The sequence below is a fragment of the Pagrus pagrus genome (assembly GCF_965226575.1).
Source record: "Pagrus pagrus genome assembly, contig: HAP1_SCAFFOLD_108, whole genome shotgun sequence".
NCBI lineage: Eukaryota > Metazoa > Chordata > Actinopteri > Spariformes > Sparidae > Pagrus > Pagrus pagrus.
In genome coordinates this window covers 31,208-103,296 of record NW_028175355.1, presented here as the reverse complement: position 1 = coordinate 103,296, position 72,089 = coordinate 31,208, and the positions used below count along the sequence as shown (strand labels likewise).

Here is a 72,089-nt window from a genome sequence, read left to right as displayed (position 1 = left end):
CGACCAAAACTGGCGAGCCTCATTCCACCGGTGAGGAGGACATGCGTGATCAGTTTCGAGTCAATCGGTCAAAAGACGACCGTGGTCCGAAACCCCAGCCCCTTAACCCTAACCCTAGCCCTAACAGCAGCCTTAAGCCAGCCTCATTTAAAATGGCCCCTTTCACTAAAATATTCACCAAAAATACAAATTCCACCCGAATCCAACGGGGACTGCTGTGTCTCGTTCAGCCGGCACAGGAGCACGTTTGGGAGAAGTTTCGAGTCAATCGGTCGAAAGACCTGGAAGCTATTGAACTAAATCGGCGGGGTATTTTTTGGTGAAAAATGGTCTTTTCTTTAAAATATTCATGTAAAATACAAATTCCACCGGAATCCAACCAAAACTGGCGACCCTGCTTACACCAGTGAGGAGGACATGCCTGATCGATTTCGGGTCAATCGGTCCAGCCAATCACTAACCCTAACCCTAACCCTAACCCTAGCCTCAGCCTTAAGCCAGGCCTCATGAGAGATTGTCCCTCTGACTAAAATATTCACCAAAAATACAAATTTCACCCGAATCCAACGGGGACTGCTGTGTCTCGTTCAGCCGGTACAGGAGCACGTTTGGGGGAAATTTCGAGTCAATCGGTCCAAAGACCTGGAAGCTATTGAAAAAATCGGCCGAGGTTTTGAGGAAAAATGGCCGCTTTTCCTTTAAAATATTCATGTAAAATACAAATTCCACCAGAATCCGACCAAAACTGGCGAGCCTCATTCCACCGGTGAGGAGGACATGCGTGATCAATTTCGAGTCAATCGGTCAAAAGACGACCGTGGTCCGAAACCCCAGCCCCTTAACCCTAACCCTAGCCCTAACAGCAGCCTTAAGCCAGCCTCATTTAAAATGGCCCCTTTCACTAAAATATTCACCAAAAATACAAATTCCACCCGAATCCAACGGGGACTGCTGTGTCTCGTTCAGCCGGCACAGGAGCACGTTTGGGAGAAGTTTCGAGTCAATCGGTCGAAAGACCTGGAAGCTATTGAACTAAATCGGCGGGGTATTTTTTGGTGAGAAATGGTCTTTTCTTTAAAATATTCATGTAAAATACAAATTCCACCGGAATCCAACCAAAACTGGCGACCCTGCTTACACCAGTGAGGAGGACATGCCTGATCGATTTCGGGTCAATCGGTCCAGCCAATCACTAACCCTAACCCTAACCCTAACCCTAGCCTCAGCCTTAAGCCAGGCCTCATGAGAGATTGTCCCTCTGACTAAAATATTCACCAAAAATACAAATTTCACCCGAATCCAACGGGGACTGCTGTGTCTCGTTCAGCCGGTACAGGAGCACGTTTGGGGGAAATTTCGAGTCAATCGGTCCAAAGACCTGGAAGCTATTGAAAAAATCGGCCGAGGTTTTGAGGAAAAATGGCCGCTTTTCCTTTAAAATATTCATGTAAAATACAAATTCCACCAGAATCCGACCAAAACTGGCGAGCCTCATTCCACCGGTGAGGAGGACATGCGTGATCAATTTCGAGTCAATCGGTCAAAAGACGACCGTGGTCCGAAACCCCAGCCCCTTAACCCTAACCCTAGCCCTAACAGCAGCCTTAAGCCAGCCTCATTTAAAATGGCCCCTTTCACTAAAATATTCACCAAAAATACAAATTCCACCCGAATCCAACGGGGACTGCTGTGTCTCGTTCAGCCGGCACAGGAGCACGTTTGGGAGAAGTTTCGAGTCAATCGGTCGAAAGACCTGGAAGCTATTGAACTAAATCGGCGGGGTATTTTTTGGTGAGAAATGGTCTTTTCTTTAAAATATTCATGTAAAATACAAATTCCACCGGAATCCGACCAAAACTGGCGACCCTGCTTACACCAGTGAGGAGGACATGCCTGATCGATTTCGGGTCAATCGGTCCAGCCAATCACTAACCCTAACCCTAACCCTAACCCTAGCCTCAGCCTTAAGCCAGGCCTCATGAGAGATTGTCCCTCTGACTAAAATATTCACCAAAAATACAAATTTCACCCGAATCCAACGGGGACTGCTGTGTCTCGTTCAGCCGGTACAGGAGCACGTTTGGGGGAAATTTCGAGTCAATCGGTCCAAAGACCTGGAAGCTATTGAAAAAATCGGCCGAGGTTTTGAGGAAAAATGGCCGCTTTTCCTTTAAAATATTCATGTAAAATACAAATTCCACCAGAATCCGACCAAAACTGGCGAGCCTCATTCCACCGGTGAGGAGGACATGCGTGATCAATTTCGAGTCAATCGGTCAAAAGACGACCGTGGTCCGAAACCCCAGCCCCTTAACCCTAACCCTAGCCCTAACAGCAGCCTTAAGCCAGCCTCATTTAAAATGGCCCCTTTCACTAAAATATTCACCAAAAATACAAATTCCACCCGAATCCAACGGGGACTGCTGTGTCTCGTTCAGCCGGCACAGGAGCACGTTTGGGAGAAGTTTCGAGTCAATCGGTCCAAAGACCTGGAAGCTATTGAACTAAATCGGCGGGGTATTTTTTGGTGAGAAATGGTCTTTTCTTTAAAATATTCATGTAAAATACAAATTCCACCGGAATCCGACCAAAACTGGCGACCCTGCTTACACCAGTGAGGAGGACATGCCTGATCGATTTCGGGTCAATCGGTCCAGCCAATCACTAACCCTAACCCTAACCCTAACCCTAGCCTCAGCCTTAAGCCAGGCCTCATGAGAGATTGTCCCTCTGACTAAAATATTCACCAAAAATACAAATTTCACCCGAATCCAACGGGGACTGCTGTGTCTCGTTCAGCCGGTACAGGAGCACGTTTGGGGGAAATTTCGAGTCAATCGGTCCAAAGACCTGGAAGCTATTGAAAAAATCGGCCGAGGTTTTGAGGAAAAATGGCCGCTTTTCCTTTAAAATATTCATGTAAAATACAAATTCCACCAGAATCCGACCAAAACTGGCGAGCCTCATTCCACCGGTGAGGAGGACATGCGTGATCAATTTCGAGTCAATCGGTCAAAAGACGACCGTGGTCCGAAACCCCAGCCCCTTAACCCTAACCCTAGCCCTAACAGCAGCCTTAAGCCAGCCTCATTTAAAATGGCCCCTTTCACTAAAATATTCACCAAAAATACAAATTCCACCCGAATCCAACGGGGACTGCTGTGTCTCGTTCAGCCGGCACAGGAGCACGTTTGGGAGAAGTTTCGAGTCAATCGGTCCAAAGACCTGGAAGCTATTGAACTAAATCGGCGGGGTATTTTTTGGTGAGAAATGGTCTTTTCTTTAAAATATTCATGTAAAATACAAATTCCACCGGAATCCGACCAAAACTGGCGACCCTGCTTACACCAGTGAGGAGGACATGCCTGATCGATTTCGGGTCAATCGGTCCAGCCAATCACTAACCCTAACCCTAACCCTAACCCTAGCCTCAGCCTTAAGCCAGGCCTCATGAGAGATTGTCCCTCTGACTAAAATATTCACCAAAAATACAAATTTCACCCGAATCCAACGGGGACTGCTGTGTCTCGTTCAGCCGGTACAGGAGCACGTTTGGGGGAAATTTCGAGTCAATCGGTCCAAAGACCTGGAAGCTATTGAAAAAATCGGCCGAGGTTTTGAGGAAAAATGGCCGCTTTTCCTTTAAAATATTCATGTAAAATACAAATTCCACCAGAATCCGACCAAAACTGGCGAGCCTCATTCCACCGGTGAGGAGGACATGCGTGATCAATTTCGAGTCAATCGGTCAAAAGACGACCGTGGTCCGAAACCCCAGCCCCTTAACCCTAACCCTAGCCCTAACAGCAGCCTTAAGCCAGCCTCATTTAAAATGGCCCCTTTCACTAAAATATTCACCAAAAATACAAATTCCACCCGAATCCAACGGGGACTGCTGTGTCTCGTTCAGCCGGCACAGGAGCACGTTTGGGAGAAGTTTCGAGTCAATCGGTCCAAAGACCTGGAAGCTATTGAACTAAATCGGCGGGGTATTTTTTGGTGAGAAATGGTCTTTTCTTTAAAATATTCATGTAAAATACAAATTCCACCGGAATCCAACCAAAACTGGCGACCCTGCTTACACCAGTGAGGAGGACATGCCTGATCGATTTCGGGTCAATCGGTCCAGCCAATCACTAACCCTAACCCTAACCCTAACCCTAGCCTCAGCCTTAAGCCAGGCCTCATGAGAGATTGTCCCTCTGACTAAAATATTCACCAAAAATACAAATTTCACCCGAATCCAACGGGGACTGCTGTGTCTCGTTCAGCCGGTACAGGAGCACGTTTGGGGGAAATTTCGAGTCAATCGGTCCAAAGACCTGGAAGCTATTGAAAAAATCGGCCGAGGTTTTGAGGAAAAATGGCCGCTTTTCCTTTAAAATATTCATGTAAAATACAAATTCCACCAGAATCCGACCAAAACTGGCGAGCCTCATTCCACCGGTGAGGAGGACATGCGTGATCAATTTCGAGTCAATCGGTCAAAAGACGACCGTGGTCCGAAACCCCAGCCCCTTAACCCTAACCCTAGCCCTAACAGCAGCCTTAAGCCAGCCTCATTTAAAATGGCCCCTTTCACTAAAATATTCACCAAAAATACAAATTCCACCCGAATCCAACGGGGACTGCTGTGTCTCGTTCAGCCGGCACAGGAGCACGTTTGGGAGAAGTTTCGAGTCAATCGGTCCAAAGACCTGGAAGCTATTGAACTAAATCGGCGGGGTATTTTTTGGTGAGAAATGGTCTTTTCTTTAAAATATTCATGTAAAATACAAATTCCACCGGAATCCAACCAAAACTGGCGACCCTGCTTACACCAGTGAGGAGGACATGCCTGATCGATTTCGGGTCAATCGGTCCAGCCAATCACTAACCCTAACCCTAACCCTAACCCTAGCCTCAGCCTTAAGCCAGGCCTCATGAGAGATTGTCCCTCTGACTAAAATATTCACCAAAAATACAAATTTCACCCGAATCCAACGGGGACTGCTGTGTCTCGTTCAGCCGGTACAGGAGCACGTTTGGGGGAAATTTCGAGTCAATCGGTCCAAAGACCTGGAAGCTATTGAAAAAATCGGCCGAGGTTTTGAGGAAAAATGGCCGCTTTTCCTTTAAAATATTCATGTAAAATACAAATTCCACCAGAATCCGACCAAAACTGGCGAGCCTCATTCCACCGGTGAGGAGGACATGCGTGATCAATTTCGAGTCAATCGGTCAAAAGACGACCGTGGTCCGAAACCCCAGCCCCTTAACCCTAACCCTAGCCCTAACAGCAGCCTTAAGCCAGCCTCATTTAAAATGGCCCCTTTCACTAAAATATTCACCAAAAATACAAATTCCACCCGAATCCAACGGGGACTGCTGTGTCTCGTTCAGCCGGCACAGGAGCACGTTTGGGAGAAGTTTCGAGTCAATCGGTCCAAAGACCTGGAAGCTATTGAACTAAATCGGCGGGGTATTTTTTGGTGAGAAATGGTCTTTTCTTTAAAATATTCATGTAAAATACAAATTCCACCGGAATCCAACCAAAACTGGCGACCCTGCTTACACCAGTGAGGAGGACATGCCTGATCGATTTCGGGTCAATCGGTCCAGCCAATCACTAACCCTAACCCTAACCCTAACCCTAGCCTCAGCCTTAAGCCAGGCCTCATGAGAGATTGTCCCTCTGACTAAAATATTCACCAAAAATACAAATTTCACCCGAATCCAACGGGGACTGCTGTGTCTCGTTCAGCCGGTACAGGAGCACGTTTGGGGGAAATTTCGAGTCAATCGGTCCAAAGACCTGGAAGCTATTGAAAAAATCGGCCGAGGTTTTGAGGAAAAATGGCCGCTTTTCCTTTAAAATATTCATGTAAAATACAAATTCCACCAGAATCCGACCAAAACTGGCGAGCCTCATTCCACCGGTGAGGAGGACATGCGTGATCAATTTCGAGTCAATCGGTCAAAAGACGACCGTGGTCCGAAACCCCAGCCCCTTAACCCTAACCCTAGCCCTAACAGCAGCCTTAAGCCAGCCTCATTTAAAATGGCCCCTTTCACTAAAATATTCACCAAAAATACAAATTCCACCCGAATCCAACGGGGACTGCTGTGTCTCGTTCAGCCGGCACAGGAGCACGTTTGGGAGAAGTTTCGAGTCAATCGGTCCAAAGACCTGGAAGCTATTGAACTAAATCGGCGGGGTATTTTTTGGTGAGAAATGGTCTTTTCTTTAAAATATTCATGTAAAATACAAATTCCACCGGAATCCAACCAAAACTGGCGACCCTGCTTACACCAGTGAGGAGGACATGCCTGATCGATTTCGGGTCAATCGGTCCAGCCAATCACTAACCCTAACCCTAACCCTAACCCTAGCCTCAGCCTTAAGCCAGGCCTCATGAGAGATTGTCCCTCTGACTAAAATATTCACCAAAAATACAAATTTCACCCGAATCCAACGGGGACTGCTGTGTCTCGTTCAGCCGGTACAGGAGCACGTTTGGGGGAAATTTCGAGTCAATCGGTCCAAAGACCTGGAAGCTATTGAAAAAATCGGCCGAGGTTTTGAGGAAAAATGGCCGCTTTTCCTTTAAAATATTCATGTAAAATACAAATTCCACCAGAATCCGACCAAAACTGGCGAGCCTCATTCCACCGGTGAGGAGGACATGCGTGATCAATTTCGAGTCAATCGGTCAAAAGACGACCGTGGTCCGAAACCCCAGCCCCTTAACCCTAACCCTAGCCCTAACAGCAGCCTTAAGCCAGCCTCATTTAAAATGGCCCCTTTCACTAAAATATTCACCAAAAATACAAATTCCACCCGAATCCAACGGGGACTGCTGTGTCTCGTTCAGCCGGCACAGGAGCACGTTTGGGAGAAGTTTCGAGTCAATCGGTCCAAAGACCTGGAAGCTATTGAACTAAATCGGCGGGGTATTTTTTGGTGAGAAATGGTCTTTTCTTTAAAATATTCATGTAAAATACAAATTCCACCGGAATCCAACCAAAACTGGCGACCCTGCTTACACCAGTGAGGAGGACATGCCTGATCGATTTCGGGTCAATCGGTCCAGCCAATCACTAACCCTAACCCTAACCCTAACCCTAGCCTCAGCCTTAAGCCAGGCCTCATGAGAGATTGTCCCTCTGACTAAAATATTCACCAAAAATACAAATTTCACCCGAATCCAACGGGGACTGCTGTGTCTCGTTCAGCCGGTACAGGAGCACGTTTGGGGGAAATTTCGAGTCAATCGGTCCAAAGACCTGGAAGCTATTGAAAAAATCGGCCGAGGTTTTGAGGAAAAATGGCCGCTTTTCCTTTAAAATATTCATGTAAAATACAAATTCCACCAGAATCCGACCAAAACTGGCGAGCCTCATTCCACCGGTGAGGAGGACATGCGTGATCAATTTCGAGTCAATCGGTCAAAAGACGACCGTGGTCCGAAACCCCAGCCCCTTAACCCTAACCCTAGCCCTAACAGCAGCCTTAAGCCAGCCTCATTTAAAATGGCCCCTTTCACTAAAATATTCACCAAAAATACAAATTCCACCCGAATCCAACGGGGACTGCTGTGTCTCGTTCAGCCGGCACAGGAGCACGTTTGGGAGAAGTTTCGAGTCAATCGGTCCAAAGACCTGGAAGCTATTGAACTAAATCGGCGGGGTATTTTTTGGTGAGAAATGGTCTTTTCTTTAAAATATTCATGTAAAATACAAATTCCACCGGAATCCAACCAAAACTGGCGACCCTGCTTACACCAGTGAGGAGGACATGCCTGATCGATTTCGGGTCAATCGGTCCAGCCAATCACTAACCCTAACCCTAACCCTAACCCTAGCCTCAGCCTTAAGCCAGGCCTCATGAGAGATTGTCCCTCTGACTAAAATATTCACCAAAAATACAAATTTCACCCGAATCCAACGGGGACTGCTGTGTCTCGTTCAGCCGGTACAGGAGCACGTTTGGGGGAAATTTCGAGTCAATCGGTCCAAAGACCTGGAAGCTATTGAAAAAATCGGCCGAGGTTTTGAGGAAAAATGGCCGCTTTTCCTTTAAAATATTCATGTAAAATACAAATTCCACCAGAATCCGACCAAAACTGGCGAGCCTCATTCCACCGGTGAGGAGGACATGCGTGATCAATTTCGAGTCAATCGGTCAAAAGACGACCGTGGTCCGAAACCCCAGCCCCTTAACCCTAACCCTAGCCCTAACAGCAGCCTTAAGCCAGCCTCATTTAAAATGGCCCCTTTCACTAAAATATTCACCAAAAATACAAATTCCACCCGAATCCAACGGGGACTGCTGTGTCTCGTTCAGCCGGCACAGGAGCACGTTTGGGAGAAGTTTCGAGTCAATCGGTCCAAAGACCTGGAAGCTATTGAACTAAATCGGCGGGGTATTTTTTGGTGAGAAATGGTCTTTTCTTTAAAATATTCATGTAAAATACAAATTCCACCGGAATCCAACCAAAACTGGCGACCCTGCTTACACCAGTGAGGAGGACATGCCTGATCGATTTCGGGTCAATCGGTCCAGCCAATCACTAACCCTAACCCTAACCCTAGCCTCAGCCTTAAGCCAGGCCTCATGAGAGATTGTCCCTCTGACTAAAATATTCACCAAAAATACAAATTTCACCCGAATCCAACGGGGACTGCTGTGTCTCGTTCAGCCGGTACAGGAGCACGTTTGGGGGAAATTTCGAGTCAATCGGTCCAAAGACCTGGAAGCTATTGAAAAAATCGGCCGAGGTTTTGAGGAAAAATGGCCGCTTTTCCTTTAAAATATTCATGTAAAATACAAATTCCACCAGAATCCGACCAAAACTGGCGAGCCTCATTCCACCGGTGAGGAGGACATGCGTGATCAATTTCGAGTCAATCGGTCAAAAGACGACCGTGGTCCGAAACCCCAGCCCCTTAACCCTAACCCTAGCCCTAACAGCAGCCTTAAGCCAGCCTCATTTAAAATGGCCCCTTTCACTAAAATATTCACCAAAAATACAAATTCCACCCGAATCCAACGGGGACTGCTGTGTCTCGTTCAGCCGGCACAGGAGCACGTTTGGGAGAAGTTTCGAGTCAATCGGTCCAAAGACCTGGAAGCTATTGAACTAAATCGGCGGGGTATTTTTTGGTGAGAAATGGTCTTTTCTTTAAAATATTCATGTAAAATACAAATTCCACCGGAATCCAACCAAAACTGGCGACCCTGCTTACACCAGTGAGGAGGACATGCCTGATCGATTTCGGGTCAATCGGTCCAGCCAATCACTAACCCTAACCCTAACCCTAACCCTAGCCTCAGCCTTAAGCCAGGCCTCATGAGAGATTGTCCCTCTGACTAAAATATTCACCAAAAATACAAATTTCACCCGAATCCAACGGGGACTGCTGTGTCTCGTTCAGCCGGTACAGGAGCACGTTTGGGGGAAATTTCGAGTCAATCGGTCCAAAGACCTGGAAGCTATTGAAAAAATCGGCCGAGGTTTTGAGGAAAAATGGCCGCTTTTCCTTTAAAATATTCATGTAAAATACAAATTCCACCAGAATCCGACCAAAACTGGCGAGCCTCATTCCACCGGTGAGGAGGACATGCGTGATCAATTTCGAGTCAATCGGTCAAAAGACGACCGTGGTCCGAAACCCCAGCCCCTTAACCCTAACCCTAGCCCTAACAGCAGCCTTAAGCCAGCCTCATTTAAAATGGCCCCTTTCACTAAAATATTCACCAAAAATACAAATTCCACCCGAATCCAACGGGGACTGCTGTGTCTCGTTCAGCCGGCACAGGAGCACGTTTGGGAGAAGTTTCGAGTCAATCGGTCCAAAGACCTGGAAGCTATTGAACTAAATCGGCGGGGTATTTTTTGGTGAAAAATGGTCTTTTCTTTAAAATATTCATGTAAAATACAAATTCCACCGGAATCCAACCAAAACTGGCGACCCTGCTTACACCAGTGAGGAGGACATGCCTGATCGATTTCGGGTCAATCGGTCCAGCCAATCACTAACCCTAACCCTAACCCTAACCCTAGCCTCAGCCTTAAGCCAGGCCTCATGAGAGATTGTCCCTCTGACTAAAATATTCACCAAAAATACAAATTTCACCCGAATCCAACGGGGACTGCTGTGTCTCGTTCAGCCGGTACAGGAGCACGTTTGGGGGAAATTTCGAGTCAATCGGTCCAAAGACCTGGAAGCTATTGAAAAAATCGGCCGAGGTTTTGAGGAAAAATGGCCGCTTTTCCTTTAAAATATTCATGTAAAATACAAATTCCACCAGAATCCGACCAAAACTGGCGAGCCTCATTCCACCGGTGAGGAGGACATGCGTGATCAGTTTCGAGTCAATCGGTCAAAAGACGACCGTGGTCCGAAACCCCAGCCCCTTAACCCTAACCCTAGCCCTAACAGCAGCCTTAAGCCAGGCTCATTTAAAATGGCCCCTTTCACTAAAATATTCACCAAAAATACAAATTCCACCCGAATCCAACGGGGACTGCTGTGTCTCGTTCAGCCGGCACAGGAGCACGTTTGGGAGAAGTTTCGAGTCAATCGGTCCAAAGACCTGGAAGCTATTGAACTAAATCGGCGGGGTATTTTTTGGTGAGAAATGGTCTTTTCTTTAAAATATTCATGTAAAATACAAATTCCACCGGAATCCAACCAAAACTGGCGACCCTGCTTACACCAGTGAGGAGGACATGCCTGATCGATTTCGGGTCAATCGGTCCAGCCAATCACTAACCCTAACCCTAACCCTAACCCTAGCCTCAGCCTTAAGCCAGGCCTCATGAGAGATTGTCCCTCTGACTAAAATATTCACCAAAAATACAAATTTCACCCGAATCCAACGGGGACTGCTGTGTCTCGTTCAGCCGGTACAGGAGCACGTTTGGGGGAAATTTCGAGTCAATCGGTCCAAAGACCTGGAAGCTATTGAAAAAATCGGCCGAGGTTTTGAGGAAAAATGGCCGCTTTTCCTTTAAAATATTCATGTAAAATACAAATTCCACCAGAATCCGACCAAAACTGGCGAGCCTCATTCCACCGGTGAGGAGGACATGCGTGATCAGTTTCGAGTCAATCGGTCAAAAGACGACCGTGGTCCGAAACCCCAGCCCCTTAACCCTAACCCTAGCCCTAACAGCAGCCTTAAGCCAGCCTCATTTAAAATGGCCCCTTTCACTAAAATATTCACCAAAAATACAAATTCCACCCGAATCCAACGGGGACTGCTGTGTCTCGTTCAGCCGGCACAGGAGCACGTTTGGGAGAAGTTTCGAGTCAATCGGTCCAAAGACCTGGAAGCTATTGAACTAAATCGGCGGGGTATTTTTTGGTGAAAAATGGTCTTTTCTTTAAAATATTCATGTAAAATACAAATTCCACCGGAATCCAACCAAAACTGGCGACCCTGCTTACACCAGTGAGGAGGACATGCCTCATCGATTTCGGGTCAATCGGTCCAGCCAATCACTAACCCTAACCCTAACCCTAACCCTAGCCTCAGCCTTAAGCCAGGCCTCATGAGAGATTGTCCCTCTGACTAAAATATTCACCAAAAATACAAATTTCACCCGAATCCAACGGGGACTGCTGTGTCTCGTTCAGCCGGTACAGGAGCACGTTTGGGGGAAATTTCGAGTCAATCGGTCCAAAGACCTGGAAGCTATTGAAAAAATCGGCCGAGGTTTTGAGGAAAAATGGCCGCTTTTCCTTTAAAATATTCATGTAAAATACAAATTCCACCAGAATCCGACCAAAACTGGCGAGCCTCATTCCACCGGTGAGGAGGACATGCGTGATCAGTTTCGAGTCAATCGGTCAAAAGACGACCGTGGTCCGAAACCCCAGCCCCTTAACCCTAACCCTAGCCCTAACAGCAGCCTTAAGCCAGCCTCATTTAAAATGGCCCCTTTCACTAAAATATTCACCAAAAATACAAATTCCACCCGAATCCAACGGGGACTGCTGTGTCTCGTTCAGCCGGCACAGGAGCACGTTTGGGAGAAGTTTCGAGTCAATCGGTCCAAAGACCTGGAAGCTATTGAACTAAATCGGCGGGGTATTTTTTGGTGAGAAATGGTCTTTTCTTTAAAATATTCATGTAAAATACAAATTCCACCGGAATCCAACCAAAACTGGCGACCCTGCTTACACCAGTGAGGAGGACATGCCTGATCGATTTCGGGTCAATCGGTCCAGCCAATCACTAACCCTAACCCTAACCCTAGCCTCAGCCTTAAGCCAGGCCTCATGAGAGATTGTCCCTCTGACTAAAATATTCACCAAAAATACAAATTTCACCCGAATCCAACGGGGACTGCTGTGTCTCGTTCAGCCGGTACAGGAGCACGTTTGGGGGAAATTTCGAGTCAATCGGTCCAAAGACCTGGAAGCTATTGAAAAAATCGGCCGAGGTTTTGAGGAAAAATGGCCGCTTTTCCTTTAAAATATTCATGTAAAATACAAATTCCACCAGAATCCGACCAAAACTGGCGAGCCTCATTCCACCGGTGAGGAGGACATGCGTGATCAATTTCGAGTCAATCGGTCAAAAGACGACCGTGGTCCGAAACCCCAGCCCCTTAACCCTAACCCTAGCCCTAACAGCAGCCTTAAGCCAGCCTCATTTAAAATGGCCCCTTTCACTAAAATATTCACCAAAAATACAAATTCCACCCGAATCCAACGGGGACTGCTGTGTCTCGTTCAGCCGGCACAGGAGCACGTTTGGGAGAAGTTTCGAGTCAATCGGTCCAAAGACCTGGAAGCTATTGAACTAAATCGGCGGGGTATTTTTTGGTGAGAAATGGTCTTTTCTTTAAAATATTCATGTAAAATACAAATTCCACCGGAATCCAACCAAAACTGGCGACCCTGCTTACACCAGTGAGGAGGACATGCCTGATCGATTTCGGGTCAATCGGTCCAGCCAATCACTAACCCTAACCCTAACCCTAACCCTAGCCTCAGCCTTAAGCCAGGCCTCATGAGAGATTGTCCCTCTGACTAAAATATTCACCAAAAATACAAATTTCACCCGAATCCAACGGGGACTGCTGTGTCTCGTTCAGCCGGTACAGGAGCACGTTTGGGGGAAATTTCGAGTCAATCGGTCCAAAGACCTGGAAGCTATTGAAAAAATCGGCCGAGGTTTTGAGGAAAAATGGCCGCTTTTCCTTTAAAATATTCATGTAAAATACAAATTCCACCAGAATCCGACCAAAACTGGCGAGCCTCATTCCACCGGTGAGGAGGACATGCGTGATCAATTTCGAGTCAATCGGTCAAAAGACGACCGTGGTCCGAAACCCCAGCCCCTTAACCCTAACCCTAGCCCTAACAGCAGCCTTAAGCCAGCCTCATTTAAAATGGCCCCTTTCACTAAAATATTCACCAAAAATACAAATTCCACCCGAATCCAACGGGGACTGCTGTGTCTCGTTCAGCCGGCACAGGAGCACGTTTGGGAGAAGTTTCGAGTCAATCGGTCCAAAGACCTGGAAGCTATTGAACTAAATCGGCGGGGTATTTTTTGGTGAGAAATGGTCTTTTCTTTAAAATATTCATGTAAAATACAAATTCCACCGGAATCCAACCAAAACTGGCGACCCTGCTTACACCAGTGAGGAGGACATGCCTGATCGATTTCGGGTCAATCGGTCCAGCCAATCACTAACCCTAACCCTAACCCTAGCCTCAGCCTTAAGCCAGGCCTCATGAGAGATTGTCCCTCTGACTAAAATATTCACCAAAAATACAAATTTCACCCGAATCCAACGGGGACTGCTGTGTCTCGTTCAGCCGGTACAGGAGCACGTTTGGGGGAAATTTCGAGTCAATCGGTCCAAAGACCTGGAAGCTATTGAAAAAATCGGCCGAGGTTTTGAGGAAAAATGGCCGCTTTTCCTTTAAAATATTCATGTAAAATACAAATTCCACCAGAATCCGACCAAAACTGGCGAGCCTCATTCCACCGGTGAGGAGGACATGCGTGATCAATTTCGAGTCAATCGGTCAAAAGACGACCGTGGTCCGAAACCCCAGCCCCTTAACCCTAACCCTAGCCCTAACAGCAGCCTTAAGCCAGCCTCATTTAAAATGGCCCCTTTCACTAAAATATTCACCAAAAATACAAATTCCACCCGAATCCAACGGGGACTGCTGTGTCTCGTTCAGCCGGCACAGGAGCACGTTTGGGAGAAGTTTCGAGTCAATCGGTCCAAAGACCTGGAAGCTATTGAACTAAATCGGCGGGGTATTTTTTGGTGAGAAATGGTCTTTTCTTTAAAATATTCATGTAAAATACAAATTCCACCGGAATCCAACCAAAACTGGCGACCCTGCTTACACCAGTGAGGAGGACATGCCTGATCGATTTCGGGTCAATCGGTCCAGCCAATCACTAACCCTAACCCTAACCCTAACCCTAGCCTCAGCCTTAAGCCAGGCCTCATGAGAGATTGTCCCTCTGACTAAAATATTCACCAAAAATACAAATTTCACCCGAATCCAACGGGGACTGCTGTGTCTCGTTCAGCCGGTACAGGAGCACGTTTGGGGGAAATTTCGAGTCAATCGGTCCAAAGACCTGGAAGCTATTGAAAAAATCGGCCGAGGTTTTGAGGAAAAATGGCCGCTTTTCCTTTAAAATATTCATGTAAAATACAAATTCCACCAGAATCCGACCAAAACTGGCGAGCCTCATTCCACCGGTGAGGAGGACATGCGTGATCAATTTCGAGTCAATCGGTCAAAAGACGACCGTGGTCCGAAACCCCAGCCCCTTAACCCTAACCCTAGCCCTAACAGCAGCCTTAAGCCAGCCTCATTTAAAATGGCCCCTTTCACTAAAATATTCACCAAAAATACAAATTCCACCCGAATCCAACGGGGACTGCTGTGTCTCGTTCAGCCGGCACAGGAGCACGTTTGGGAGAAGTTTCGAGTCAATCGGTCCAAAGACCTGGAAGCTATTGAACTAAATCGGCGGGGTATTTTTTGGTGAAAAATGGTCTTTTCTTTAAAATATTCATGTAAAATACAAATTCCACCGGAATCCAACCAAAACTGGCGACCCTGCTTACACCAGTGAGGAGGACATGCCTGATCGATTTCGGGTCAATCGGTCCAGCCAATCACTAACCCTAACCCTAACCCTAACCCTAGCCTCAGCCTTAAGCCAGGCCTCATGAGAGATTGTCCCTCTGACTAAAATATTCACCAAAAATACAAATTTCACCCGAATCCAACGGGGACTGCTGTGTCTCGTTCAGCCGGTACAGGAGCACGTTTGGGGGAAATTTCGAGTCAATCGGTCCAAAGACCTGGAAGCTATTGAAAAAATCGGCCGAGGTTTTGAGGAAAAATGGCCGCTTTTCCTTTAAAATATTCATGTAAAATACAAATTCCACCAGAATCCGACCAAAACTGGCGAGCCTCATTCCACCGGTGAGGAGGACATGCGTGATCAGTTTCGAGTCAATCGGTCAAAAGACGACCGTGGTCCGAAACCCCAGCCCCTTAACCCTAACCCTAGCCCTAACAGCAGCCTTAAGCCAGGCTCATTTAAAATGGCCCCTTTCACTAAAATATTCACCAAAAATACAAATTCCACCCGAATCCAACGGGGACTGCTGTGTCTCGTTCAGCCGGCACAGGAGCACGTTTGGGAGAAGTTTCGAGTCAATCGGTCCAAAGACCTGGAAGCTATTGAACTAAATCGGCGGGGTATTTTTTGGTGAGAAATGGTCTTTTCTTTAAAATATTCATGTAAAATACAAATTCCACCGGAATCCAACCAAAACTGGCGACCCTGCTTACACCAGTGAGGAGGACATGCCTGATCGATTTCGGGTCAATCGGTCCAGCCAATCACTAACCCTAACCCTAACCCTAACCCTAGCCTCAGCCTTAAGCCAGGCCTCATGAGAGATTGTCCCTCTGACTAAAATATTCACCAAAAATACAAATTTCACCCGAATCCAACGGGGACTGCTGTGTCTCGTTCAGCCGGTACAGGAGCACGTTTGGGGGAAATTTCGAGTCAATCGGTCCAAAGACCTGGAAGCTATTGAAAAAATCGGCCGAGGTTTTGAGGAAAAATGGCCGCTTTTCCTTTAAAATATTCATGTAAAATACAAATTCCACCAGAATCCGACCAAAACTGGCGAGCCTCATTCCACCGGTTAGGAGGACATGCGTGATCAGTTTCGAGTCAATCGGTCAAAAGACGACCGTGGTCCGAAACCCCAGCCCCTTAACCCTAACCCTAGCCCTAACAGCAGCCTTAAGCCAGCCTCATTTAAAATGGCCCCTTTCACTAAAATATTCACCAAAAATACAAATTCCACCCGAATCCAACGGGGACTGCTGTGTCTCGTTCAGCCGGCACAGGAGCACGTTTGGGAGAAGTTTCGAGTCAATCGGTCCAAAGACCTGGAAGCTATTGAACTAAATCGGCGGGGTATTTTTTGGTGAAAAATGGTCTTTTCTTTAAAATATTCATGTAAAATACAAATTCCACCGGAATCCAACCAAAACTGGCGACCCTGCTTACACCAGTGAGGAGGACATGCCTCATCGATTTCGGGTCAATCGGTCCAGCCAATCACTAACCCTAACCCTAACCCTAACCCTAGCCTCAGCCTTAAGCCAGGCCTCATGAGAGATTGTCCCTCTGACTAAAATATTCACCAAAAATACAAATTTCACCCGAATCCAACGGGGACTGCTGTGTCTCGTTCAGCCGGTACAGGAGCACGTTTGGGGGAAATTTCGAGTCAATCGGTCCAAAGACCTGGAAGCTATTGAAAAAATCGGCCGAGGTTTTGAGGAAAAATGGCCGCTTTTCCTTTAAAATATTCATGTAAAATACAAATTCCACCAGAATCCGACCAAAACTGGCGAGCCTCATTCCACCGGTGAGGAGGACATGCGTGATCAGTTTCGAGTCAATCGGTCAAAAGACGACCGTGGTCCGAAACCCCAGCCCCTTAACCCTAACCCTAGCCCTAACAGCAGCCTTAAGCCAGCCTCATTTAAAATGGCCCCTTTCACTAAAATATTCACCAAAATACAAATTCCACCCGAATCCAACGGGGACTGCTGTGTCTCGTTCAGCCGGCACAGGAGCACGTTTGGGAGAAGTTTCGAGTCAATCGGTCCAAAGACCTGGAAGCTATTGAACTAAATCGGCGGGGTATTTTTTGGTGAGAAATGGTCTTTTCTTTAAAATATTCATGTAAAATACAAATTCCACCGGAATCCAACCAAAACTGGCGACCCTGCTTACACCAGTGAGGAGGACATGCCTGATCGATTTCGGGTCAATCGGTCCAGCCAATCACTAACCCTAACCCTAACCCTAACCCTAGCCTCAGCCTTAAGCCAGGCCTCATGAGAGATTGTCCCTCTGACTAAAATATTCACCAAAAATACAAATTTCACCCGAATCCAACGGGGACTGCTGTGTCTCGTTCAGCCGGTACAGGAGCACGTTTGGGGGAAATTTCGAGTCAATCGGTCCAAAGACCTGGAAGCTATTGAAAAAATCGGCCGAGGTTTTGAGGAAAAATGGCCGCTTTTCCTTTAAAATATTCATGTAAAATACAAATTCCACCAGAATCCGACCAAAACTGGCGAGCCTCATTCCACCGGTGAGGAGGACATGCGTGATCAGTTTCGAGTCAATCGGTCAAAAGACGACCGTGGTCCGAAACCCCAGCCCCTTAACCCTAACCCTAGCCCTAACAGCAGCCTTAAGCCAGCCTCATTTAAAATGGCCCCTTTCACTAAAATATTCACCAAAAATACAAATTCCACCCGAATCCAACGGGGACTGCTGTGTCTCGTTCAGCCGGCACAGGAGCACGTTTGGGAGAAGTTTCGAGTCAATCGGTCCAAAGACCTGGAAGCTATTGAACTAAATCGGCGGGGTATTTTTTCGTGAAAAATGGTCTTTTCTTTAAAATATTCATGTAAAATACAAATTCCACCGGAATCCAACCAAAACTGGCGACCCTGCTTACACCAGTGAGGAGGACATGCCTGATCGATTTCGGGTCAATCGGTCCAGCCAATCACTAACCCTAACCCTAACCCTAACCCTAGCCTCAGCCTTAAGCCAGGCCTCATGAGAGATTGTCCCTCTGACTAAAATATTCACCAAAAATACAAATTTCACCCGAATCCAACGGGGACTGCTGTGTCTCGTTCAGCCGGTACAGGAGCACGTTTGGGGGAAATTTCGAGTCAATCGGTCCAAAGACCTGGAAGCTATTGAAAAAATCGGCCGAGGTTTTGAGGAAAAATGGCCGCTTTTCCTTTAAAATATTCATGTAAAATACAAATTCCACCAGAATCCGACCAAAACTGGCGAGCCTCATTCCACCGGTGAGGAGGACATGCGTGATCAATTTCGAGTCAATCGGTCAAAAGACGACCGTGGTCCGAAACCCCAGCCCCTTAACCCTAACCCTAGCCCTAACAGCAGCCTTAAGCCAGCCTCATTTAAAATGGCCCCTTTCACTAAAATATTCACCAAAAATACAAATTTCACCCAAATCCAACGGGGACTGCTGTGTCTCGTTCAGCCGGTACAGGAGCACGTTTGGGGGAAATTTCGAGTCAATCGGTCCAAAGACCTGGAAGCTATTGAAAAAATCGGCCGAGGTTTTGAGGAAAAATGGCCGCTTTTCCTTTAAAATATTCATGTAAAATACAAATTCCACCAGAATCCGACCAAAACTGGCGAGCCTCATTCCACCGGTGAGGAGGACATGCGTGATCAATTTCGAGTCAATCGGTCAAAAGACGACCGTGGTCCGAAACCCCAGCCCCTTAACCCTAACCCTAGCCCTAACAGCAGCCTTAAGCCAGCCTCATTTAAAATGGCCCCTTTCACTAAAATATTCACCAAAAATACAAATTCCACCCGAATCCAACGGGGACTGCTGTGTCTCGTTCAGCCGGCACAGGAGCACGTTTGGGAGAAGTTTCGAGTCAATCGGTCCAAAGACCTGGAAGCTATTGAACTAAATCGGCGGGGTATTTTTTCGTGAAAAATGGTCTTTTCTTTAAAATATTCATGTAAAATACAAATTCCACCGGAATCCAACCAAAACTGGCGACCCTGCTTACACCAGTGAGGAGGACATGCCTGATCGATTTCGGGTCAATCGGTCCAGCCAATCACTAACCCTAACCCTAACCCTAACCCTAGCCTCAGCCTTAAGCCAGGCCTCATGAGAGATTGTCCCTCTGACTAAAATATTCACCAAAAATACAAATTTCACCCGAATCCAACGGGGACTGCTGTGTCTCGTTCAGCCGGTACAGGAGCACGTTTGGGGGAAATTTCGAGTCAATCGGTCCAAAGACCTGGAAGCTATTGAAAAAATCGGCCGAGGTTTTGAGGAAAAATGGCCGCTTTTCCTTTAAAATATTCATGTAAAATACAAATTCCACCAGAATCCGACCAAAACTGGCGAGCCTCATTCCACCGGTGAGGAGGACATGCGTGATCAATTTCGAGTCAATCGGTCAAAAGACGACCGTGGTCCGAAACCCCAGCCCCTTAACCCTAACCCTAGCCCTAACAGCAGCCTTAAGCCAGCCTCATTTAAAATGGCCCCTTTCACTAAAATATTCACCAAAAATACAAATTCCACCCGAATCCAACGGGGACTGCTGTGTCTCGTTCAGCCGGCACAGGAGCACGTTTGGGAGAAGTTTCGAGTCAATCGGTCCAAAGACCTGGAAGCTATTGAATTAAATCGGCGGGGTATTTTTTCGTGAAAAATGGTCATTTCTTTAAAATATTCATGTAAAATACAAATTCCACCGGAATCCAACCAAAACTGGCGACCCTGCTTACACCAGTGAGGAGGACATTCCTGATCGATTTCGGGTCAATCGGTCCAGCCAATCACTAACCCTAACCCTAACCCTAGCCTCAGCCTTAAGCCAGGCCTCATGAGAGATTGTCCCTCTGACTAAAATATTCACCAAAAATACAAATTTCACCCAAATCCAACGGGGACTGCTGTGTCTCGTTCAGCCGGTACAGGAGCACGTTTGGGGGAAATTTCGAGTCAATCGGTCCAAAGACCTGGAAGCTATTGAAAAAATCGGCCGAGGTTTTGAGGAAAAATGGCCGCTTTTCCTTTAAAATATTCATGTAAAATACAAATTCCACCAGAATCCGACCAAAACTGGCGAGCCTCATTCCACCGGTGAGGAGGACATGCGTGATCAATTTCGAGTCAATCGGTCAAAAGACGACCGTGGTCCGAAACCCCAGCCCCTTAACCCTAACCCTAGCCCTAACAGCAGCCTTAAGCCAGCCTCATTTAAAATGGCCCCTTTCACTAAAATATTCACCAAAAATACAAATTCCACCCGAATCCAACGGGGACTGCTGTGTCTCGTTCAGCCGGCACAGGAGCACGTTTGGGAGAAGTTTCGAGTCAATCGGTCCAAAGACCTGGAAGCTATTGAACTAAATCGGCGGGGTATTTTTTCGTGAAAAATGGTCTTTTCTTTAAAATATTCATGTAAAATACAAATTCCACCAGAATCCAACCAAAACTGGCGACCCTGCTTACACCAGTGAGGAGGACATGCCTGATCGATTTCGGGTCAATCGGTCCAGCCAATCACTAACCCTAACCCTAACCCTAACCCTAGCCTCAGCCTTAAGCCAGGCCTCATGAGAGATTGTCCCTCTGACTAAAATATTCACCAAAAATACAAATTTCACCCAAATCCAACGGGGACTGCTGTGTCTCGTTCAGCCGGTACAGGAGCACGTTTGGGGGAAATTTCGAGTCAATCGGTCCAAAGACCTGGAAGCTATTGAAAAAATCGGCCGAGGTTTTGAGGAAAAATGGCCGCTTTTCCTTTAAAATATTCATGTAAAATACAAATTCCACCAGAATCCGACCAAAACTGGCGAGCCTCATTCCACCGGTGAGGAGGACATGCGTGATCAATTTCGAGTCAATCGGTCAAAAGACGACCGTGGTCCGAAACCCCAGCCCCTTAACCCTAACCCTAGCCCTAACAGCAGCCTTAAGCCAGCCTCATTTAAAATGGCCCCTTTCACTAAAATATTCACCAAAAATACAAATTCCACCCGAATCCAACGGGGACTGCTGTGTCTCGTTCAGCCGGCACAGGAGCACGTTTGGGAGAAGTTTCGAGTCAATCGGTCCAAAGACCTGGAAGCTATTGAACTAAATCGGCGGGGTATTTTTTCGTGAAAAATGGTCTTTTCTTTAAAATATTCATGTAAAATACAAATTCCACCGGAATCCAACCAAAACTGGCGACCCTGCTTACACCAGTGAGGAGGACATGCCTGATCGATTTCGGGTCAATCGGTCCAGCCAATCACTAACCCTAACCCTAACCCTAACCCTAGCCTCAGCCTTAAGCCAGGCCTCATGAGAGATTGTCCCTCTGACTAAAATATTCACCAAAAATACAAATTTCACCCGAATCCAACGGGGACTGCTGTGTCTCGTTCAGCCGGTACAGGAGCACGTTTGGGGGAAATTTCGAGTCAATCGGTCCAAAGACCTGGAAGCTATTGAAAAAATCGGCCGAGGTTTTGAGGAAAAATGGCCGCTTTTCCTTTAAAATATTCATGTAAAATACAAATTCCACCAGAATCCGACCAAAACTGGCGAGCCTCATTCCACCGGTGAGGAGGACATGCGTGATCAATTTCGAGTCAATCGGTCAAAAGACGACCGTGGTCCGAAACCCCAGCCCCTTAACCCTAACCCTAGCCCTAACAGCAGCCTTAAGCCAGCCTCATTTAAAATGGCCCCTTTCACTAAAATATTCACCAAAAATACAAATTTCACCCAAATCCAACGGGGACTGCTGTGTCTCGTTCAGCCGGTACAGGAGCACGTTTGGGGGAAATTTCGAGTCAATCGGTCCAAAGACCTGGAAGCTATTGAAAAAATCGGCCGAGGTTTTGAGGAAAAATGGCCGCTTTTCCATTAAATTTTCATGTAAAATACAAATTCCACCAGAATCCGACCAAAACTGGCGAGCCTCATTCCACCGGTGAGGAGGACATGCGTGATCAATTTCGAGTCAATCGGTCAAAAGACGACCGTGGTCCGAAACCCCAGCCCCTTAACCCTAACCCTAATTAGGACCCAGGGTTGGTTTTTTACTGCAAAGTTGGGTGTTACAACTGCAAAAGTGGATTTCAAAGTTGGGTGTCCTTTGACCCTATTTTTGACCCTTTTCCTGAGGTCCTAAAAAATTTTTGACCACAGCTCCGAGCTCCTGGGATTTTTCTGAGCATTTTGGAAAAAAAAAGTTCCTTCTACGACATCCCTGTGAAAAGTTGAAAATCTTGCAGTACCTTAAAAAATTCAGGGGGGCGCTGGACCTCTTCATGAGACCCAATATCTACATAAAGAAGCCCAAAATGTCCATATTGTACCCTTTCACCCTAAGTTCACAAAGATCTCAGTACAGACCCAACTTCTCCCTAAACCCAAATGCTTTCTTTCTTTCTTTCTTCCTGTCTTTCTTTCTTTCTTTCAGTGCAAAAGTAAATCGCATTTGAGAGGGGCTAAAGATGCTCAAAAACTCTTTGCACAAAATTCAGCCATAGGAGAAATTTACGTTTGATATGGGTCTCGGGCATGGGGTGGGGCAAAATGGCTCAACAGCGCCCCCAAAATTCAGGCAGCAGGCCATGATTTACCTACATGTACGAAATTTGGTAGGCACATGTATCATGGCCAAGACAAGAAAAAAAGTCTTTTGCAGCAAAACCCTAAACCCAACAGGAAGTCCGCCATTTCTGAATTTAGTGGCCATTTTAGGGCAATTTCCAGGTGTACTTTAACAAACTCCTCCTAGAGATTTTATCAGATTAACTTCATATTTGGTCAGTAACATCTAAAGACCTTTGTGATGAAAAGTTTTTTCCTCAGTCAGATGGTTCGGCCGTGGTGGCGTGGCGAATTTGTCTTGCCACAAAACATCAAGTCAACTGTCAATGGTTGAATCTGCCCCAAACTTCACATGTTTGATAAGAGTCCCAGCCTGAACACATTGACATGGGTCTCGGGCATGGGAGGGGGGTCAAAATGACTTAACAACCCCCCCTAAACTCAGCCAGCAGGCCATGATTTACCTACATGTACGAAATTTGGAACGCACATGTATCATGGCGAGACAAGAAAAAAAGCAAAACCCTAAACCCAACGGGAAGTCGGCCATTTTGAATTCTATGGCCAAAGTACAGTAAAATAACCAAAAAAATCCCTTGGAGGAGTTCATTAAAGTAAAACACCTGGAAAGTGTATGGCACTTTCCAGGTGTTTTACTTTAATGAACTCCTCCAAGGGATTTTATCACATCAACTTCATACTTGGTCAGTAAGATCCAAAGACCTTTGTGATGAAAAGTTGCTTCAACAGTTTAGCTTTCATCAAACATTTTGGCAGTGGCGGTATGGCGAACATTGATGTTTCGCCATGAAACATCAAGTTGCTATAACTCCACTGTACATGGTTGAATCTGACCCAAACTTCTTTGGTCTTTGAGATGTTGAGGAGCAGGTTGTTGGCCCTGTTCAATGTTGACAGCTGCTCCACCTCATCTCTGTAGGCAGACTCGCCCCCCGGACCCCCATTGATGAGCCCCACCACTGTGGTGTCATCCGCAAACTTCTCCATGCTGTTGCTGTGATGGACAGGGAGCAGTCAAGTGTGTAGAGGGAATAGAGCAAGGGACTCAGCACACAGCCCTGGGCAGAGCCAGTGCGGAGGCTTAGGGCCGTGGATGTGTGGTGGCCCACTCTGACCCTCTTTCTGTGATCAGAGAGGAAGCTATTGATCCACATGCAGGTTGTGTGTGTAAGCTCCAGTTCCCCCAATTTGACCAATAGCTTGTGAGGGAGGAAAGTATTGAATGCAGAGCTATAATCCACAAAGAGCGTCTGCACATAGTTCCTCTGCTGCTCCAGGTGTGATAGTGCAGTATGGAGAGCTATGTCTGTGGTGTTCTCTGTGGATTGGTTTGCTATGTAGGCAAACTGGTGGGGGTCAAGGCTGGTGGGCAGGGCTGCTGTCATGTGACTCCAGACCAGTTTTTCAAAGCACTTCATCACCACTGGGGTGAGTGCCACTGGTCGGTAGTTGTGAGGCTAGAGATGTGGTGTTTCTTGGGCAGGGGAACTATTGGTGAGGATTTCAGGCAGGGTGGGACATTGGACTGTGCCAGGGACTGGTTGAAGATCTTTGTGAAGATTCTAGACAGCTGATCTACACAGTCCTTCAGCACGTGTCCCAGGACGCCATCAGGACCAGTCGGCTTCCTCCAGTTGACGGCCCGCAGCGTGCGCCTCACCTCATGCTCTTCAATTGTGAGGTTTACTCTGCTGTGGGCTGTGTGGTGTAGTCAGAATTTTAATCAGAACCCGCCCCTTCCCCGAAGTCAGATTTCCAACTCGGAATGTCAGATGAATCTCACCAGCCCGACATAGGATTCATGCTATCTGCTTCTCATGTAACAGTACCTGCATGTTTTATTGTACGTTTGTACAGCTGGGAAGCGCTGGGAGCACTCAACTTTAGGGTTATGTTGTTCCAAGCTCCAAGTTCCGACTTTCAGTGGAAACTGAACACACCATAAGGCACAACTCTCACTCCCTAGGGTCCTAAAGAGGAACTGGTAGCTCCACCTGTGCCTGTTTTGGTGATGAGACCATTGTCTACTATGAAAGAGCGGGTCATTTCAATTCAATGAAGGAGCATAATGAAGACAAAAAAACCCAATCAGAGCGCTTTTTCCAAAAACAAAATATGTAAGTAGTCTATCCTACACCTGTTGCCTGTTGACTTTCTCAGATGTGGCAGATAATCATTTTGTAATCATGTTGACTAGCTAGTCTGTGTCATGTTCCCCTGTTTAGTATTTTATTTTCTCCCTCATGTTTCATGTCTTGTCTTCCTGTTTTATTTTGTGATCACTCACCTCTGTCTCGGTTCCAGGTTCCTGTCTGCCCTGCCCCCTCCTCGTCTGTGTGCACCTGATGCCTGATTGTGGCTCCCTCACCTGTGTCTTATGCCTCTTGCCTTTTGCCTGACGTTTTTGGATACCTTTGCCTGATTGGACTGATTCTCCGTGTACCAACCTCTGCCTGAAATAAACCTTGCTTTTTCTTATCCAACTGTGCCGAGTCGTGCATTTGGGTCCTTGCCTTCCTGTGCCTAGTTCATGACAGTCTGACAATGATAAACAGCATTTGCTCTTACCTGAAGTAGGCTAAATCTAAAATAAAACACTTTTTAGGCGGTAGGTGAATAACTTTAATGTTGCTTTTTAATTTTTATGTATAATGTTATTTTGATAAGAAACTATTAAGTGAAATAAAAAATAAGATTTAAAATGTTAACATTATCCTCCAGGTCTGCAGGCAATTCCTGATGACAGGCCCATGAGGCAGGCCCTAGTCAGTCAAGAGAGGATCCGCCAGGGGTCAGCCACAGTAGAACAAGACGGCATGAAGAAGGAGAGACAGTAGGAATACAGACAGAAGAAGCAGGGACAGAACAAAGAGGGACAGGAGGCGACACATGGAGAGAAAGTTGACATGATAATGACACATACAAAGCCAAATCAACCTGACCCTAAAGTTTTGCAAAAACAAGTACTCAAAGACCGGACAATGACATTCCAAAAAGCATCATATGAGAAGTATCCCTGGCTGCTTGTTAGTATGAGTACTGATGGTGTTCTGTGTTCTCACTGCTCTGAATATTTTAAGACAGGGAAACCAGCACAAGCCAAGAGTATAGACCTAGGTTTTGTCGATACTGGATTTAAAAACTGGAAAAAAGCACTTGCTACATTTTCCATGTGTAACCACTACTTGGAATGAGCCAATTGTTAAGTAAATAGTTACATGAATGTCAATAGTTACATGAATATGCCCAATAAGGAGGGTGGTAAGCAAAACATGAATGCCATGTAATGGAAACAGAATTGATAAAAAAAATGCTAAGAAAATAAATAAATCAATAAATCAAGATTTCTCCCTCTGTCTTAGGATTTTAGCTTAGATTTCTCAATCAAAAAGAATAAAATGGGATAACTGGGAACTGAAATACACCACCCTGCAGCCTCTCAACTCCAATATTAAACAAAACACAAAGATGAAATTAAAGAGTCCACCTTTACAGTTTTTTCCTTTAAGTAGTGTCACAGTTTCCTTTACAATCCTTTTGAATTCACTCTAAGATAAATGTCTTTCTATTCTTTGAAAATCCAGTTCTGTTAAGTAAGGTCAGTGTGTCTCTTCTTCTTTTAGTCAACAAGTCAGATCCAGTTTAGTTAGTTAGGAAGTTCAGTTTGGTTACGTAGGTCATCCAGTTTAGTCATGCAGACGGTTCAGTTTTGTTATGTAGGGGTCCCTTTTTAGGTGTTCTTTTTGCTCGAGCTTAGTGGAAATCCAACGCGTCTCAGAACATCCACTTGACTCTCTCTGCCTCTCTCACTCTCAAGCTACAGCATGGATCCTAGATACACCTCCTGCTCACTGGGAATCTGCGGCACCATCCTCTTCTTCAGAAAGCGACTAACAAAAGAAAACCATTGGGAGAATTAAACAACTTCAAATATTGATTCTTCTTTCACCCCTCGGCAACCAAAACATCCTGTAAAAAAAACGTAAGTTACCTATGGAGAGAATTTTGTTCCTTTATTATTCAATCAAATAGAATAGATTTGAAACCAAAAAAGAGATTTGAGAGCAAAAGAGAGTAAGTGGCAATCAAATTTTTTTTTTTTTGAGATTGAAACAGAACAGGTTGCAATTGAAAAAAAAATATGAGAGAGCATATTTCTTCAACTTCAATCAAAACTCAAAACCATTTTGCTTATAAATCAGTCCTCTTTGCTTTCAAGTTAAAAGCCTTTGCTTGCAGATCAGTCCTCTTTGGTTGCAAATTCTAAAGTTTTGCTTGCGAATTCAACTGCACTTGATGGGCGGGGCCTACGCTGGTGGATGAGAGAAGAGTTTCTATTGGCTGGTTTGACCTGGCTCCAGCGCCAGCTACGCCTTCCGCATTACACCCACATCCCCCTTGTGCTGTGCTGCTTGGAGGTAGAGTTTAGATTCTCTGCCCAAGCCCGAGCCCGAGCCCGGACTTATTTCCCACCAGTATCCTCGGGCCGGGCCGGGCCCTTGATCAAGCATTTGTGTATGTTTGTTTTTTTTAATCATTACTTTATTCATTTGCGATCAATTCCGTTCTGAATAAACAAACAATGCAGTGTACATGCTTCTTCCTTGTTGCATTATTCATTAAGATAATTATAAACAGACTTCTGTAGTTCAAACACCTGGGAGTTATAGTTGAGAGCGTCAGTTATAACAGCCCACTGTAACATGGGCTGCTGAAGGGGAAGGTGATTGTCCACTTTAGTGCGGTGCCTCCGGTTACTAAAGAGACAGCAGGCAGCATGTGGGGGTTTCCACACGGCACTTTATTCATAATACTGACCACACCATGCCAGGTCTCTGCGGCACTAGATGTTACAGGCACACATGCAAACGATCCAGGCCGAGGTTCTTGCACCAACACTTTACTAAATAAAGACTAAATAAAATGGGGAGTCTTCTCTCTGTCAGCAGTATCCTTTCTCACAGGGAGCGGAAATACACCTGCTCTTCCTCATCGTACAGGTTACATCACCCACTAAACAAAAGGAGGCTACATTGAATAACTCTGACTGTTACGCCACGTATTAAAAATTGTCAGGTTTAAATCGGGCTCGGGCTCATAATTACAGTTAATGTGTCGGGCCGGGCCGGGCTCGGACACAACGGGCTCGGGTAGGGTCGGGCTTGATTTTTTGGGCCTGATCTAAGCTCTACTGGGAGGTAAGTTGATAGCCTGTTGCTCCTGAAACGTTTCCCATAAGTAATGAATTGCGCTATATATCGTTAGCTACAGCCTGCCGTACATTCACAACAACAACACAAGTAATGAATTATAATGCCCTGCTGCTGCAACCACACTGATTAGCAGCATCATGGTTGTCTCTGCTAGTCACGGCCTGAGCAGAGTAGCCTAATGAGTGAGTGAATTACAGGGAGGTGTATACAACGTAGGGCTGTGATTTAAACATTTAGTGTTGCATGGTACTGCAGTGCCAACACGTCACGGTTCCTACACAACAGTACTACCGTGGATTACTAAACTACCTCAACTAAACTCCTCCCGGCTCCGTTCTCACTACAGCTGTTCTAATGTCAACAAACAGATCAGTGGTGCTGAAATGTGCGTTTCTCTCCTATAGCCTACGCATTCTACATCTCGGAGGTCAAAAGCATCATTCAGTGTCATTTAAGTTGGACGTCTGACGCAGCTGCTCCTGTACAGACCAGTAATGCTGGCTGGTTAGAAATATGTGCGTCAATTTGTTAAATTATTCGCCACGTGTGTTTGTTGACATTAGAACAGCTGTAGTGAGAACGGAGCCGGGAGCAGTAGCAGCAGCCCGCTACACAGTGGAAAGTGGCACCGCGTTCAGCGGTAGTTTAGTAATCCACAGTAGTACTGTTGTGTAGGAACCATGACGTGTTGGCACCGCAGTACCATGCAACACTAAATGTTTAAATCACAGCCCTACGTTGTATACGCCTCCCTGTAATTCACTCACTCATTAGGCTACTCTGCTCAGGCCGTGACTAGCAGAGACAACCATGATGCTGCTAATCAGTGCGCTTGCAGCAGCAGGGCATTATAATTCATTACTTGTTGTTGTTGTTGTTGTTGTGAATGTACGGCAGGCTGTAGTCAACGATATATAGCGCAATTCATTACTTATGGGAAACGTTTCAAGAGCAACAGGCTATCAACTTACCTCCAAGCAGCACAGCACAAGGGGGATGTGGGTGTAATGCGGAAGGCGTAGCTGGCGCTGGAGCCAGGTCAAACCAGCCAATAGAAACTCTTCTCTCATCCACCAGCGTAGGCCCCGCCCATCAAGTGCAGTTGAATTCGCAAGCAAAACTTTAGAATTTGCAAGCAAAGAGGACTGATCTGCAAGCAAAGGTTTTTAACTTGAAAGCAAAGAGGACTAAGCAAAATGGTTTTGAGTTTTGATTGAAGTTGAAGAAATATGCTCTCTCATATTTTTTTTTCAATTGCAACCTGTTCTGTTTCAATCTCAAAAAAAAAAAAATTTGATTGCCACTTACTCTCTTTTGCTCTCAAATCTCTTTTTTGGTTTCAAATCTATTCTATTTGATTGAATAATAAAGGAACAAAATTCTCTCCATAGTTACCGTAACCGTAAGTATCTCCAAAAAACAGCAACTCAAATGCAACAACAGCAATATTTATTTAATTACACTGAATATGTATGAAATGTAAATAACTGTAGGTTAAATAAGAATTTATGTATATAAAAAATTAACTGAAATGTAACTATAACTGTCATTTTTCTTATGCTATGTGTAATCAACCATAAACAAATGAACTTAAACAATAACATTAAATGTGTTAAATGGGGGTTACACATGCATGAGAAACAGAGGGTCACAAACTGGCTGTTAAACTGCTGCATATGAAAACAGGCCTGTTACGACACAGTTGAGCAGTGCAGTACACAGCAGGCAGAAAACAGAGCTAGACTGTTAAAAATAAAAGGGTGTGAGATGTTTCTGGCGAGTCAGGGATTGGCCTTTAGAGGGCATGAACATCATCAAGGGAACCTTGATCAGCTTCTGAAATACAAAGCTGAAGATGATCAGTCATTCAGTTGGTCATTATCTGTAAAGAGGGGGGTGTACACATCTTGGGATTGTCAAAATGAGCGGATAAATTTGATGAGTTCATCAACTATCAGGAAAATTGCAGATGAGATCCGGTCCATACCAGTATTGCAGTATTCCATTATTATGGATGGGACAAGGGATGTCTCTGTTGAGCAGGAGGTGATGTGCCTACATTATGTTAACACTGATTTGCTGGTGCACAAAGACTTTGTAGGGTTGTATGAAGCAACTCCTTCAACAGGTGAAAACCTTGCCAGGATCATTTCGGATGTTCCGTTGAGGCTGAATTTGCCAATATCAGGCCTCAGAGATCAGGCACATGATGAAGCTTCAAATATGGCTGGAAAGTACTCAGGTGCACAGGATGTATAAATGATATATACAAAGTAACCAATATTTTGAAATTAATATTATTCGCAGATGATACAAATATTTTTTGTTCGGGGAATGATTTGAACCAATTAGTGGAAACAGTCAATAATGAAATGGCCAAACTCCACATGTGGTTCAATATAAATAAACTATCACTAAATCTAGAGAAAACTAAATACATGCTATATGGGAAGAAGGGCCACAACAAGAGTATTAACATTCAAGTCAATGGAGTGAATATCGAAAGGGTCAATGAATACAAAGTGCTGGGGGTGACTATCGATGACAGGTTAAATTGGAAAACCCACATTAAACACTTAAAAAGCAAACTTGCCAGGAGTGTGTCCATACTTTGGAAAGCGCAAAAACTACTTAATCAAAAAGCACTACATCTGTTGTACTGTGCACTAGTCTCTCCACACCTACAATACTGTGCAGAGGTCTGGGGACACACGTATAAAGGTAACACACATCCCCTGCTAATGCTTCAAAAAAAGGCTTTGAGAATTCTACATTTTGCCAACTACAGGGAACACACCAATCAATTATATATCAAATCAAAATTACTCAAATTACATGATTTAATAAACTACCGCACAGTACAAATGATGTACAAGGCTGCCAACAAAAGCCTCCCTCACAACTTACAAACACTATTCCTACATAGACAGGAGGGACACAATCTGAGAGGGAACTTTGTTTTCAGAAAGAGAAAGGTACGAACTACATTAAAGTCTTTTACCATGTCGGTCATGGGTGTCAGACAATGGAATAATCTTGATGAGGAAGTCAAAAAATCTGCAAATCTGAGTGTTTTCAAAAAAAAGTATGTAAATATGATTATTGATCGTTATAAACTGAACCAAGAAGAGAGTCTGGTAAAGGTCAGAGGCAGGAATCAGCAGACGCTATGTTGAGACTACAGGGAAGAATAAACAAGTACCAACTGTACCCAAACAATAGCTGACACTGAAAAGTACAAATATCCACTTGTGTGAAGAATTCAACTGACTCTGTTAATCGAGACACAAAGGAGAATCAATTGGTCCATGATAGAGTTGCTAAACTGGTCACTGAATGCAATCGACAGAGTGTTCTCAACAAGGCGTACTAGTGCTGGTGAGCCTACATGCCCGGACGGGACCTTCATGGCCGGCTACACAATGGATGGATGGGGAAAATGGAGAGTCTTGTGCCTTGCCGTAATGGATATAGAGGACGTTGAGGACGTGTACATATTCACGTTCATGACAATCGGAATGCTCTCCCTGGGATATGGAATGTTCATGCAACTTCGGAAGCTGAGAAAGATCACTGCCGAGCAGACCAGTGTGAGGGCTGACAACGCCAAAACTCGGAGTGCTGTGGTGGAGATGCGATCTGGCATCTCCACAATGTGCGAGTACATGGGAAAGATGCGAGCAGACGTGGCTTCTAATCAAGAGGTCTTGGTGAAGCTAAGCGCGGCGAAAGCTACAGAAGAGATGGATGAATAAAGACGGCAATAAGGGCTCTCACACCATCCCAGTTAACAACCAAATAACTGAAACTAACCTATATCGATTGGACCACCTTATGACTGTGTTACACTCCAGGCAACAAGTAGAGACTGTTGTTCACTCATGATGGACCAATATAGACACTGTGCAGACACACACGTAGTCTGTTGACTGTCTAGAGCTGGACTGCAGCTCTGTTCACTGCATGCTGCTGTAACATGTACGTCAAAATACAAAAGAAATATAATTTGTGGAAATAATGTATTCTGTGGGTAACGGGGGCGGGACTAGATAAGCATCTGCTTCTCCCGCTTTCCCTTTCGGCCATGTGTACTACCTGATTTTAACTAAGATGATGTGTGATGATGACTGTCTAATAACATGCCGAAATAAATAAATAAATAAATAAATAAATAAATAAATGTTATTCAGCGAGCACAGCCATTAGCACGATATATACATTGTGGAGCACAGTGTGTCAATTTAGTTACACAACAAGCTTGCTCAACCTTGTGTGTTGTGCGAAATCCACTCGACTGGATACATGACCTTGGCACATTTTTTGGGTAGTCTGGTAAGGTGAAAGACAAGCCATTAAAGCCATTGTTGCAGCTGAAGGGGACGGCCCAGCCCTGCCCATCAGGCCTTTATGTCCCACGAGGTGGACTGTACGCTCACCTGCTATCCATACTGTTCTCAGCCAGTATGGGATGGTACTAAGTGCACTAGATGAGATGGCTGCAAGTCATTCTGTCCCAACTTGTACCTTTGAGACCCTTTATTAAAAATACAATGTTGGCTGCAGAATGACTGAGACCTGTTTGGCCAAATATGGGTGTATGGAGATACAGTCATGACACCTTTGTTTCACACAACAGGAAGTAACGTAAGTATGACTCTGGCATTCATGATGTTATTGAAGACCACTTTCTCGGTATCTAAAGGCTAAAACACCCAGCTTGTACCTTTTGAGACCCTTTATTAAAAATGCAAAGTTGGCTACAGAATGACTGAGATCTGTTTGGCCAATATGGGTGTATGGAGATACAGTCATGACCCCTTTGTTTCACACAACAGGAAGTAACGTAAGTATGACTCTGGCATTCATGATATTATTGAAGACCACTTTCTCGGTATCTAAAGGCTAAAACACCCAACTTGTACCTTTGAGACCCTTTATCAAAAATGCAAGGTTGGCTACAGAATGACTGAGACCTGTTTGGCCAAATATGGGTGTATGGAGATACAGTCATGACCCCTTTGTCTCATACAACAGGAAAACTTTAGTATGACTCCAGCATTCATGAGATTATTGAAGACCACTTTCTCAGTATCTAAAGGCTAAAACACCCAACTTGTACCTTTGAGACCCTTTATCAAAAATGCAAGGTTGGCTACAGAATGACTGAGACCTGTTTGGCCAAATATGGGTGTATGGAGATACAGTCATGTCACCTTTGTTTCACACAACAGGAAGTAACTTAGGTGTGACTCCAGTGTTCATGAGATTAATGAAGACCACTTTCCCAGTATCTGAAGGCTAAAACACCCAACTTGTACCTTTGAGACCCTTTATTAAAAGCGCAAAGTTGGCTACAGAATGACTGAGACCTGTTTGGCCAATATGGGTGTATGGAGATACAGTCATGACACCTTTGTTTCACACAACAGGAAGTAACGTAAGTATGACTCCAGCCTTCATGAGATTGCTAAAGACCACTTTCCCAGTATCTAAAGACTAAAAGACCCAACTTGTACCTTTGAGACTCTTTATCGAAAATGCAAGGTTGGCTACAGAATGACTGAGACCTGTTTGGCCAAATATGGGTGTATGGAGATACAGTCATGACCCCTTTGTCTCATACAACAGGAAAAATTTAGTATGACTCCAGCATTCATGAGATTATTGAAGACCACTTTCTAAGTATCTAAAGGCTAAAACACCCAACTTGTACCTTTGAGACTCTTTATCAAAAATGCAAGGTTGGCTACAGAATGACTGAGCCCTCTTTGGCCAAATATGGGTGTATGGAGATACAGTCATGTCACCTTTGTTTCACACAACAGGAAGTAACTTAGGTGTGACTCCAGTGCTCATGAGATTAATGAAGACCACTTTCCCAGTATCTGAAGGCTAAAACACCCAACTTGTACCTTTGAGACCCTTTATTAAAAATGCAAAGTTGGCTGCAGAATGGCTGAGACCTGTTTGGCCAAATATGGGTGTATGCAGATACAGTCATGACCCCTTTGTCTCATACAACAGGAAAACTTTAGTACGACTCCAGCATTCATGAGATTATTGAAGACCACGTTCCCAGTATCTAAAGGCTAAAACACCCAACTTGTACCTTTGAGACCCTTTGTTAAAAGTGCAAAGTTGGCTACAGAATGACTGAGACCTGTTTGGCCAAATATGGGTGTATGGAGATACAGTCATCTCACCTTTGTTTCACACAATAGGAAGTAAATTAAGTATGACTCTGGCATTCATGAGATTAATGAAGACCACTTTCCCGGTATCTAAAGGCTAAAACACCCAACTTGTACCTTTGAGACACTTTATTAAAAATGCAAAGTTGGCTACAGAATGACTGAGACCTGTTTGGCCAAATATGGGTGTATGGGGATACAGTCATGACACCTTTGTTTCACACAACAGGAAGTAACGTAAGTATGACTCCAGCCTTCATGAGATTGCTAAAGACCACTTTCCCAGTATCTAAAGACTAAAAGACCCAACTTGTACCTTTGAGACTCTTTATCAAAAATGCAAGGTTGGCTACAGAATGACTGAGCCCTGTTTGGCCAAATATGGGTGTATGGAGATACAGTCATGACCCCTTTGTCTCATACAACAGGAAAACTTTAGTATTACTCCAGCATTCATGAGATTATTGAAGACCACTTTCTCAGTATCTAAAGGCTAAAACACCCAACTTGTACCTTTGAGACCCTTTATCAAAAATGCAAGGTTGGCTACAGAATGACTGAGACCTGTTTGGCCAAATATGGGTGTATGGAGATACAGTCATGTCACCTTTGTTTCACACAACAGGAAGTAACTTAGGTGTGACTCCAGTGTTCATGAGATTAATGAAGACCACTTTCCCAGTATCTGAAGGCTAAAACACCCAACCTGTACCTTTGAGACCCTTTATTAAAAGTGCGAAGTTGGCTACAGAATGACTGAGATCTGTTTGGCCAATATGGGTGTATGGAGATACAGTCATGACCCCTTTGTTTCACACAACAGGAAGTAACGTAAGTATGACTCTGGCATTCATGATATTATTGAAGACCACTTTCTCGGTATCTAAAGGCTAAAACACCCAACTTGTACCTTTGAGACCCTTTATTAAAAATGCAAGGTTGGCTGCAGAATGGCTGAGACCTGTTTGGCCAAATATGGGTGTATGCAGATACAGTCATGACCCCTTTGTCTCATACAACAGGAAAACGTTAGTACGACTCCAGCATTCATGAGATTATTGAAGACCACTTTCCCAGTATCTAAAGGCTAAAACACCCAACTTGTACCTTTGAGACCCTTTTTAAAAGTGCAAAGTTGGCTACAGAATGACTGAGACCTGTTTGGCCAAATATGGGTGTATGGAGATACAGTCATGTCACCTTTGTTTCACACAATAGGAAGTAAATTAAGTATGACTCTGGCATTCATGAGATTAATGAAGACCACTTTCCCGGTATCTAAAGGCTAAAACACCCAACTTGTACCTTTAAGACACTTTATTAAAAATGCAAAGTTGGCTACAGAATGACTGAGACCTTTTTGGCCAAATATGGGTGTATGGAGATTCAGTCATGACCCCTTTGTCTCACACAACAGGAAGTAACGTAAGTATGACTCCAGCCTTCATGAGATTGCTAAAGACCACTTTCCCAATATCTAAAGACTATAAGACCCAACTTGTACCTTTGAGACTCTTTATCAAAAATGCAAGGTTGGCTACAGAATGACTGAGACCTGTTTGGCCAAATATGGGTGTATGGAGATACAGTCATGACCCCTTTGTCTCATACAACAGGAAAACTTTAGTATGACTCCAGCATTCATGAGATTATTGAAGACCACTTTCTCAGTATCTAAAGGCTAAAACACCCAACTTGTACCTTTGAGACCCTTTATCAAAAATGCAAGGTTGGCTACAGAATGACTGAGACCTGTTTGGCCAAATATGGGTGTATGGAGATACAGTCATGTCACCTTTGTTTCACACAACAGGAAGTAACTTAGGTGTGACTCCAGTGTTCATGAGATTAATGAAGACCACTTTCCCAGTATCTGAAGGCTAAAAGACCCAACTTGTACCTTTGAGACCCTTTATTAAAAATGCAAAGTTGGCTGCAGAATGACTGAGACCTGTTTGGCCAAATATGGGTGTATGCAGATACAGTCATGACCCCTTTGTCTCATACAACAGGAAAACTTTAGTACGACTCCAGCATTCATGAGATTATTGAAGACCACTTTCCCAGTATCTAAAGGCTAAAACACCCAACTTGTACCTTTGAGACCCTTTATTAAAAGTGCAAAGTTGGCTACAGAATGACTGAGACCTGTTTGGCCAAATATGGGTGTATGGAGATACAGTCATCTCACCTTTGTTTCACACAATAGGAAGTAAATTAAGTATGACTCTGGCATTCATGAGATTAATGAAGACCGCTTTCCCGGTATCTAAAGGCTAAAACACCCAACTTGTACCTTTTGAGACACTATTAAAAATGCAAAGTTGGCTACAGAATGACTGAGACCTGTTTGGCCAAATATGGGTGTATGGAGATACAGTCATGACACCTTTGTCTCATACAACAGGAAAATTTTAGTATGACTCCAGCATTCATGAGATTATTGAAGACCATTTTCCCAGTATCTAAAGGCTAAAACACCCAACTTGTACCTTTGAGACCCTTTATTAAAAGTGCAAAGTTGGCTACAGAATGACTGAGACCTGTTTGGCCAAATATGGGTGTATGGAGATACAGTCATGACACCTTTGTTTCACACAACAGGAAGTAACGTAAGTATGACTCCAGCCTTCATGAGATTGCTAAAGACCACTTTCCCAGTATCTAAAGACTAAAAGACCCAACTTGTACCTTTGAGACTCTTTATCAAAAATGCAAGGTTGGCTACAGAATGACTGAGCCCTGTTTGGCCAAATATGGGTGTATGGAGATACAGTCATGACCCCTTTGTCTCATACAACAGGAAAACTTTAGTTTGACTTCAGCATTCATGAGATTATTGAAGACCACTTTCTCAGTATCTAAAGGCTAAAACACCCAACTTGTACCTTTGAGACCCTTTATCAAAAATGCAAGGTTGGCTACAGAATGACTGAGACCTGTTTGGCCAAATATGGGTGTATGGAGATACAGTCATGTCACCTTTGTTTCACACAACAGGAAGTAACTTAGGTGTGACTCCAGTGTTCCTGAGATTCATGAAGACCACTTTCCCAGTATCTGAAGGCTAAAAAACCCAACTTGTACCTTTGAGACCCTTTATTAAAAGTGCAAAGTTGGCTACAGAATGACTGAGATCTGTTTGGCCAATATGGGTGTATGGAGATACAGTCATGACCCCTTTGTTTCACACAACAGGAAGTAACGTAAGTATGACTCTGGCATTCATGATATTATTGAAGACCACTTTCTCGGTATCTAAAGGCTAAAACACCCAACTTGTACCTTTGAGACCCTTTATTATAGATGCAAAGTTGGCTGCAGAATGGCTGAGACCTGTTTGGCCAAATATGGGTGTATGGAGATACAGTCATGACCCCTTTGTCTCATACAACAGGAAAACTTTAGTACGACTCCAGCATTCATGAGATTATTGAAGACCACTTTCCCAGTATCTAAAGGCTAAAACACCCAACTTGTACCTTTGAGACCCTTTATCAAAAATGCAAGGTTGGCTACAGAATGACTGAGACCTGTTTGGCCAAATATAGGTGTATGGAGATACAGTCATGTCACCTTTGTTTCACACAACAGGAAGTAACTTAGGTGTGACTCCAGTGTTCATGAGATTAATGAAGACCACTTTCCCAGTATCTGAAGGCTAAAAGACCCAACTTGTACCTTTGAGACTCTTTATCAAAAATGCAAGGTTGGCTACAGAATGACTGAGCCCTGTTTGGCCAAATATGGGTGTATGGAGATACAGTCATGACACCTTTGTTTCACACAACAGGAAGTAACGTAAGTATGACTCCAGCCTTCATGAGATTGCTAAAGACCACTTTCCCAGTATCTAAAGACTAAAAGACCCAACTTGTACCTTTGAGACTCTTTATCAAAAATGCAAGGTTGGCTACAGAATGACTGAGCCCTGTTTGGCCAAATATGGGTGTATGGAGATACAGTCATGACCCCTTTGTCTCATACAACAGGAAAACTTTAGTATGACTCCAGCGTTCATGAGATTATTGAAGACCACTTTCTCAGTATCTAAAGGCTAATACACCCAACTTGTACCTTTGAGACCCTTTATCAAAAATGCAAGGTTGGCTACAGAATGACTGAGACCTGTTTGGCCAAATATGGGTGTATGGAGATACAGTCATGTCACCTTTGTTTCACACAACAGGAAGTAACTTAGGTGTGACTCCAGTGTTCATGAGATTAATGAAGACCACTTTCCCAGTATCTGAAGGCTAAAACACCCAACTTGTACCTTTGAGACCCTTTATTAAAAGTGCAAAGTTGGCTACAGAATGACTGAGACCTGTTTGGCCAATATGGGTGTATGGAGATACAGTCATGACACCTTTGTTTCACACAACAGGAAGTAACGTAAGTATGACTCCAGCCTTCATGAGATTAATGAAGACCACTTTCCCAGTATCTGAAGGCTAAAACACCCAACTTGTACCTTTGAGACCCTTTATTAAAAATGCAAAGTTGGCTGCAGAATGGCTGAGACCTGTTTGGCCAAATATGGGTGTATGCAGATACAGTCATGACCCCTTTGTCTCATACAACAGGAAAACTTTAGTACGACTCCAGCATTCATGAGATTATTGAAGACCACGTTCCCAGTATCTAAAGGCTAAAACACCCAACTTGTACCTTTGAGACCCTTTGTTAAAAGTGCAAAGTTGGCTACAGAATGACTGAGACCTGTTTGGCCAAATATGGGTGTATGGAGATACAGTCATCTCACCTTTGTTTCACACAATAGGAAGTAAATTAAGTATGACTCTGGCATTCATGAGATTAATGAAGACCACTTTCCCGGTATCTAAAGGCTAAAACACCCAACTTGTACCTTTGAGACACTTTATTAAAAATGCAAAGTTGGCTACAGAATGACTGAGACCTGTTTGGCCAAATATGGGTGTATGGGGATACAGTCATGACACCTTTGTTTCACACAACAGGAAGTAACGTAAGTATGACTCCAGCCTTCATGAGATTGCTAAAGACCACTTTCCCAGTATCTAAAGACTAAAAGACCCAACTTGTACCTTTGAGACTCTTTATCAAAAATGCAAGGTTGGCTACAGAATGACTGAGCCCTGTTTGGCCAAATATGGGTGTATGGAGATACAGTCATGACACCTTTGTCTCATACAACAGGAAAACTTTAGTATTACTCCAGCATTCATGAGATTATTGAAGACCACTTTCTCAGTATCTAAAGGCTAAAACACCCAACTTGTACCTTTGAGACCCTTTATCAAAAATGCAAGGTTGGCTACAGAATGACTGAGACCTGTTTGGCCAAATATGGGTGTATGGAGATACAGTCATGTCACCTTTGTTTCACACAACAGGAAGTAACTTAGGTGTGACTCCAGTGTTCATGAGATTAATGAAGACCACTTTCCCAGTATCTGAAGGCTAAAACACCCAACCTGTACCTTTGAGACCCTTTATTAAAAGTGCGAAGTTGGCTACAGAATGACTGAGATCTGTTTGGCCAATATGGGTGTATGGAGATACAGTCATGACCCCTTAGTTTCACACAACAGGAAGTAACGTAAGTATGACTCTGGCATTCATGATATTATTGAAGACCACTTTCTCGGTATCTAAAGGCTAAAACACCCAACTTGTACCTTTGAGACCCTTTATTAAAAATGCAAGGTTGGCTGCAGAATGGCTGAGACCTGTTTGGCCAAATATGGGTGTATGCAGATACAGTCATGACCCCTTTGTCTCATACAACAGGAAAACGTTAGTACGACTCCAGCATTCATGAGATTATTGAAGACCACTTTCCCAGTATCTAAAGGCTAAAACACCCAACTTGTACCTTTGAGACCCTTTATTAAAAGTGCAAAGTTGGCTACAGAATGACTGAGACCTGTTTGGCCAAATATGGGTGTATGGAGATACAGTCATGTCACCTTTGTTTCACACAATAGGAAGTAAATTAAGTATGACTCTGGCATTCATGAGATTAATGAAGACCACTTTCCCGATATCTAAAGGCTAAAACACCCAACTTGTACCTTTGAGACACTTTATTAAAAATGCAAAGTTGGCTACAGAATGACTGAGACCTTTTTGGCCAAATATGGGTGTATGGAGATTCAGTCATGACCCCTTTGTCTCACACAACAGGAAGTAACGTAAGTATGACTCCAGCCTTCATGAGATTGCTAAAGACCACTTTCCCAATATCTAAAGACTTTAAGACCCAACTTGTACCTTTGAGACTCTTTATCAAAAATGCAAGGCTGGCTACAGAATGACTGAGACCTGTTTGGCCAAATATGGGTGTATGGAGATACAGTCATGACCCCTTTGTCTCATACAACAGGAAAACTTTAGTATGACTCCAGCATTCATGAGATTATTGAAGACCACTTTCTCAGTATCTAAAGGCTAAAACACCCAACTTGTACCTTTGAGACCCTTTATCAAAAATGCAAGGTTGGCTACAGAATGACTGAGACCTGTTTGGCCAAATATGGGTGTATGGAGATACAGTCATGTCACCTTTGTTTCACACAACAGGAAGTAACTTAGGTGTGACTCCAGTGTTCATGAGATTAATGAAGACCACTTTCCCAGTATCTGAAGGCTAAAAGACCCAACTTGTACCTTTGAGACCCTTTATTAAAAATGCAAAGTTGGCTGCAGAATGACTGAGACCTGTTTGGCCAAATATGGGTGTATGCAGATACAGTCATGACCCCTTTGTCTCATACAACAGGAAAACTTTAGTACGACTCCAGCATTCATGAGATTATTGAAGACCACTTTCCCAGTATCTAAAGGCTAAAACACCCAACTTGTACCTTTGAGACCCTTTATTAAAAGTGCAAAGTTGGCTACAGAATGACTGAGACCTGTTTGGCCAAATATGGGTGTATGGAGATACAGTCATCTCACCTTTGTTTCACACAATAGGAAGTAAATTAAGTATGACTCTGGCATTCATGAGATTAATGAAGACCGCTTTCCCGGTATCTAAAGGCTAAAACACCCAACTTGTACCTTTTGAGACACTATTAAAAATGCAAAGTTGGCTACAGAATGACTGAGACCTGTTTGGCCAAATATGGGTGTATGGAGATACAGTCATGACACCTTTGTCTCATACAACAGGAAAACTTTAGTATGACTCCAGCATTCATGAGATTATTGAAGACCATTTTCCCAGTGTCTAAAGGCTAAAACACCCAACTTGTACCTTTGAGACCCTTTATTAAAAGTGCAAAGTTGGCTACAGAATGACTGAGACCTGTTTGGCCAAATATGGGTGTATGGAGATACAGTCATGACACCTTTGTTTCACACAACAGGAAGTGACGTAAGTATGACTCCAGCCTTCATGAGATTGCTAAAGACCACTTTCCCAGCATCTAAAGACTAAAAGGCCCAACTTGTACCTTTGAGACTCTTTATCAAAAATGCAAGGTTGGCTACGGAATGACTGAGCCCTGTTTGGCCAAATATGGGTGTATGGAGATACAGTCATGACCCCTTTGTCTCATACAACAGGAAAACTTTAGTATGACTCCAGCATTCATGAGATTATTGAAGACCACTTTCTCAGTATCTAAAGGCTAAAACACCCAACTTGTACCTTTGAGACCCTTTATCAAAAATGCAAGGTTGGCTACAGAATGACTGAGACCTGTTTGGCCAAATATGGGTGTATGGAGATACAGTCATGTCACCTTTGTTTCACACAACAGGAAGTAACTTAGGTGTGACTCCAGTGTTCATGAGATTAATGAAGACCACTTTCTCGGTCTCTAAAGGCTAAAACACCCAACTTGCACCTTTGAGACCCTTTATTATAGATGCAAAGTTGGCTGCGGAATGGCTGAGACCTGTTTGGCCAAATATGGGTGTATGCAGATACAGTCATGACCCCTTTGTCTCATACAACAGGAAAACTTTAGTACGACTCCAGCATTCATGAGATTATTGAAGACCACTTTCCCAGTATCTAAAGGCTAAAACACCCAACTTGTACCTTTGAGACCCTTTATCAAAAATGCAAGGTTGGCTACAGAATGACTGAGACCTGTTTGGCCAAATATAGGTGTATGGGGATACAGTCATGTCACCTTTGTTTCACACAACAGGAAGTAACTTAGGTGTGACTCCAGTGTTCGTGAGATTAATGAAGACCACTTTCCCAGTATCTGAAGGCTAAAACACCCAACTTGTACCTTTGTTACCCTTTATTAAAAATGCAAAGTTGGCTACAGAATGACTGAGACCTGTTTGGCCAAATATGGGTGTATGGAGATACAGTCATGACACCTTTGTCTCATACAACAGGAAAATTTTAGTATGACTCCAGCATTCATGAGATTATTGAAGACCATTTTCCCAGTATCTAAAGGCTAAAACACCCAACTTGTACCTTTGAGACCCTTTATTAAAAGTGCAAAGTTGGCTACAGAATGACTGAGACCTGTTTGGCCAAATATGGGTGTATGGAGATTCAGTCATGACACCTTTGTTTCATACAACAGGAAAACTTTAGTACGACTCCAGCATTCATGAGATTATTGAAGACCACGTTCCCAGTATCTAAAGGCTAAAACACCCAACTTGTACCTTTGAGACCCTTTGTTAAAAGTGCAAAGTTGGCTACAGAATGACTGAGACCTGTTTGGCCAAATATGGGTGTATGGAGATACAGTCATCTCACCTTTGTTTCACACAATAGGAAGTAAATTAAGTATGACTCTGGCATTCATGAGATTAATGAAGACCACTTTCCCGGTATCTAAAGGCTAAAACACCCAACTTGTACCTTTGAGACACTTTATTAAAAATGCAAAGTTGGCTACAGAATGACTGAGACCTGTTTGGCCAAATATGGGTGTATGGGGATACAGTCATGACACCTTTGTTTCACACAACAGGAAGTAACGTAAGTATGACTCCAGCCTTCATGAGATTGCTAAAGACCACTTTCCCAGTATCTAAAGACTAAAAGACCCAACTTGTACCTTTGAGACTCTTTATCAAAAATGCAAGGTTGGCTACAGAATGACTGAGCCCTGTTTGGCCAAATATGGGTGTATGGAGATACAGTCATGACCCCTTTGTCTCATACAACAGGAAAACTTTAGTATTACTCCAGCATTCATGAGATTATTGAAGACCACTTTCTCAGTATCTAAAGGCTAAAACACCCAACTTGTACCTTTGAGACCCTTTATCAAAAATGCAAGGTTGGCTACAGAATGACTGAGACCTGTTTGGCCAAATATGGGTGTATGGAGATACAGTCATGTCACCTTTGTTTCACACAACAGGAAGTAACTTAGGTGTGACTCCAGTGTTCATGAGATTAATGAAGACCACTTTCCCAGTATCTGAAGGCTAAAACACCCAACCTGTACCTTTGAGACCCTTTATTAAAAGTGCGAAGTTGGCTACAGAATGACTGAGATCTGTTTGGCCAATATGGGTGTATGGAGATACAGTCATGACCCCTTTGTTTCACACAACAGGAAGTAACGTAAGTATGACTCTGGCATTCATGATATTATTGAAGACCACTTTCTCGGTATCTAAAGGCTAAAACACCCAACTTGTACCTTTGAGACCCTTTATTAAAAATGCAAGGTTGGCTGCAGAATGGCTGAGACCTGTTTGGCCAAATATGGGTGTATGCAGATACAGTCATGACCCCTTTGTCTCATACAACAGGAAAACGTTAGTACGACTCCAGCATTCATGAGATTATTGAAGACCACTTTCCCAGTATCTAAAGGCTAAAACAACCAACTTGTACCTTTGAGACCCTTTATTAAAAGTGCAAAGTTGGCTACAGAATGACTGAGACCTGTTTGGCCAAATATGGGTGTATGGAGATACAGTCATGTCACCTTTGTTTCACACAATAGGAAGTAAATTAAGTATGACTCTGGCATTCATGAGATTAATGAAGACCACTTTCCCGGTATCTAAAGGCTAAAACACCCAACTTGTACCTTTGAGACACTTTATTCAAAATGCAAAGTTGGCTACAGAATGACTGAGACCTTTTTGGCCAAATATGGGTGTATGGAGATTCAGTCATGACCCCTTTGTCTCACACAACAGGAAGTAACGTAAGTATGACTCCAGCCTTCATGAGATTGCTAAAGACCACTTTCCCAATATCTAAAGACTATAAGACCCAACTTGTACCTTTGAGACTCTTTATCAAAAATGCAAGGTTGGCTACAGAATGACTGAGACCTGTTTGGCCAAATATGGGTGTATGCAGATACAGTCATGACCCCTTTGTCTCATACAACAGGAAAACTTTAGTACGACTCCAGCATTCATGAGATTATTGAAGACCACTTTCCCAGTATCTAAAGGCTAAAACACCCAACTTGTACCTTTGAGACCCTTTATCAAAAATGCAAGGTTGGCTACAGAATGACTGAGACCTGTTTGGCCAAATATAGGTGTATGGGGATACAGTCATGTCACCTTTGTTTCACACAACAGGAAGTAACTTAGGTGTGACTCCAGTGTTCGTGAGATTAATGAAGACCACTTTCCCAGTATCTGAAGGCTAAAACACCCAACTTGTACCTTTGTTACCCTTTATTAAAAATGCAAAGTTGGCTACAGAATGACTGAGACCTGTTTGGCCAAATATGGGTGTATGGAGATACAGTCATGACACCTTTGTCTCATACAACAGGAAAATTTTAGTATGACTCCAGCATTCATGAGATTATTGAAGACCATTTTCCCAGTATCTAAAGGCTAAAACACCCAACTTGTACCTTTGAGACCCTTTATTAAAAGTGCAAAGTTGGCTACAGAATGACTGAGACCTGTTTGGCCAAATATGGGTGTATGGAGATACAGTCATGACACCTTTGTTTCACACAACAGGAAGTAACGTAAGTATGACTCCAGCCTTCATGAGATTGCTAAAGACCACTTTCCCAGTATCTAAAGACTAAAAGACCCAACTTGTACCTTTGAGACTCTTTATCAAAAATGCAAGGTTGGCTACAGAATGACTGAGCCCTGTTTGGCCAAATATGGGTGTATGGAGATACAGTCATGACCCCTTTGTCTCATACAACAGGAAAACTTTAGTTTGACTTCAGCATTCATGAGATTATTGAAGACCACTTTCTCAGTATCTAAAGGCTAAAACACCCAACTTGTACCTTTGAGACCCTTTATCAAAAATGCAAGGTTGGCTACAGAATGACTGAGACCTGTTTGGCCAAATATGGGTGTATGGAGATACAGTCATGTCACCTTTGTTTCCCACAACAGGAAGTAACTTAGGTGTGACTCCAGTGTTCCTGAGATTCATGAAGACCACTTTCCCAGTATCTGAAGGCTAAAAAACCCAACTTGTACCTTTGAGACCCTTTATTAAAAGTGCAAAGTTGGCTACAGAATGACTGAGATCTGTTTGGCCAATATGGGTGTATGGAGATACAGTCATGACCCCTTTGTTTCACACAACAGGAAGTAACGTAAGTATGACTCTGGCATTCATGATATTATTGAAGACCACTTTCTCGGTATCTAAAGGCTAAAACACCCAACTTGTACCTTTGAGACCCTTTATTATAGATGCAAAGTTGGCTGCAGAATGGCTGAGACCTGTTTGGCCAAATATGGGTGTATGGAGATACAGTCATGACCCCTTTGTCTCATACAACAGGAAAACTTTAGTACGACTCCAGCATTCATGAGATTATTGAAGACCACTTTCCCAGTATCTAAAGGCTAAAACACCCAACTTGTACCTTTGAGACCCTTTTTAAAAAATGCAAGGTTGGCTACAGAATGACTGAGACCTGTTTGGCCAAATATAGGTGTATGGAGATACAGTCATGTCACCTTTGTTTCACACAACAGGAAGTAACTTAGGTGTGACTCCAGCCTTCATGAGATTGCTAAAGACCACTTTCCCAGTATCTAAAGACTAAAAGACCCAACTTGTACCTTTGAGACTCTTTATCAAAAATGCAAGGTTGGCTACAGAATGACTGAGCCCTGTTTGGCCAAATATGGGTGTATGGAGATACAGTCATGACCCCTTTGTCTCATACAACAGGAAAACTTTAGTATGACTCCAGCGTTCATGAGATTATTGAAGACCACTTTCTCAGTATCTAAAGGCTAATACACCCAACTTGTACCTTTGAGACCCTTTATCAAAAATGCAAGGTTGGCTACAGAATGACTGAGACCTGTTTGGCCAAATATGGGTGTATGGAGATACAGTCATGTCACCTTTGTTTCACACAACAGGAAGTAACTTAGGTGTGACTCCAGTGTTCATGAGATTAATGAAGACCACTTTCCCAGTATCTGAAGGCTAAAACACCCAACTTGTACCTTTGAGACCCTTTATTAAAAGTGCAAAGTTGGCTACAGAATGACTGAGACCTGTTTGGCCAATATGGGTGTATGGAGATACAGTCATGACACCTTTGTTTCACACAACAGGAAGTAACGTAAGTATGACTCCAGCCTTCATGAGATTAATGAAGACCACTTTCCCAGTATCTGAAGGCTAAAACACACAACTTGTACCTTTGAGACCCTTTATTAAAAGTACAAAGTTGGCTACAGAATGACTGAGACCTGTTTGGCCAAATATGGGTGTATGCAGATACAGTCATGACCCCTTTGTCTCATACAACAGGAAAACTTATGTATGACGACAGCATTCATGATATTATTGAAGACCACTTTCTCGGTATCTAAAGGCTAAAACACCCAACTTGTACCTTTGAGACCCTTTATCAAAAATGCAAGGTTGGCTACAGATGACTGAGACCTGTTGGCCAAATATGGGTGTATGGAGATACAGTCATGGAACCTTTTTTTCACACAACAGGGAGCAACTTAGGTATGACTCCAGTGTTCATGAGATTAATGAAGACCACTTTCCCAGTATCTGAAGGCTAAAACACCCAGCTTGTACCTTTGAGACCCATTATTACAGGTGCAAAGTTGGCTACAGAATGACTGAGACCTGTTTGGCCAATATGGGTGTATGGAGATACAGTCATGACACCTTTGTTTCATACAACCGGCAACTTAAGTATGACTCTGGCATTCATGATATTTTTGAAGACCAATTTCTCGGTATCTAAAGGCTAAAACACCCAACTTGTACCTTTGAGACCCTTTATTAAAAGTGCAAAGTTGGCTACAGAATGACTGAGATCTGTTTGGCCAATATGGGTGTATGGAGATACAGTCATGACCCCTTTGTCTCATACAACAGGAAAACTTAAGTATGACGACAGCATTCATGATCTTATTGAAGACCACTTTCTCGGTATCTAAAGGCTAAAACACCCAACTTGTACCTTTGAGACCCTTTATCAAAAATGCAAGGTTGGCTACAGAATGACTGAGACCTATTTGGCCAAATATGGGTGTATGGAGATACAGTCATGTCACCTTTGTTTCACACAACAGGAAGTAACTTAGGTATGACTCCAGCATTCATGAGATTATTGAAGACCACTTTCCCAGTATCTAAAGGCTAAAACACCCAACTTGTACCTTTGAGACCCTCTAGTTATTAAAAATGCATAGTTGGCTAGAGAATGACTGAGGCCTGTTTGGCCCAATATGGGTGTATGGTGATACAGTCATGACTTCAGCTTTCATCAGATTATTGAAGACCAATTTCTCGGTATCTAAAGGCTAAAACACCCAACTTGTACCTTTGAGACCCTTTATTAAAAATGCAAATTTGGCTACAGAATGACTGAGACCTGTTTGGCCAAATATGGTTGTATGTAGATACAGTCATGACCCCTTTGTCTCATACAACAGGAAAACTTAAGTATGACTCCAGCATTCATGAGATTATTGAAGACCACTTTCCCAGTATCTAAAGGCTAAAACGCCCAACTTGTACTTTTGAGACACTTTATTAAAAGTGCAAAGTTGGCTACAGAATGACTGAGACCTGTTTGGCCAAATATGGTTGTATGTAGATACAGTCATGACCGCTTTGTCTCATACAACAGGAAAACTTATGTATGACGACAGCATTCATGATATTATTGAAGACCACTTTCTCGGTATCTAAAGGCTAAAACACCCAACTTGTACCTTTGAGACCCTTTATCAAAAATGCAAGGTTGGCTACAGAATGACTGAGACCTGTTTGGCCAAATATGGGTGTATGGAGATACAGTCATGTCACCTTTGTTTCACACAACAGGAAGTAACTTAGGTATGACTCCAGCATTCATGAGATTATTGAAGACCACTTTCCCAGTATCTGAAGGCTAAAACACCCAGCTTGTACCTTTGAGACCAATTATTACAGGTGCAAAGTTGGCTACAGAATGACTGAGACCTGTTTGGCCAATATGGGTGTATGGAGATACAGTCATGACACCTTTGTTTCATACAACCGGCAACTTAAGTATGACTCTGGCATTCATGATATTTTTGAAGACCAATTTCTCGGTATCTAAAGGCTAAAACACCCAACTTGTACCTTTGAGACCCTTTATTAAAAATGCAAATTTGGCTACAGAATGACTGAGACCTGTTTGGCCAAATATGGTTGTATGTAGATACAGTCATGACCCCTTTGTCTCATACAACAGGAAAACTTAAGTATGACGCCAGCATTCATGAGATTATTGAAGACCACTTTCCCAGTATCTAAAGGCTAAAACGCCCAACTTGTACTTTTGAGACACTTTATTAAAAGTGCAAAGTTGGCTACAGAATGACTGAGACCTGTTTGGCCAAATATGGTTGTATGTAGATACAGTCATGACCGCTTTGTCTCATACAACAGGAAAACTTATGTATGACGACAGCATTCATGATATTATTGAAGACCACTTTCTCGGTATCTAAAGGCTAAAACACCCAACTTGTACCTTTGAGACCCTTTATCAAAAATGCAAGGTTGGCTACAGAATGACTGAGACCTGTTTGGCCAAATATGGGTGTATGGAGATACAGTCATGTCACCTTTGTTTCACACAACAGGAAGTAACTTAGGTATGACTCCAGCATTCATGAGATTATTGAAGACCACTTTCCCAGTATCTGAAGGCTAAAACACCCAGCTTGTACCTTTGAGACCAATTATTACAGGTGCAAAGTTGGCTACAGAATGACTGAGACCTGTTTGGCCAATATGGGTGTATGGAGATACAGTCATGACACCTTTGTTTCATACAACCGGCAACTTAAGTATGACTCTGGCATTCATGATATTTTTGAAGACCAATTTCTCGGTATCTAAAGGCTAAAACACCCAACTTGTACCTTTGAGACCCTTTATTAAAAATGCAAATTTGGCTACAGAATGACTGAGACCTGTTTGGCCAAATATGGTAGTATGTAGATACAGTCATGACCCCTTTGTCTCATACAACAGGAAAACTTAAGTATGACTCCAGCATTCATGAGATTATTGAAGACCACTTTCCCAGTATCTAAAGGCTAAAACGCCCAACTTGTACTTTTGAGACACTTTATTAAAAGTGCAAAGTTGGCTACAGAATGACTGAGACCTGTTTGGCCAAATATGGTTGTATGTAGATACAGTCATGACCGCTTTGTCTCATACAACAGGAAAACTTATGTATGACGACAGCATTCATGATATTATTGAAGACCACTTTCTCGGTATCTAAAGGCTAAAACACCCAACTTGTACCTTTGAGACCCTTTATCAAAAATGCAAGGTTGGCTACAGAATGACTGAGACCTGTTTGGCCAAATATGGGTGTATGGAGATACAGTCATGTCACCTTTGTTTCACACAACAGGAAGTAACTTAGGTATGACTCCAGCATTCATGAGATTATTGAAGACCACTTTCCCAGTATCTAAAGGCTAAAACACCCAACTTGTACCTTTGAGACCCTCTAGTTATTAAAAATGCATAGTTGGCTAGAGAATGACTGAGACCTGTTTGGCCCAAATGGGTGTATGGTGATACAGTCATGACTTCAGCATTCATCAGATTATTGAAGACCACTTTCTCAGTATCTAAAGGCTAAAACACCCAACTTTTACCTTTGAAACCTTTTCAAAGACAACAAACATGAATTCTTCCTAAAAAACCTTTACATATTCAAGAACGTTTATTCTGTTCTCAACAACGTGGCACTTGGATGTCCCTTCCTCCTCTTTAATCAGTTAGGGCCAGGTCCACACATTTCACATAACTTTGAGTAAAGATGTTGAGATAAACACTGAGCATACATGAAATTATCAAAAACAACATTTAGGAACTTCAATGTGCCCTAATGGATGTGGCTCCTGGACATCATGTTCTCCTTTGTGACCTAATCTGAACTGTTTTGAGGGAAATGTTCACATATAAACCAGTCTAATATTTATGTTAACAGAACTTTAAGGGATTCTTCATCCTTGGACGTTTCTTCCTCTGAAGAACATGGCTCCTGAAAGGATGCAAAAAGATGTGGTTTTCCAACATATCTGTAATGTAGTAAACAGCACTAAAACCGTCTTCATACTGCTCACCTTTGCTTTACAATGCTGTCGTGACCTCCTCGTGGGATGCATTTTTCTCATTTTCTGTGTGCAAGGAACATGGCTCCTTAAGATGGGGGACAAGCAGATATTGGTTCATGTATGACTTGATTTCATGCACACAAAATTAAACCAGTTTACTTCCACTCACCTGTCCTTCAACATCAATCTCATCTTCTGTGTGCAAGGAACATGGCTCCTTAAGATGGAGAACAGACAGATATTGCTTCATGTATGACTTGATTTCATGCACACAAAATTAAACCAGTTTACTTCCACTCACCGGTCCTTCAGTCTCAGCCTGATCTCTGTTTCCCATGGATCCATTGTCCTCTGATTTTTCTATCTGTGAGGAGCACAAATCCTACAGAGGAGATTTTGTGATTTAGAGGTCATGGACAGAAATCCTCTAAAAAATAACTATACTGTCTGCACACATCGCTAAACCAAGCTTAATACTCTTTGCCTTGGCTTCAATACAGGCTGTCAGACCCTCCTCAATAGATGCATTCTTCTCATTGTCCTCTGCAGAGGAGGACAGCACCTGGAGACAAATCATGAGATTTTTGTATTCAAGGGATAGATAGATAGATAGATAGATAGATAGATAGATAGATAGATAGATAGATAGATAGATGTTGGGGTTTTACTCATACTTTAAATGCTGAGATGGCCCTGTTATTCAATAGAATTACATTCAAAGGTTTCCAGCTGCCACACTATGAAATGTATACTAACTACTGGTTTTGCTCCTTAGTGACTAGATGACTCCAGAGGTTACAGTGATATACAGCATCCTAAACAGCATGCAGTTAATCATAAAACAGAGACATGAATATGTCAGCTACTCACAGGGTCGGTAGCCTCCGTTGCCTCATATGGGTTGTCTTCTTCCTCACACCTGAGCTGCAATGATGAGCGCAGTATGAAAGAATATTCTGTTGGCACAAAAGACCAAAACACTCTTACATATGCAGATTTCTTTAGCTGAACCTTCCTTACCTGTTCTATTATTATGGGCCAATAGATGCATGAGTTTCTCTGAGCCCATGGATTCCTCCTTAACGTTCCATGCCTTTTTCTGCGGCGGTAGTAAATGACTGAGGTGAGCGTTACAGTGATGAGCACAATCACAGCAACAATAGCTCCTGCTGCAGTTCCTGCTGTAGGTCCATGTCCGTCAATCACTGTTGATGGAGATGTGATATTGAGTACAGGCTCACAGTCTTCAATACCCACTCCTGCTGTAATTTCAGCTGTAGTTCCTGTGTTAGGTCCAAGTCCGTCAATCACTGTTGATGGAGATGTAATATTGAGTACAGGCTCACAGTCTTCCATACCCACTTCTGCTGTAATTTCAGCTGTAGTTCCTGCTATAGGTCCATCAATCACTGTTGATGGAGATGTGATATTGAGTACCGGCTCACAGTCTTCCAAACCCACTTCTGCTGTAATTCCAGCTGTAGTTCCTGCTATAGGTCCATGTCCGTCAATCACTGTTGATGGAGATGTGATTTTGAGTATAAACTCACAGTCTTCCATACCCACAAGGTTCTGGACGGTACAGCGGTAGGCTCCAGAGTCCCTCTCTGTGATCTTATCCAAGTATAAGTCCCCTCTTTGAGCATCAACAAAGGCATCTGGATCCAGCATCCGGTTTACGCTGAGCTTTGCCCATCTGTATTTAAGCGGTGGAGTGCCTTGTGAGGATTTGCATCTGAGCCTTATATTTGTACCTAACACAGCTTCACCATCCATGTAACATACCGGTTTGTCTGGCCTCTCCATTACAGTCAGAAGAATGTCTTTAATCTGTTCTCTTCCTAGGTATCTCACCTTACATTGGTATGTTCCAGAATCTGTGAGCTTAAGGTCAGTGATGCTTAGAGAAGCATCACCGTCTTGGGGCTCAGGAGATGTAAAGTAGATCCTGTTCTTTAAAGGGGCATATAAATTATTATGAATGATACTTTGAGTATACAAGAGTATCAGTTTGTCATCTTCCCTCCTGTTTGGTGGCACAATGTTCCACTCCATGTCCAAATTTTCCAAATCCTTAGAATCAAGGGTGAACTCACAGTTGAGAGACACACTTCGATCTCTAGTTCCCAAATAGTGATTATTGTCAGATGTTATTTTTAGAGAATAAGCTTGTTCTGGGGTAAGAGCGCATATTATCATCATGGCAAAAATCCATAGCTCTGTGAAATATCCTGGGAGGCAGCAATGTTGATGCACAAGCATAATGACGTACTTGGATTGGTGGGCTGCAGATTCAGTTTGCACTGCCTGGGTTTCACTGTAAAACATAAGTGTTACAGTTAGGGCAGGACTGTATATGGGAACATACATATTAGACCTTGGCACACCAGTTTGGCTGAGAGAGAGAGAGAGTGAGAGAGTGAAAGGTATCCTCTTAGCCCCCAGACCCCATACATACACAATATTATTTTCATGTCATATGGTGTTGATTACAGGAATGTGAGATTGTTTAAAATGCCCTTTCTCCTGTGATGTAAAGAAAATAAAGCCTACAAATATCACAACTTTCAACACGTTTTTGAAAAGCTCCAATTCCACATCAGGCAAATCAGGCATTTTAAGCGACAACAATCTAAAAAATCGTACAATGTCCCAGGGGGAGTAGTAATAAATACACCAAGTATCTAAAATATTTCAAAGCATATTCTATAAATGATGCAATAAATTTTTTATTGATTATGTCAAATTAATTTATTTGACCCATGTTAAATATGGAGAGACAGCTTTACAGTAAATTGGGTTCATAATTGCCTCAGCTCTATCATATTACAGTAGTGTGCTACTTAATAGCAGGATACATTGTATCAGAATTTTTAGTTTTAAAAGTTTTAATCTTTTACTGCAAAAGTGGGTCCTTAGTTATTACTATACAGAGAAAATGGACAGATTCACTCGCAGAAGTTTTACCTCCCCCTCCGCCAATTGTCGCTCTGAGATTTCAAACTAAAATAAAACTTTATCTACAAAAGAGACCAAAGTGGGCCACAAATCCACATTTGAACAACATTTTAGCTAGAAAAAGACTAAAAGTGTGGTGTAATTGTGCAGCATTACAGCAATGTAACAGAAAGAGGAAACAGAAAGTGGGCTACAAACCAGAAATTGACTCTTACCTGCAGAAGAGTTGAAATCTTTCAAAATCTGTGCAGATTTAGCAGAACACAATGTAGGATGATGCAGAAACCTCGAGGCCAGTTCAGAAAAGTGAAGAAAATCCACAACATCACCAACACACTGGAGCAGACAATCAGTGCAGTCATTAACTTTTCAGCCAGTCAGAGCAGTCATTAACTTTTTAGCCAATCAGAGCAGACCCATGTCCTCCTGTGTGAAGGGCAGGAAGAGCGCGCGCGAGAGAGAGAGAGAGAGAGAGAGAGAGGAAGAGACAAGTTGAGGAGGAATCATGGACGGAGGTGTTGCAGCAACCAGCAATCAGGTAAAATCCAAAAATACTGACATGTTGGATATCTGTGCAGTCTGGGCAATGAATGACTGCTTGTTGTTTTTGTTGCACTTTATTAGTATTCATTAGCATGTTTTACTTAAATAAGCTTAGCTAAAACATGCTTAAATTAGCTTAAATAACATTTTACAACCTGTTACTTGCATTTAAATGTACCCAGGCTCCCTCTAAACAGGCTGGGTTTTAAATTGTTGTTTTTATTAGCTGATTTTTCCCTGATAGATCACAGCATGAAGGTATTAGAACAGCAGGAATTACTTTTGCAGATTTTACTGGTCTGAAATTTTTTAAAATGTAACTTAAAATGTCACTTTATTTTGATTTTTTGTCACAGGAAGAGAAAATATACAATTTGTAAAAAACAAAACAAATCAGTGTATCATCTTAGTTGTGCAATAGGTTACAAAATTCAGGGTTCAGTTGAGATGATGTGTCATGTCCGATTAAGGAAACACAATGGAACAGGACCCAAATGCAAGAATAAAAAACTTAAATACGTCTATTAAACAGAAGATCAAAACGACCAAATCATGACATTATGGATCGATTCATTGTTTGCATAAGATAAAAAAGAATGAAAGGAAACTAAATTTACGAATTTACCCAGGAATGTGGGAAATATTATTTTATAAAGTAAAGAAAGCATAAACTTACACCCAGATAATTAAAGTAACTAGAAAATTTCCTCTGGGGAAATTTTGAAAGAGCCACGGGGGCTACTGCCGGAGTGTGTACATTATGATGAGATTCGTATTTGAAATTCGAAATTCGTATCCTGTGAAGAAAGGTAATAGCACACCTATCCCGATCAAGACGCACGTTTTGATATATCATTTGTCCTACAACTCTTCTAATTGTAGGACAAGAAGCGAACCGAAATTGTATCTGGAAGAGGAAAGGATAAGAAGAAATCCACAGTATAACAATAAGCCCCGAGCACTGGTCCCTGCAGCTATAGCTGTAGGGACCAGTGCTCGGTGCAATTGCCCCGTGGCCCTAATAATATTAAACTCTAGAATGTCTGTGTATGGCAAATATCATGGGGTATGATGGAAACAGGTCAGAGATTATCTGTGTAATCCATTCACCAATATCTACTATTGGGCTTCGACGAGCAGTACTTTTGTGTCCATGTACAGGAACCTGATGAGGAGCCTCAGACAGCAGGACCACAGCAACAGGAATCTTCTGACTGCAGCCCTCCAAGCAAGCAGTATGAGAGGTGCAAGCACAAGTGTCTCATTTGTGGGAAACTGTATGCTGATATAGTCCAGCACCTGAGAAGCACAGAAAAGGTGGTCAACAAAACAGAGTTGAGTCTTCTGAGCAAGTTTTCTCATCGACAGTAAGTGTCCTGTTTCCTCTTCAGGATGCTCTTAAAGAAGCTTCTTATGGTGCTTTTTCACTATCAATGAAATAGGGTCCAAAACACTATTGTTAATCAGTGTTGTATAGTAAGTTGTTGCTTTTAAATAATCACTGTAATAAAAGTGCTTTTTTCAGTAACAAATAACGTAATGCAAATGTAAATATCGGTCTGTGATGTATGAGGCTACAACTGATTTTGCAAAAGTCTCTCAAAAATAGATGCAAGGCAGGTCATGAATAATCTGTATTAGCAAGTGTCATATGTTTTTTTTTAACATTTTTAAGTGTTAAGTGTTACACATGTTACAAAGAAATGTGTGCATATTTTCTTAGTACACTGTTTCATTTCACACTTCTTACAAACATTTTTTCTACTACTAAATCAAAGACTCTTCTTGCTTCTCCAGTTTTCGTGCAAATCTGGACTGCCCAGTGCGTTTCTGCAAGTCTAAATATATTAACCGACTCGACAAGCATCTGCAAAGGATCCACAGCCTGAAGGTAGTCCCTCTGTGTGATTTATGTGTATTGTTGAGTTAGGTTGAGATCTTAAACCCAGCAACTGTGGTCCTTGTTGTGCTTCTTGTTCTTCCTTGCTGTGTGGTGGGTCTGTGGTCTTCATTTGATCCTTGTGTGGTTAATATAGATTCAGAAATGCTGTATTTATTTAGTGCTACAAATCCCACAGAAAGAATATTGCTGGTTAAATACATGCATGATGCTAAAGTTAATGAGATATCAATAATGTAACTTTTTTCAGACAGAATGAAATGATTTACTAAATGTACGTTCTGCTTTTTTTGCAGAAGCCAATGGTTACACTGTACATCCAGAAAGCGAAGGACAGATACATTGCGAGAGAACTGGCCCTCCTACGTGCCTCGAAACCCACACCACCAATGGTCTCACATCTTGACGAGGTGGATGATGCAGCAATCGAAGAGGGTGTCAGGAGGGTGATAGAGGCTGCTTCCCATGCTGCAGCTTCTACCACTGTGCCTCCTCTTTCGGGCCCCGTGTCTAGTTCTCCCCTTGCCAGCCAGGGTTCTTGTGACCCAAAAACAAAAACTATGCAGGATCCTTCTCCCTCAACCAGCCAGGCTTCCTGTGACCCAGAAATACCAGTGATGCAGGATCCTTCTCCCTCAACCAGACAGGCTTCCTGTGACCCAGAAATACCAGCGATGCAGGATCCTTCTCACTCAACCAGCCAGGCTTCTTGTGACCCAGAAATACCAGCGATGCAGGATCCTTCTCCTTCAACCAGCCATGCTTCTTGTGACCCAGAAATACCAGCAATGCAGGATCCTTCTCCCTCAACCAGACAGGCTTCCTGTGACCCAGAAATACCAGCGATGCAGGATCCTTCTCCCTCAACCAGACAGGCTTCCTGTGACCCAGAAATACCAGCGATGCAGGATCCTTCTCTCTCAACCAGCCAGGCTTCTTATGACCCAGAAGCACCAGCTATGCTGGATCTTTTTCCCTCAACCAGCCAGGCTTCCTGCTACACAGGAACAGTTGACCAACAGGCCAAGCGAACTAGAAGGCGTTCTGTCCTGAGGGCCCCTGATCCTGGGTGCAGGAACTGCCAGCTTCTCTTTGCCGAACTAAACGTGGTGAAGAACCTGCTCCAGATTGAGATTGAGAGGAACCATGAGCTCAAGCAGCTACATTCTTCAACAATGCGTGCAACTGTGAGTGTTGGGTTATTCCTTTGGTGTACTTCTGAAATGTGACCAATTGTTTCAGTAACTCTTGATTAAATAAATCTGCTTCATGTGCTTTTTTCAGGCAGCAAAACATCGCAGACGTGCACCATTTCCCCCCAGCAAAGCCCCTCGCTATGGTGAAGATACCCTCATATAGTAGTCACTGTACTAGTATTGAACTTGAAATATAGGGGATGTTGTGTTAATATGCAGATTGTAAAGACATCTGAGGTCAGTGATTTAAGAAAGAAGACCATGCAAAAATATTTGATTTGCTTTATATTCTTTCCTCTTTAGTGAGATTGGTCGAGGAATTTAGGGGCCACACAGAAGGTGCCAACCCCAGTAGGAAAACGTCTGAAAACGCCAAGCAGCGAGCCAAACATGTTCGGGATTTTCTAGAGTACATGGCAGACTCATCGATCCCAAATGTTGACCTTCTTTTCCTGAGCAACCACGCTAGAATCCGTGGGTAAGTACTGTCAGGAAAACGTGTTTGTTTATTTGAGAGAAGACAAACTACGACGTGCTCTTAACTATTTATTTTCAAATTGGATTATTAAAAGTACATGATCATGGACCTTTTCTGTTTGGAAAAACACAGTCAGCGGATCGCTGTTACTCTGTATCCAGCCTCCCAGAAAAGGATAAAGATTGTTAACACATATTCACTATATGATGTGCAGCATGCAAATTACAAGTCAACATTGATTATTATGATTGGCTAAACTGGTGGGAAGAAACCGTGGTTTAGACATAGCTCTTCCTTCGTTGGTGCACAGGCTGGTCTCAGCCTCTTGGCCCACGAACCATCCATCCACAGAAGACATCACCCTGTTGAAAGATCCTCCCTATACTATCTCACCTGCACCATGTTTGGAGTCTTTCTATGGTCTTAGGCTCCATTGTCTCTGTTACTTTCTCCCATCACTTGCTTGCATCCTTCGCATGACCTTGGCCACAGCTTCAGGCTGATTCTTTGAAAACAAAGGCACCTGTGTAACTTGGTGTACAGGCCTATCTTTAAACAATTGCATCAAATGTCACAGTATGAGCTACAGTAAAAAGTCACTTTTAGTGCAGACTTGTGATTCAGTGCATGTTTGTTAGTAATAATAATAATAGCTAGTAATAATAAAGGGACTTTCAGAGTATCCTGGTTTATTTCTCACATGTATTAATCCTTAACACCATGGGACTAATGCGTCATACCCTCTCATTGTTGGACAGGTCACAACAACTCAATGATTAGTAACACAGTATCTTTGATTATTGCATACAAACACGATATGTGATTCAAGGCACACTACACTGTCTCGAGGTAGGAAGTGTAGCTGTATTAATCAGAGGTAGGAAAGGGTCACTTGATCAGCTTTATCAATAAGAGGTAAAATAAGTGACTTAATCAATAGGAGAGGTAAAACACTATTTGATTATAAAAGAGATAAAACACTCCTTACAGATATCAGGGGATGGTGTAATCAGCACAAGAAACAAAAATATCCCTAACAGTACTACACTGTAAGAAGCATCAGTGTGTCACAGGGTAGAGGACATGACTGTATTTGTATTTTTGTCTTTCAAGTTTTGTTGCAGACCTTCAGGAAAAAGGCTTCAAACCCCCAACACAGAGAAACTATTTGATGGATGTTGTGGCCTTTATGAAATATATTTCAAACATGGCACCACCATCTATCAGACTGAGAACAAAAAAAATCAATGCCATCTTGGTAGAGCTGAGGGCCCGGATCAGAGATATTGGCCGGGATGTGGTCGGGCACCAGCTCAGTGTGAGGCGAAGTAAATCTGGTATGTTTAACATTTATAACCCCACGTCCAAACATCAACATCACATCGTTAAAAGCAGGGAACATGCATATAATAAATGCTATTCAAAATTTCAGAGAGACTGGTCAAGGCACAGAAACATGCATGGTTTATAGATGAGGCTCCGAAGAAGATCACTGCAGTACTGGGTATGAATCATTGCTCAGCATAAGTTTCAGATTTGTAAAAATAAGGTTTATTTAATGTTATGGGGCTTCTCCAGACTCAAACTTTGGGTGAAGATACCGTTCTGCAGATTTTACATTACAGGGATTAACATCTACAAACTGGGTTTTTATATATGGGCTGGTCTCTGCTGCTTTTGTGTGGCCAACGTGTGGTACTTAGGTAAGAACATCATCATTGTGAGTGAATGCATACAATGTCCTTCCTCTGCTTTTACAGTTGACCTTGAGAAGCATCCAGAGGACCGAGCATGTCTGAAAGAGTTTTTTGGACTGCTGGGTGGCTATATTATTGCAACAACAGGCCACCGAAAGGGTGTTGTGATCAACATGACCAGAAAGGAGGTCAAGGCAGCAGAAAAGACTAAGCAGGGTGCCCGCATCATCCGTGTAAGTGCAAACATTATTACAAAAACTGAAAGGACACAAGAGACATACACATTTTTATATCAGTTGGTCAGAGTGAAAAGTCAACTTTCCTGAATTATTAGGTTGGACAGCACAAGACTCAAAGGTACTTTGGTGAAGCAGCTGTACCCCTCAAGCCAAGCGAGTATTCCTGGTTGCAGCGTTACAACCTGCTTCGAAACAGAATTGAAGGAGGCAAAGAGGCTTCTACCTTCTTTCACACAACCAGTGGAGGTGTCCTGCTGAAGCTGTCTGAATATTTCAAGGAGGCCTGGGAGGGGATGGGCTTGGGGACAGCCCCAACTTTCAACATGCTGCGCTCCTCTGTTGCCACTTATGTGAGATAACTTCTCATGGTTTTTTGTATCTTAAAAACAATTAAGTGTGGTGAAAACTTAATGAATTTTGCACTTGTATATATTTCTTTTTTACATTCATTCCCCAGGCCAAGCGGCAGTTGGGCCATAAAACCTACCAGAAAGTGGCGACTTTTATGTGCCATGATGCAAACACAGCCAAAAGATTTTATCAAGGTTTTTTAAACAATCTAAATCAAACCTATTTTTTCTTGTAGTATCCATCAACTTGTATTCATTTTATCCATTTCTTTGCACAGCGGAGGACCCAGCAGAGGTCACACTCCAGAGTAGAGGATTGTCAATGATGGCAATTTCTACATATGCTGCAAAGACAAGGAAACGCAGAGAGAAACACAAGAAAGACAACACCATGACCATTGCTTCTGAAAGGGAGGACAACGAACCTGCACAAAATGAAGACAATCAGGGGTTTGAAGAGGAGGAGCAGGAACCATTGGGCCAAGAGAAGCCTGTGAGAAAAAGGCTTAACCAGCTGTACAGCAACAAGATCCTTGTGCCCTCAGACCAGCAGGTGAGACATGTGACTAGCTGCAGTGTTTCCACACACAAATTAAAAATACGTCATTCTAAAATGAGCTTAATATACTTTATTTTTCCTAAAAAAAGATGGTGAGCTCATCTGATGAGGATGATGCAGGTGATATGAAAACCACACTTACTGAAACAGTACCAGATCCTGAAGAGGATGAGGAACATGTGCCAAAAAGGACTTACCAGCTGCGTGAGAAAAGGGCATCTGTGCCTTTGAACCAACAAATGGTGAGTTTTGACAGTTTTCAGTACTTCCACATATTACAAAGCTTTTAATATTCTTTTGACTTTTCATTAAAAAACAGACGATGACCTCTTTTAAACAGGATGGAACAGATAAAAGGGAGGTTGAGTGCCCTTTCCAGAAAATAGAGGTGAGAGTAATAATTAGATTCAGTGCTTCCCCACATTCTACTAGCTTTCAATTCAAAATCAGTAAAATGAATCTTTTGTTACCTAAAAACAGAGCTTTAGTTCATCTGAAGGTGATGGCTCCGCTGATGAATGGAAACCCACACAGCAGGGATCTGAGACTGATTCTGAAGAAGAGGAGGAACAAGTCCTACAAAGGGTTCACAAGGTGACCAAAAGAAAGAGATCTGAGAGCCTTGTCCTGCAAAGAGAGGTGAGATCTATCATCAGTTTAAGTGTTTAAAAGTACTGAAGACCTTCAGAGCTAAATGAGTTAGAGTTTTAATGAGTTAAAACCACACAGGAGGAATCAGAGGGTGATTTTGAAGAAGAGGATGAACAGATCATAGGAAGGGTTCACAAGGTGGCCAAAAGAAAGAGATCTGAGAGCTCTGTCCTGCAAAGAGAGGTGAGTCATTATCAGTGTAAATGCTTCGGAAAATACTAAAAGCTTTCCAAATGAACAAATTATTTTTGTCTTTCATAAAACCAGCTGAGGAGCTCATCTGAAGTTGAGCGGGTTGGTTCAAGGGTCCGTGCACTGAGAGTAACAGAAAAGGAATCAGAGGAGGAGTGTACGAGAGGAGAGAGTCCATGTCTGCCTGAGAAAGAAGAGGAAGCCCAGTCAAAAGGAAATATGGGGGAAAGTGGTGAGGAAGATGTGTTGCAGAATGAGGTAAGTGAAGTAGCTAGTACATCAAACAAGCAATAATCATATCACAAAAAGATAAAGTTTTACCACATTAGCAAAATAAAAACTTGAAACTTGGCTTTTAAAACCCACACTTGTCTATTTCATTTGTTCTTTAATTCATATTGCTAAATTAACAGGACACACGAGCATTGATGAGCCAATCTCCAGACCTAAAACTGAATACAGCCCTGGTTTCAGTGAGTCCTGTCACTCTCAAGACAGTATAATGTCAACATATACCACCATATACCACATATAACACAAACAAGAAAAGCTGTTACTGATGTCTCGTCAGAAAAAGTATTTTACAGTAAACAGACTTGTTTAGACATCAGGTCCATTCTTTGCAATAAAGGGACTCTTACATAGATGTTGGATCTTTGCCATTGTGTGTAGGTGATAAAATGGGTTTCTATAAGGCCAACAAATCAAAATGATAACTTCTGGCTGTGAAGTAGATCTGCTCACTTTTTGTTAATAATTAGTGGCTTTCTAAACTGTTTACAACATGCTTTGACCTTTTCCCACAGAATGACAAGGTGGCAGTCAAAGTCTGTCCTGGTGTAAGAGCACTGCACTAAAACACACCTGAACATCCGAGCTAGACGAACTACATGATCTAGAATATATTTTCACACCTTATTTCTTTTTCTTTTTTTTAGATGCAGCAGGCTTTTGTAAGACCAGGAACGGCAAAAATGTTGTCAACTCACTCAAGAAAAACTGTGTGTGACCGAGTCAGTATGGTGAATAAGATGGTTTTCCACCAGTCATCTTTGTTTGAAGACATCATGCCAATATCTGGTAATTATGGGAAAATATGACAAAGTGAAGTAATGGAGCCTGGACAAGAAAAGTTGCATTTTATAATACATTTATGTATTTATCATACACTTTTAAGGTGACAACATTAAACACCAGGCTGGATCCACAGTTGGACAGATGATTCCCTCAGGTACATACATAGTACAGTGCACAGGATAAATACTGGTGCAGTTTTCAATAGTAACCAATCATTATTAACTTAACATAAAGGATCCATGGGGAAAACTGTGTCCAAAGAGTGGCTATTGGAGAATGAAGTCTCAGTGGGAGACACAACATTGCACAGGAGCCTGCCTGAAGAAAGGGGGGGGGGAAATGAAGGACAAGAAAAAGAAGGTGAAGTGGATGAGGGCTATTTGGAGATGTCAAAGATTGAAGGTGAAGACAGAAATAAGACAGAAGATGAGCTAAGAGAAGGACAAAAGACAGAGAAAGAGACACGGGAAGAGACTTTGGAGAAGATGGACAGTGATGGTGAAGAAGGACAAAGGGCAGAGGAAAAGATCCACAGTGATGGTAGAGCAGGACAAAAGACAAAGAAAATGATTCTGGAAGAAACCTTGGAGAAGATGGAGAGTAAGAGTGAAAAGGGAAAGAAGAGAGAAACAAAGATTCAAGAGAAGACTTTGGAGAACATGGAGGGTAAGAGTGAAAAGGGAAAGAAGAGAGAAACAAAGATTCAAGATGAGCCTGTGGTGATGACGAGGAGTAAAGTTAAAGAAGTGCAGAAGAGAAAGATAATAGAGGAGCATCTGGAGAAGAGTGAGAGGGGAAGGGGAAAGAAGAGAGAAACAAAGATTCAAGAGAAGACTTTGGAGAACATGGAAGGTAAGCGTAAAAAGGGAAAGAAGAGAGAAACAAAGATTCAAGATGAGCCTGTGGTGATGACGAGGAGTAAAGTTAAAGAAGTGCAAAAGAGAAAGATAAAAGAGGAGCACTGGAGAAGAGTGAGAGGGAAAGTGAAGAAGGATCAAGTGGAGCAGCAGAAAAAACCTGGAAGATACCTTTGAAGAGAAGGAAATTTCAAGAATGACAGGAAGAAAGGAGAAGGCAGGAGGAAATAGAAACTGTTCAAAACTTATGCAACATTAAAATGTTCAGTCACCATACAGAGTTCCTTGAATTTGATGTGTTCAATAGAACTGCTCAACCTGAAAAATAGTGGAATTTATTTTTCCGCAGTTCATAAGTCCGGTAATAGAATAGAATAGAATAGAATAGCCTTTATTCGTCCCACAGTGGGGAAATTCCGGAGAATAAAAAATAAATATAACAGTATATACAATATAAACAGGAAAAAGACAAAAAAAAACAACAACAACGACATACATTGACATACAGTGACAAACAGAAACAACGGCAAGACAATGGCAACAGTGCATAATGGATAATTTAAAAAAATCTGCATGTTTGAGTATCTATTGCACATAACAGTTTATTATTGAGTCCGAGTGTATGAGTGGTCTACTTAGAGCAGTGCTGGTTAATCCTAGCATTTAAATCTTTACAAAGTTTAGCTAAACATCTCAGGGATCTCAGGCTGAAAGTTTTGTCAGTTATTCTGCACTCCATGTGGGCCATTCCTGTGGTGGTTTGAACCCTCTCAGTCTTTCCATCTGCCAATGAGGTCCATATTTGGCCAAACAGGTCAAAGTTATTCTCGAGCCACCTTTGTACTTTTAATAAATAAAGGGTTATACTGTAATGTTAGATCTAACCAATAGTGCAGAGTCACTGACTAAACATTTCTAAACCAGTTTCTAGAAGTTGGAGGCCCTAATTTATTTCTAAGTTATTTCTCCTAGTTCAAGTTTCAGGCCTCCATCTGCTTTGGTGACCAAATGAGGTCAAAAGAGCAACTGGTCTGGGAAGGCCTCAGTCAGTGTCAAAGGTCATTGGAGATCATCCTTTCATTGTATATATTAAAAAAAAAATCTGGAATTGCAATTCACAGGGCATGGTCCTTGGTGGGCCGAGATAATGTGTATAAACTTTGGTGGATGTAGCCCCAAGGATTCACTTAACAAGCCAATAGAGCACCAACACCTACAGATGGTCTAAGGGTGTATAAGTCTAAGGGGCTGGATCTTTCTTGGTCCAACCAGAGAAACTTTTTTTCCTCTCAAGCTAGAAGTCTGAAAGTTTTGTCAGTGATTTTGCACTCCACGTGGGCCAGTCCTGTGGGGGTTTGAACCCTCTCAGTCTTTTCATCTGCCCATGAGGGCCATATTTGGCCAAACAGGTCACAGTCATTCTCTAGCCAACTTTGTTTTTTTTTTTTTTTTGAAAAATATTTTTATTGCATTTTTTCAAAACACACAGAACTGCTCAGACATGACAGAAAAGAGGAGGAAAAAAACGGAATGTGGGTACAGCAAATAGAAAAATGTTATGGAAATAAAAATAAATGACCAGCCCCCTTCCCATCAATCTCCTGCAGCAAGACATGGCAGTATCCAGATGACAATCAATACAGAGCATACAAGCACAACAAGGCAGGAAGGTGCTTGTTAGAAAGTGAGCACTTAGAACAATGTTATGGAAACAGGCTAGGCTGATTTGGGAAATCCACAAAGCAAGCAGGATGAAAGGCTGGGTCCAATATGTTGCAAGTAAGGGTTTCAGACCCTATGGAAAGCATCTATTTTGTAGTGAAACATACATGTGATGTATTCACTAGGAATGCAGTCCATAACGATGTTGTGCCATGATTTTTTTGTTGGAGCAACATTCTTGATCCAGATGAGCAGAATGTTCTTTCTAGCAGCAAAAGTTAGTATATTGAAAAGTCTCCTGTGTTTACTGTCAGTGATCTGATCATCCAGGAGACCAAGTATCAGGCATATAGGGTCCATCCGTATTGAGACACCAAAGATTGCAGTTAGTTCATTCACAATACTAGACCAGTACATTTGTAACTTCACACATGACCAGAGGCAGTGAAAGTAATCACCAGTCTCAGAATTGCATTTCCAGCAAAGCGGGGAATTACTTGCGTCCATTTCATTCTTGACAACAGGTGTTATATGTTTGCGATGTACAATTCTGATTCCGATTACACACAGAGATTTTCATGGCCTGAGACCAGACTTCCCGCCAGTCAGCATCATCTATGGCAATGCCAAGATCTTTCTCCCAAGCTTGCTTAGTGGCTTGTGAGGTATGAGGAGAATTAGAGTTTAGGGCTCTGTAAAAAACAGTAATGCATTTCTTACTAATCAGTAGAGACAGGGCCTTCTCAACACATGAAGTGGTGTTATTAGTCATTTAAGTGGTGTTTTTAATTATGAAATCTCTAATTTAATGTAAATACCTGTAAAAGTCACCTTGATTAAATAAACCAAATTGTTGTTACAACTGCTGAAAGGATAGTAAAATTTGGCAATTAAATAGATCACCTATTTTCTTCAGCCTCTGGGTGCTCCATACTTTAAAGCCCTGGTCCTTACAGCCTGGCAGGAAGTCCGGGTTGTCAAGAATGGGAGTGAGAGGAGATGTCAACTGAGCCCGGCTTCCTATAGAGCGAATGGATCTCCAGGCTCTGATGGTACTGAGAGTAATAGGGTTAGAGCAGAGTTTTTTGACAGATTCAGGGTTATTCATAAACAATAGATTTACCAAGGGACACTTTGACTGAGAGGACTCAATATCATGCCAAATGGAGGCTGGATCATAGTTGTGCCAGCTTGTAATCACCCGCAGGTGTGAAGCCAGTTGGTAAAATCTAAGATTTGGTACATGTAGCCCTCCATCACAACCTGCCATTTGAAGTTTTGTCATCTTGAGACGGGGCCTCCTCTTGCTCCAAATGAAGGAGGTTAGCCAGCCTTCAAGCACCTTAATAACCTTGCTTGACAATAATATGAGGATCATCTGCAGTGGATATAGCAGTCTGGGCAGGACGTTCATTTTTATAAGAGCCACCCTACCTAGCCAGGAAAGAGGGAGAGGGGCCCAGCGGTCTAAGTCAGCCCTTAGCATCCAAGAGGGGGGGGTGGGGGGAAGTTGGACTTAAACATCTGACCAAAGGTAGGTGTTACATGCACTCCTAAGTAAATGAAACCGGAAAGGGCTCATTCATATCTGGAACTCAAGTTAAAGATCCCAGGGGCATAGCTTCAGATTTTGCAATGTTAATTTTACATTCCAACAAGACGGTGAATGACGAAATGACCTTAAGCAAGTAGGGAACAGAAGTTTGGGGTTGCGATAGATGTATCAAAATGTCATCAGCTTATAAGGTGATTTTGTGTTCCCTTTCACCAACGAAAATACCAGAAATTAAAGTGTTTTGCCTTACTGCCTGGGGCAGCGGCTCAACAGCAATATCAAATAACAAGGGGCTGAGGGGGTTGCCCTGTCTATTCCTGTGGTGGAGGGGGAAATTGTTGGATCTCAGCCCGTTAGTCAGAACCGCCGCTGTCGGAGTACTATACAGAACCCTAATCAAATTCACAAAGTTATCGCCTAGGCCAAATTCTTCCAAAGCATAGAACAAATACGACCACTCGACCCGGTCGAATACCTTCTCAGCGTCAAGAGACAGCACGAGGGCCAGGTCCTGACATCTCTGGGTTAGTTGGATGATGTCTACGTTAAGGAGCCTCCTCAGATTATCACAGGAGTTCTGGCCCTTGACAAAACCGGTTTGGTCCTCCTTGACAATATGGGGCAGCACCTTCTCTAAACGTGGGGCCAGAATTTTGGAGAGTAGTTTTTGGTCAGAGTTGAGTAGGGCTATTGGCCTGTATGAGGTGCAGCTTTCGGGGCATTTTCCTTTTTTAAGGATGAGAGAAATATTGGCCTCCCTGAGGGACTGAGGTAGGATCCCATTTTCAAACGAATGATTGAGCATAGACAACAAAAGGTCTAAGAGAATATCACTAAACACCTTATAAAACTCACATCCAAATCCATCTGGCCCGGGGCCTTACCGGATGGCATAGATTTCAAAGCAAGTAGCACTTCCTCTCTAGTAATTGGGGCATTTAGTTGTAATTTTTGATTATCCGTAGCTTTGGGGAGTCTCAAATCTGCATAAAACTTATGCATAAGGGTAAGGGCATTGTCAGGCTGTTCAGAACTATATAGGTTGGAATTAAATGATGCAAAGTGTTTATTAATCGTTCTAGTATCAAACAATCTAACACCACTAGGGTCAGTAATAGAGACTATATTTTGAGAATCTGCCCTATTTTTGACAAGACTGGCAAGATATTTTCCAGGTTTGTCCCCAAACTCATATAGTTTCTGCCTGGCAAGTTTAAGGGACTGCTTAGAGTCCTGAATCATAAAAGTATTCAATGCAGCACGTGCAGATAACATTTCATTGAGTAAATCAGGACTCGAGCTAGATGTGTGATTTTTCTCCAATTCAGCTAGTCGGGATTCAAGACGTTTACGCTGCTGTGTACGCTGCTCCAACAATCTCATGAATGCTGGAGTCATCTTTAAGTCACTTCCTGTTGTGTGAAATAGAGGTGTCATGACTGTATCTCCATACACCCATATTTGAACATATAGGTCTCAGTCATTCTCTAGCCAACTTTGTATTTTTAATAAATAAAGGGTCTCAGAGGTAAAAGTTGGGTGTTTAAGCCTTTAGATACTGAGAAAGTGGTCTTCAATAATCTCACGAATGCTGGAGTCATGCTTAAGTTACTTCCTGTTGTGTGAAACAGAGGTGTCATGACTGCAATAAAATGTGGGGATGTTGGTTCCAACAACCAACATCTGCGGTATAAACCCAACATCTCCATATTAGACCCTTTTGTGGAAAAAACCTGTAGGAAATACTAAATCAAATCAAATCAAATTTTATTTATATAGCCCACATTCACAAATCACAGTTTGCCTTGGAGGGCTTTACAATCTGCACAGAGACGATACCCTCTGTCCTTAGACCCTCAGTTAAAGTGAGGAAAAACTTGCCCCCAAAAAACCCTTTTAGCAGGGGAAAAAAGGTGGAAGAAACCTCAGGAAGAACGCAGAGGAGGGATCCTTCTCCCAGGATGGGCAGACATGCAATGAGTGGCTCGTGTACAGAACAGATCAGACAGGGTCTAATAAAGAAATGTTGGGTCTATACTGTAATGTTGGATCTGACCAATAGTGCAGAATCACTGACTAAACATTTCTAAACCAGTTTCTAGAAGTTGGAGGCCCTAATTTATTTCTAAGTTATTTCTCCTAGTTCAAGTTTCAGGCCTCCATCTGCTTTGGTGACCAAATCATGTCAAAAGAGCAACTGGTCTGGGAAGGCCTCGGTCAGTGTCAAAGGTCATTGTAGATCATCCTTTCATTGTATACATAAAAAAAAATCTGCAACTGCAATTCACAGGACATTGTCCTTTGGGGGCCTAGATAATGTGTATAAACTTTGGTGGATGTAGCCCCAAGGATTCACTTAATAGGCCAATCCAGCACCAACACCTACAGATGGTCTAACGGTGTATAGGTCCAAGGGTCTGGATCTTTCTTGGTCCCACCAGAAAAACCTTTTTCCTCTCAGGCTAGAAGGCTGAAAGTTTTGTCAGTGATTTTGCACTACATGTGGGCCAGTCCTGTGGTGGTTTGAACCCTGAAGTCCTTTCATCTGCCCATGAGGGGTCACTCCATTTGAATTTTTTCTCCAGTTTTAGGCACATAACTGGGCCAATATAGCTCCAAATGAGCTGAACTTGTCAGGAAGCACTTATATTACATGACCAAACCAGGTTCTAGACGTTGGAGGCCAAAAGTTATTACTGAAGCTACGTTCAGTATGGTAGTAGCAACATAACATGTTTCCTGGATAACATGATTTTACACATCTCAGGGATCTGCTAGTTCAAGGTTCAGGCCTCCATCTGCTTTGGTGACCAAATGAGGTCAAAAGAGCAACTGGTCTGGGGAGGCCTCAGTCAAGGTCAAAGGTCATTGGAGACCATCCTCTCAGTATATACATTAAAAAAAAACCAACCTCTGCAACTCTGTCCCTTTAACCTAAAACTACACTGGCTGATTCACGAGCCCCCCAGCTCGTTGGTCCTGGTACATAGAAAGTTGAAATTCACAGGACATGGTCCTTGGTGGGCCTAGATAATGTGTATAAACTTTTTTCCTCTCAAGCTAGAAGGCTGAAAATGCTGTCAGTGATTCTGCACTTAAGTGATCTGTTGACAACGTTGGTGTAGAGAGAGAAATGCACACATCTTTGGGGGCTTCCAGTGCTTATTGTCCAGGTGCTGGATGTGATTTTCCCCAGCCTCACCTGCTGCCTCCTGTCTGTCAGGCAGTTTGTGATCCACTCAGAGGTGGAGGCTGGAACTGTGAGCTGGGTCAGTTTGGTGTGGAGGACTTTTGGAATGATGGTGTTGAACGCTGAGCTGAAGTCCACCAACAGGATCCTTGCATAGGTCCCTGGGGAGTCGAGGTGTTGGAGGATGTAGTGCAGTCCCATGTTGACTGCATGCTCCACTGACCTGTTTGCAGTCGTCAAAATGCGGGGGGTCCAACAGGGGTCCTGTGATGTCCTTCAGGAGAGTCAACACCAGTCTCTCAAATGTTTTTATGACTACAGACATCAGGGCGATGGGTCTGTAGTCATTCAGTCCTGAGATGGAAGGTTTCTTTGGGACTGGGATTGTTGTTGAGTGTCTGAAGCAGGAGGGGACTTCACACATCTCCAGTGGTCCTTGTGAAGATGGGGGACAGCTGGTCAGCGCAGACTTATAGACAGGAGGGTGAGATGCCGTCTGGACCTGGGCCTTCCTGGTCGTCTGTCTCCTGAAGAGCTGGTACACATCCCCTTCACAGATCCTCATTGATGGTGGGTGGTGAGTGGGGAGGGGTGAGGGTGGAGAAGGGGGTAGTGATGGTTGTCTGGTGTCAGGGTCAGAGTGGGTGAATAGAATAGAATAGAATATCCTATATTCGTCCCACAGTGGGGAAATTCCACTTATTGCAGCAGCAAGAGGATAGAATAGTAATAAATAAATATTACAGTATATACAATATGAACAGGAAAAAAAAACAACAACAGTTACATAGAGCGACATACAGTGACAAAAAAACAACGGCAAGACAATGGCAACAGTACACAATGGATAATTTAAAAATCTGCATGTAAAATTGGGTGTCTATTGGACATAACAGTTTATTATTGAGTCTGAGTGTATGAGTGGTCTACTGAGAGCAGTGCTGGTTGAACAGTCTGACAGCAGCAGGAAGGAAGGACCTGCGGTACCTCTCCTTCACACACTTGGGATGAAGGAGTCTGTCACTGATGAAGCTGCTCAGTGCGGTAACAGTGTCCTGCATGGGGTGGGAGTCGTTCTCCATCATCCTCCTCTCTCCCACCACCTGCACTGAGTCAAGGGGGCAGCTCAGGACAGAGCTGGCCCTCTTTATCAGCTTGTCCAGTCTCTTCCTGTCAGCGATGGAAATGCTGCTGCTCCAGCAAACCACTCCGAAAAAGATGGCTGATGCTACCACAGTATCGAAGAAGGTCTTGAGGAGAGCTCCCTGCACTCCAAAGGACCTCAGTCTTCTAAGCATATAGAGTCTGCTCTGGCCTTTTTTGTAGAGAGCATCAGTGTTTACAGTCCAGTCCAGTTTATTGTTTGGGTGAACACTCAGGCACTTATAAGAGTCCACTCTCTCAATGTCCATTCCCTGGATGTTCATCGGTGTCGGGAGGGAGTGGCTGCGCCTGCGGAAATCCACCACCAGCTCCGTGTTTTTGCCGAGTTGATTTGGAGGTGGTTCTGCTGGCACCAGTCCATAAAGTCCTTGCTCAGTTCTCTGTACTCCCTGTCATTGTCCTCTGAGATGAGGCCGACGATGGCAGAGTCGTCAGAAAACTTCTGGAGATGGTAGGTGGCTGAACTGAGTCTGAAGTCTGCAGTGTACAGGGTAAACAGGAAAGGAGCCAAAGGTGTTCCCTGTGGAGCCCCTGTGCTGCAGACCACCATGTCTGAGACACAGTCCTTTGACCTCACATACTGTGGACGGTTGGTGAGGTAGTCTGTAATCCAGGATGTGAGGTGATGATCAACTCCTGTGAGCTCCAGCTTGTCCCTCAGAAGCACAGGCTGGATGGTGTTGAAAGCAGTGGAGAAATCAAAGAACATGATCCTCACAGTGCTTCCAGGCTTCTCCAGGTGAGAAAGAGCTCTATGTTGGAGGAAGATGACGGCGTCAACCACCCCGAAGCCAAGATGGTAGGCAAACTGTAGCGGGTCCATCAATGGTTCCACCAGGGGGCGGAGATGGATGAGGACCAGCCGCTCCAGTGTCTTCATCAGGTGCGATGTCAGCGCCACTGGCCTGTAGCTGTTGAGGTCCTTCGGGTGCCCCGCCTTTAGCACCGGTACCACACAGGATGTTTTCCACAATTTTGAAACTCTCCTCAGCTTCAGGCTCAAGTCCTGGAGGTGTCGACGAGGGGAGCTGCAGCAGGAATGGCTTGGCTGGGGGATGGGTGGATGGCTGGGAGCCTGGTTCTTTGTGCCCGGAGATTGTTTTGAGGCCTCTCCAAACTCTGCTGATGTTGCTCTG

The 72,089-nt window shown here is 43.2% G+C and overlaps 1 protein-coding gene and 1 long non-coding RNA gene across 3 annotated transcripts; one reads left to right on the top strand and one right to left on the bottom strand.

The window, feature by feature from the left end:
• Nucleotides 1-50,320: 50,320 nt before the first annotated feature.
• LOC311253988 (uncharacterized protein) lies at nt 50,321-52,467 on the bottom strand. 2 transcript variants are annotated; one of them, XM_084384415.1, is made up of 5 exons: nt 51,706-52,467; nt 51,556-51,609; nt 50,987-51,067; nt 50,695-50,770; nt 50,321-50,612 (listed from the first exon to the last, which is right to left on the bottom strand). In XM_084384415.1, exons 1-4 carry the CDS (start codon nt 52,459-52,461, stop codon nt 50,702-50,704), a joined length of 960 nt encoding a protein of 319 aa, XP_084240541.1. In that variant the 5' UTR covers nt 52,462-52,467; the 3' UTR covers nt 50,321-50,612; nt 50,695-50,701. The 2 variants fall into 2 exon arrangements, with proteins under 2 accessions (XP_084240541.1, XP_084240540.1); XM_084384414.1 differs by having other exon boundaries at nt 51,556-52,467.
• Nucleotides 52,468-59,005: 6,538 nt separating this feature from the next.
• LOC311253987 lies at nt 59,006-59,607 on the top strand. The gene is made up of 3 exons (XR_014622129.1): nt 59,006-59,097; nt 59,193-59,264; nt 59,521-59,607. It is a non-coding gene; the product is annotated as an uncharacterized lncRNA (long non-coding RNA).
• Nucleotides 59,608-72,089: the final 12,482 nt, after the last annotated feature.

Excerpts from the sequence above, each read along its gene's own strand:
- LOC311253988 (XM_084384414.1), bottom strand. The coding sequence starts at position 52,461 with ATGGATGGTGAAGCTGTGTTAGGTACAAATATAAGGCTCAGATGCAAA. Across the intron at positions 51,068-51,555 it reads CAACGGAGGCTACCGACCCT|GATTTGTGCTCCTCACAGAT; the intron begins GTGAGTAGCTGA and ends TCTCCTCTGTAG. Across the intron at positions 50,771-50,986 it reads AGGCTGAGACTGAAGGACCG|GAGCCATGTTCCTTGCACAC; the intron begins GTGAGTGGAAGT and ends CCCCATCTTAAG.